General features: G+C 37.6%; 1 long non-coding RNA gene across 4 annotated transcripts; it reads right to left on the bottom strand.

The window, feature by feature from the left end:
• Window positions 1-4,946: 4,946 nt before the first annotated feature.
• On the bottom strand, window positions 4,947-39,821 carry LOC108585650. 4 transcript variants are annotated; one of them, XR_002521841.2, is made up of 3 exons: window positions 18,963-24,852; window positions 9,464-9,534; window positions 4,947-5,709 (listed from the first exon to the last, which is right to left on the bottom strand). It is a non-coding gene; the product is annotated as an uncharacterized LOC108585650 (long non-coding RNA). The 4 variants fall into 4 exon arrangements; XR_002521840.2 differs by lacking the exon at window positions 4,947-5,709 and adding an exon at window positions 39,059-39,821 and having other exon boundaries at window positions 6,218-9,534; window positions 18,963-19,130; XR_002521839.2 differs by lacking the exon at window positions 4,947-5,709 and adding an exon at window positions 24,946-24,986 and having other exon boundaries at window positions 6,218-9,534; window positions 18,963-19,130.
• Window positions 39,822-60,948: the final 21,127 nt, after the last annotated feature.

The raw sequence follows: 60,948 nt of genomic DNA, 5'->3' as shown, positions 1-60,948 counted from the left end.
CATGACCCAAACACCTCCCACCATACCCCACACCCAGCATTGGGAATTACAATTCAATATGAAAATAAGGCAGGGACAAATATTCAAATTATATCAGTAAGTCTTAGGGACAATTGGAATAGATGTAGGAGTCCTAGGACAGGCAGAATTTCTCTTTAATGAAAAGAAAAGGCTGAGAAAAAAGACTTATTAGCCTATATTTGTTGTTTATATTGGTAACATCTCTGAAGATATGTTCCTTCAGAAGAAAGGGAAAGTAGGACAGAATTTAAAAACTCAGAAAAATAGATAAAACATAACCAAGAGCTATTTGGACAATATGACAAGGCCAAAGATGATAAAGAGACACCAACCCAAGCATGGCCTCCAGATGGAAGTAGAAGCTTCTAAAGATGTTATTGACACCTCCTCCCTCCCTCCTTACTATTCCTGTCCCCTGATTATTCAATCAAACAGTAATCTAGCTAATTCTGTGAAGGGATATTGCAGATGTGATTTAAGTCCCAAGTCAGGTCACCTTAGAATAGAAATACTATCCAGGCGGGCCTGATCTAGTCACACAAGCCTTTTAAAAGGCTTATAAGAACTCAGAGAAACAGACTCCTGCCAGCTTCCAGGAAACAAATAGCTATGTTGTGTGCTGCTGTTGGAGCAGCGTGGCCTGGTGATGGTATGGAGTGGACAACTCAAGACTGAGACCAATCTCTACTTGATAACTAACAAGTAAATGGGACCTCAGTCCTACAGCTGAGTACCTATAGCTGAGGAAATGAAATCTGCCAACAACTCAAATACTTCAAGGGGAATCAGGGCCTCAGATGAGGGCACCTTGCTGTCAGCCTGTGAGGCCTAAGCAGAAGATCCAGCTAACCCATATAAAAGACTGCTTGGAGGCCTTGTGCTTATCTCCCTTGAGACCAGGTATCTGTTGCCTAGTTTGGATTCAAACGTTTAAGATAAAGCACATGCTATGAATCCCAGACAGAGCCTTAAGAGCTGTCCCTGGAAGATTGGGGCCTCTCTGACTCTTTAGGTGCCTTCTTTCTCTTGCTGTCCTGCACCATTTATCTTCATTAAACCCTCACATCAATGTATCGTGTGTGGTCCTGTAATACTTTCAATTATTACCTGGATATATGTAATCAATAGAGTTTGATGAATCATGATGATGTGGTATAGGCTGAGGACAGACATATTGGAAAATGGGACACAAGAGTCTGGAAATAGACCCATACATATTAGGTGCTTGATTTCTGACAACAGTACCACTGTAATGCCATAAGGAAAAGGATGCCATTTCCAATAAATAATGCATCATCGATTGGCCCATTTCTTACACTACATATAAAGTCCAGATGCACTATTAATTGAAGAATGATACTAAAATGGAATGTTTTATCACTGGAGAAAATCTTAAGGAAAAAAAGCAGAAATGAATAAAGAAATAGAATGCTGTTAAAGAAAATAAAACTTGATATGGTTTGGCTTTGTATCCTCACCCAGTTCTCATGTTGAATTGTAGTTCTCTTAATCCCCACTAGTCATGGGAAGGACCTGGTGGGAGATAATTGAATCCTGGGAACAGTTACTCCCATGTTGTTCCTGTGTTAATGAGGAGTTCTCATGAGATCTGATGGTTTTATAAGGGGCTTTTCTCCCCTTCGCTTGCACTTCTCTCCCCTGCCACCATGTGAAGAACAAGGTGTTCGTTTTCCCTTCTGCCATTATTTTAAGTTTCCTGAGGCCTCCCCAGTCATGTGGAACTCTAAGTCAATTAAACCTCTTTCCTTTATAAATTACCCAGTCTTGGATATATCTTTATTGAAGTGTAAGAATGGACTAATACAGAAAATTGATACCAGAGAGAGTGGGCTACTGCAATAAGGACAGTGGAAAATGTGGAAGCAACTTTGGTACTGGGTAACAGGTAAAAGGTGGAACAGTTTGGAGGGCTCAGAAGAAGACAGAAAAATGGGGGAAAGTTGGAAATTCCTAGAGACTTGGAGGGCTTAGAAGACAGGAAGATGTGGGAAAGTTTGGAACTTCCAAGAGACTTGTTGAATGCCTTTAACCAAAATGTTGATAATGATATAAACAATGAAGTCCAGGCCGAGGTGGTCTCAGATGGAGATGAGGAACTTTTTGGGAACTGGAATAAAGGTGATTCTTGCTATGCTTTAGCAAAGAGACTGGCAATGTTGTGCCCCTGCCTGAGAGATTATTTTGAAACCTTAAGGTTTAATGATCGCCCTATTTGATTTTGTACTTGCATGGGGCCTATACCCCTTTCTTTTGGCCAATTTCTTCCATTTGGAATGAGTATATTTATCCGGTGCCTGTGCCTTCATTGTATCTAGAAGTAACTAAGTTGCTTTTGATTTTACAGGCTCATAGGTGGAAGTGACTTGCCTTGTCTCAGATGAGACTTTGGACTGGGACTTTTGGGTTAATGCTGGAATGAGTTAAGACTTTGGGGACTATTGCAAAGGCATGATTGTGTTTTGAAATGTGGGGACATGACATTTGGCAGGGGCCAGAGGTGGAATGATATTATTTGGCTTTGTGTCCCCAACCAAATCTCAGCTTGAATTGTAGTTCCCATAATCCCCATGTGTTGTGGGAGGGACCCAGTAGGAGGTAATTTAATCATGGGGGCAGTTACCTCTAGGCTGTTCTCATGATAGTGAGTGAGTTCTCATGAGATATGATGCCTTTGTAAGGGGCTTTACCCCCTTTGTTTGGCAATTCTCTCTCCTGTTGCCATGTGAAGGACAGATTTGCTCTCCATTCTGCCATGATTGTAAATTTCCTGAGGTCTCCCCAACCCATAGAACTCTGAGTCAATTAAACCTCTTTCCTTTATAAATTACCCAGTCTTGGGTATGTCCTTATAACATCATGAAAACAGAGTAATACAAGCTACATGTAATTCTCATATCCAATGAAAAGTATCATTCACAGATTACTAAGTTATATCTCAGTCCCTTGAATCATAGAAAAGTCTATTTGTATAATCATATAATATGATGATTAAACCTAAGTTTAGGACTTATACATAGCCCAGTTAAAATTCTCTTTATGGTATTTAGCTATTGTTATGACCTGTAAGACTCACTGTAAATCTTGATTCCATCCCTTACCTTGTCCAACATCTACTCCTGTGAGTCTGTCCTGTAGGTCTTCACCTGGTTCTGTTGCTTAGAGTCGACCATCAATTAAGGCCACATAGACTGACCCATTCCTGTTTTCAAAAGACCATCTTCTGCTGTGACCTGACGCTACTTCCTTTAGGAATAATTATGGTACTTGGAATGGGATGAAACTTTGTACTGCTGCAGGTCCTGGTGTGTTGATTCCCAAATGAAAGCAGAATATGAGAACACAGGAGACAGAAAAAACTTCTGGCAGGGAGTTTTGTGCTAGGGAGAGGTTGTAGTCAGGTCAGTCTGCTGTAACAAAAATATCATTGACTAATTGGTTTAAACAACAAACACTTATTTCTCACAGTCCTGGAGTCTGGGAAGTCCAGTATCAAGGCATCAGTAGATTTGGTATCTGTTGAGGGCTGACTTCCTGGTTCATAAATGGCACCTTCTCCCTGTGTCCTCACATGGTAGAAGAGGCAAGAGAGCTCTCTGAGGCCTCTTCTATAAAAGCACTAATTTAATTTATGAGTTTCTACCCTCATGATATCATCATTTCCCTAAGGTCCAACCTCCTAATACCATCATCTTGTGGGTGAGCGTTTCAACATATGAATTTTGGGGGACGCCAAATGCCATCCATCACAGGAGAGTAGACAGGAGGGAGAAAGGACATGAAGAAAGAAATGGGCTGTCTGGTGGGGTTGGTGAGTGTGGAAAGAACAACAAGAAGGCGGGATCCATTCATTGAGTGAAGTCATGTTAAAGGGATGAGCTAGGAAGGAGAGAGAATGTTCACTCTCCATGTCGCCCCAGATCACAGTTTCCTCTTGGTATGTTTCTAGGTACCACCACCTAGACCAAGTACAGTGATTTTTAATGATATCCATGAAACATGATATTTTTGTTACAAGCACACAGAGTTGAAGTCAGACTGATTTGAACCCTGGCTTCATGTCTTGCCAGTAATGTGACATCGGGCAACTTCTTTGATTTCTCTGTGCCTCAGTATTCTCATGTGTAAGATGGGGACAATGTCACAATTGACCTTTTAATTGTGGTAAGGAATAAACCAATACAAGCAAAGCACTTAGAACAGTGCCCAGCACACACAGTAAAAACTTTAGAAGTGATAGTAAATATTTTTAAAAGAACTTTAATTTAGAAATTTAGTTAATTTAGGGAGTAACTAAAGCAACACAAAGAAACTATAAAATCTGTTAATCATAGTTCAATTTTCACCCATTTCATTAAAGCACAGATGGTTGAGCCTTCATCAAAAGCAAGCTTTTTCAGAAAAATAAATGACAATTTTTTATACTGAAAGCACAGAGACAACCTTAAGAAATCTTCTTAGGCATTTAACATGCACACTTACCAACACTGCAGTTGTGCCCTGTGGTAAGAGTCAAGGCCTAGCAGCTTGACCTTAACCCTTCAGAGGGACACAACCCAGGTACCGTTTATTCAGACTTTAGCATGGACTGTGCTTGGCACAGACGCTGTGTCAGTGTATTAGTCCGTTTTCTTGATGCTGATAAAGACATACCTGAGACTGGGAAGAAAAAGAGGTTTAATTGGACTTATAGTTCCACATGGCTGGGGAGGCCTCAGAATCATGGCAGAAGGTGAAAGGTACTTCTTACCACGGTGGTGGCAAGAAAAAAATGAGAAATAAGCAAAAGGGGAAACCCCTGATAAACCCATCAGATCTTGTGAGACTTACTCACTATCATGAGAATAGCACGGGAAAGACTGGCCCCCATGATTCAATTACCTCCTCCTGGGTCCCTCCCACAACACACAGGAATTCTGGGAGCTACAATTCAAGTTGAGATTTGGGTGGGGACACAGTGAAACGGTAACAGCCAGTTTCCACAGAAACAAGTGCTGGAATATGGGATCACACACAGAGTATGTTTGACTACGAAAAGTTTAAATACCTTTCAAGAAATTGTAGAAAATATTCTGGAATCTTGAAACGTAAAACAAATTCTCACTAAAAGTATTTCTGCAGATAATCCTGTGGCTATTTGTAACATTATTTTTGAACATTAATATTGAGTTAAAATAGATAGTTGAAGTAGCCTGGAAGATCATCTTCTAACAGATCGGCCTGTGGCTTGCAGGCAGTCTGTTCCCACCTGATTACAGTGATATTGCATTAGTGTGTGAATAGGAACCATCCAAGCTTGACTTGCTGTCGACACCAACATTTTAGTTCCCTCAGATTCCAGTTTCACAGCATTTTCTTTGGAATAATGAAAATGCTTTAAAATGTTCCTGTTAAAGTGTCTTTGTATTGTATTTGCAATATTCACTATTTTATAGAACCATTAAAACTTTAAATTTGAAAAGAAAATTAAAAGCATTAATTTTTAAAACTTGAAATCACGTAAGAAGGAAAAAAAATCAATACTGTTCAAGTCACACATTCCTGCAGTTACTCTGCCATCCGCCTCCTCTGCTCTTTGTTTATGTGGAGCCCCTCCTTCTCTGGCCTGTGGCTCTCTGCTTTTCTGGAGGCATAATTCCTGTGCAGAATTTAGGACCTGCTTGCCGATTCCTGGTAAGTAAAGAAGTGAATAATATTTAGAATTGTAAGAGAACATATGTTTTACCTACGTGAAGAATCAGGATAGTTCTAGATTTTGGCATTTATACATGAAATGCAGGAGAGGGCAGGACAGTTAAACATATTTTCAGCACACTTAGAAATAGTTAATGAGAGACATTTTCTGAAAGTACCTTATTGGGGCAGTGTCATATTAATACCTATTACTGTGAATTTTCTCTGTATTTTCCTGTTGCCTTTGAAACCACCTAACTTGTAAATGCTAAAGGAAAAATTGTTTTTTAGTTCAAGAGTCAGAACCTTATGATGTTTTAACATTGAAAACATCTTCTCTTAGGGGACAAAAAATAAGTTTTTCATGTCTATAAGCACAGACTGTGGGCCTGGGGGAAAATAGTCGCTAGGCTTACACCTGCAAATAAATCAGCCCTTTTTCTGTTTGTCTGTGGGCTAAAGGTCTTTCTATATATCCAAGCCATTTAGAGTCCTTTTATTTTTGGATTATTTAAAGGGGATAGTCTACATAATGCCATAAATATTGTGTATTCAGATTGCTTTAGATTTGCCGCCTAAGATGTAAACAGTCATGCCCCAAATTCCTACTTATTTTGAATCATTTAGGTTAAAACACAGTTCCAGGTTAAAATGGCAATATGTAGGCCTCATCTCTATTTTGTAAAAATGTCTTTCTGAAATGATGCGTGAAAGGCACGAGTTCACAAGTCAGCATCAGAGGATGTCACTCTCAGACATGGAAAAACAAACTACTACTGGGATTATCACCACCTCCTCAAACTGAGGCATCAAGATGGGTGGGAAAAAGACTTTGAGGCCACTGGGGACCCCAGGCTGGTGGGCTCGCCATCCGAATTCCCTGCATCCCTGTAAACTGGGGAAATCCAAGTAGGCAATTCCCTATTCCATTGTTCTGCCTGTTCAAAATCCTTTCAGAGTTTCCAGGGGAAAGCCAGGCAAACTCTGTTTTGCAACCCTCATGCAAAAAAAATAGTTGTTACTGGAAACAAGAGTGGAAGAAATGGGTCTGTGTTGCCTTCACAAATTCAAGTAAATAGGGTCTCAGTGACAACCCATGAGTGTCTCTGATCTCCTGGGGTCAGCCCTGATATGGGCACAGACCACATACAAAGGTCTATGGCACTGCTGGTTACTCTGCTGTCCCGCACCCCAACTACTCCATGGAGAGCCTGAATGTAAGTAAGGTCAGTGGAGAAGCCAGACAGAACGTGGAAATGAACTGTGAACAGCTACACAAGGAGATGGTACTCAGCAAGTGCATCCCAGCATCTTGGGGTCTCACGGTAGCCTCTCTGCATGGGTGGGAGTTGGCAAGAGGGGCAGGTGTCAACCTCACCAATGTCCACCACATCCAGCTCTCCCTTGCTTACTGGGCACAGAGATGACCAGCTCCCTTGCAGTTGGATTGGGGCATGTTACCAATTCTTGCTAAGAATTGTAAGTAGAAGTGATGATTGTCACTTTTGGCCAAGGCAAGGACAGGTCCTGCATAGTTCCCTGGCCTCTCTTTCCTCTGCCCTTGTGAATATTGATGCTCTGATGAGGTTGTCTCCACCACACTGGGCCCAAATGACTATGCAGAACCGAGCTCTTGCTGACCGCCTCCCACCTTCCTTCCTCCACCACAATCTGGGCTGCAGGAGTGAAAAATAAAATGTTATGGGGGAAGGACCCTGAGATGAGATTGGAGCTGGTTTTTTTTTTTTTTAACTGTTGCATAAACATGTGAGGTAAGAAGGGAGTTCTCCTGGTACTCAGATCAGGGTTCAGGGTTAGGATCATCCACAGACAAAGATGCCTAAACTCTGGGGAGCCTTAGCTATTTCCCTTCAGGCACTGGTTACTTGAAATCATCTTTAGTTAATTATTGTGAAAGACTTACATTATTTCATGAGAGAATATTATAATAGTTTTTAAAGGGTTAAACTATGGCTATAGAAAGGCTGAGTGTTGCCTACGTATTTCTATGGACATAGTAACAATCATAGAGTTAAATTTTTAGTAATTGATGGTGAGTTTGTTTTCTCAGTTTTATTACTGAGCTGCTGGTAGCCTGGGATTGAAGCAGACGAGATTGACAGGCAGAGAGGGGGTTTCAATGCATGACAGTTTTGAGGGTCTGCTCAGGTGCACCGTGGGTAGCTTGGAAAAGCAGGATGGCAAAAATCTATAAAAACCAACAAAAATCAAACCAAACTGGCAAAGATATACTGTGTTCAGAGCTTCCTGCTGGCTGCTGAAAGAGAACAGGGGATCTTGGAAAGGGAGGAATGTAGACCGAAAAGTCTGCAGACTTGCACCTTTACCAATAACACATTTAAAGGTATTTAATTGTTCATCTGTTATGCAGGGGAGTGCACTATGCGTTTCCCATGGATGTGCTGAAAGTGTGTGTAGGAAAACATTAATGAACACGCATTTTTTGAAATATTGGAATAAATTATAGTTGCACCTTGCAGGAACCTGGTGCTTTAAAATGCACAAAACGCTCATAAGGTCACTATAGTATTAGATGCTTGCAGTAGTCCCACAATGGAGGCAGGGTGGACATTAGTGCTATTCCCATTTTACCAAGTCATTGAGACTCTAAGATGTGAAGTGACTTTTGACAGTGACATGCTGAGCTGGAACGTAAGCTTACATTTTACAATTTATAAGTTCATCTCTTCATTTTAATATTGCACACCAACTTTTCCTAATTAAAGATATGTTCTGATTTATGAAAGGAATTACTTCCAAGAAATGATAAAAATAATTTAAAATAAATTAATCCTATTAACTTTTATTTACTGCCATTTGTATGTAATATTTAAGATTAAAATATTCATTATTTTTCCTTGAAGTAAGTATTATGTGGTCTGGATTGTCTAGGACCAATTGAAAGGCATTTTATAGATGATAATATGACTTGGTACAAAATGCTGATTAAAGTGAAGCATAAACAATTATTTATGCATCACATATCTCCATAACATACGATTGAGCACATTTTATATTAATTTATTATGGAAAATGTAGCCACTTACAATTAATCATATATTAGAAAGCGAGTTTCCTTAGTCTATGGTGTGGTACTATTTTATTTTATGTAGCATTATTCACGCAAGTGATATAAATAGCCTTAGAGAGTTAAACAACAGCCATAGACCATAATGATAAGTAATGGAAGAAAAAAAAATTGATGAATAGAAGAAAGTGAGAAGAGATACATTATCAAATGAGCGAGGAGAAAGGATTCCAAGTATAATTTAAAGTCTTGCCGAAATGGATTGGTAGTTTCCAGGAAGAACATTTACATCATGCTCCTAGAACACTTACCAGCCAGTGCAGTCAGAATAATATTTCACTTGGTAAGAATAACAGAGATACAGCTCATACTGCAGTTGTTTCAAAGGCAGACTTGAGAAAATTCAAACTCTAGCGATGAGAAAAGATCCTCAAGTTACTTTTACGTGGAAAAATCTGAGGCCCTGAAGTTCTTTGGCTCATAGTAACAAACAGGAAGTCCCTTTCCATTATCATTGTGATTTTTATTGTAATGGTTTCTTTCTAATTTGGTGTTGAGATATTTCTCTTGAGAATGGCCTTAAGCCATGATACCACTTTCTAGGAGAGTCCTGAGAGAGGAGTTTATTCTGGTGTGTATATCTGGTGAGACAATGAGGAAGTGAAAACAAAATGCACAAAACAGGATAAATATATTACTTACAGGTCTAGAGAGGTCAGGGGTGCTGATGGGCAGCCAACAGGAAGTCCAGAGGCAATAGAGTGCTTACCTAGCTGGTGGGAGAGGAGAGAGAGATATTTGGAGAGAGAACCTGGGAGACTGCAGCTATACCAGGAGAGAGAGAGATTCAGAGAGAGAACCTGGGAGACTGCAGCTATATTAAAACCCATAGGTGTTATCACCTAAGCTTTCTCAAAGGAGTTGTGGATTGGGTCATTTTAAGACAACATGCTCACACCGGAGAACTTGATCACAGGACTCTGATGTTGACCATTAGGTTTCACCATGGCCAGCAGCTGTGCGGTGTGTTGGGTTTGGGGTCAGCAGGATGAAAGATGAGCAAACAATATCTCAAAGCACCGTAAGGGCAAGGAAACTTAACTAGACTGACCGTGACGAGGTGCAACTGGGCTTCCAGCAACTTATGTCAGGCTTGAAAATAGATGCTCAGGAAGAAGCTATATTAAGCAAATGTATGACAATCATATTAGCCAAAATCTGAGTATTGGCCACTGAAGAGTCTGCGCACATTGAATTGTGTCTCTTATTTAGCTTTGCATATTCAGCCTTAGTAAGTTTTTGCCATGAAGTCCATACTATAAGCTATCTGTGGCATAAGTGAACAAATAATCGCCACCCCCATGGGATAGAGTTACCTCAAAACCTGGGTCTGGCTTCCCAGTCCAGGTTTCCATGTAGCAGATCACAAATAGACACACAGAATTGTGTGGCTATCCAAGAGCTAGATATAATTACAAGTCTTATAAACAAAGCATTCACATGCAGAAAACCAAACTTCATGTTTTTGAAAGCTTCCTCTCACTAATAACCTGCTGCCTAATGTCTCCAAAAAAAAAAACCATCATTCAAGCATGCCAGCATGCCTCTCCATAATTTAGCATTTGTAAATTATTTACTTGATTCTGTTTTTCAACCAGTATACTAACATGTGTAATTAAACCAAGTTTACAATCACATTCTCTAAAGACACACAAAGATTACTACTGGGCTTCCAAAATGCCAGCCAACAACAATGTGAATTAATTAGCCACCTTCCTCTACCCGTGAATTTGTGGCTTGTATTTTACTTTCTTTGTGATTTTCAACTCTTCTAAGCTGATTGATCAAGAAACCCGGCCTGGCGCGGTGGCTTACACCTGTAACCCCAGGCCAAGACGGGCGGATCATGAGGTGAGGAGTTTGAGACCAGCCTGGCCAGCATGGTGAAACCCGTCTCTACTAAAAATACAAAAAATTTGCCAGGCATGGTGGTGCGTGCCCGTAGTTCCAGCTATTCAGGAGGCTGAGGCAGGAGAATTGCTTGAACCTGCCAGTCAGAGGTTGCAGTGAGTTGAGATTGTGCCACTGGACTCCAGTCTGGGCAGCAGAGCGAGACTCTGTCTCAAAAAAATAAATAAATAAAAAAATAAAAGAAACTCATCATTCTGAAGTTGGAAATTTGTAAGATGTACTCCATTTCCAAGCTGGTCAGCTGGGATTTCTACTAGCAGTGTTTCTTTTATTTGATAAGCTCTCTAACTGATCAATGATAAGAAAACATTTTATACCATGACAAGTCACCAGCTTCTATATGGAGACAGGCATGGGACATCATTATAACTAGGCCAATGACAAGGGAATACAAAACACTAGCAAATGTTTGGAGAACACGGTTTTCTCTTTTCCATCTTCCCCACAAAGTTTGGCTTAATGTAGGAGTTAATAAGCCATTCTGTCATTCAAAACAGGTATGCGATGACCTCCAGGGCTGGGTACTGCTTTTCCCTTTCACCAAGAGGCCTTCAAAAAGTCACTGTGTTCCTCTAAGCTTCCGTTGTATCATTGGTAAGGCAGGGATAATGGTAAAATTCCCTCACTGGGAAGAGTAGACAGAACACGGGAAGCACAAGAGAAGTCTTGCCTGTTAGGGAGAGCAGAAGCTTTGGAGCCACAGAACTGGACCGAGGCTGGAATTAACATTCACCAACCTAACATTACTGCCGTTGCAAACTGGAGCAAGTCATTTAAACTATTTAAGTTTCAGTTTTCTTTCTTTTTTTTTTTTTTGAGACGGAGTCTTGCTCTGTCCACCGGGCTGGAGTGCAGTGGCCGGATCTCAGCTCACTGCAAGCTCCGCCTCCCGGGTTCCCGCCATTCTCCTGCCTCAGCCTCCCGAGTAGCTGGGACTACAGGCGCCCGCCACCTCGCCCGGCTAGTTTTTTGTATTTTTTAGTAGAGATGGGGTTTCACCGTGGTAGCCAGGATGGTCTCGATCTCCTGACCTCGTGATCCGCCCGTCTCGGCCTCCCAAAGTGCTGGGATTACAGGCTTGAGCCACCGCGCCCGGCCTTAAGTTTCAGTTTTCTTGTCATCGAGATGGGGATAATTAAACATGTTTCATGGGATGCTTTTGAGGCTAATTAAGTATCTACAAAATAATCTGCACATACTTTCTCTTCAGTAAATAAAAGCTGTTATTTTGCCCTATAGCGCTTTGTGCTTTTATATGCACCCTATATCAATTCCTTTTGCTTATTCATCATTAGATTATCTCACCTTTCCCTATACTGAGTGCTTCAAAACACCGAGAGTCAATCAAATTGAAACTCCTGGATCTATAGTTACCTGTAAGCAATCTGTGGACTAGATTTTTGTATAAAGAAAGAAAAATCCAAAGGAACAACAGGATTATTTTTTACTAATCTGTTCAGTCTCCAAGGACTTTGCCTTTTAGAAAGGAACTTTCTCCTGACCAGAAATCACTGATTAGCTGAAAGCCACTGTTAGGCTGACTCCGCTAGTCAGCAAATCACTTCTCTGAGCTTTCATTTCCCCTCCTGGCAAGAGTGGATAAGCGTTGGGGAAGCTTCTCATTTCCTCTAACCACTGCATAGACTAATGCACCTATGAGTGTGTTCAAAATGTTGCTGGTTGCTTAGAGAGAAACACACACACACACACACACATACAAGCATTCTATTGACTACTTTATGTGTCATGACTTAACATTTTAACTGGACTGATTTTCTTAAGCTATGTAAGTTGAGACTTTTGTCTCTAAAAAAAAAATTATGCCTCAGGTGCACAGAATTACATTAATCATAACCTTTAATTTATAGTCCATCTTCACGATTCCCCTGTGTATTAGTTAAATTTTAAATTTAAATATATATTCAATACCAAAAAACTACCACTCAAAACAGCTATTAAAATGGTTTTCAAAACAAATGTTCTAACTTAGAGTTTGAAGAAATTTACAACTTTTAAAATAGCATACAGATAAGTAAGTTCTTGACTTGGCCTATATGCTATAAAATATTTTTAATATTTCAAAGGCAATTTAACAATTTATCATAAAAGGACATTTTCTTGCACTTTCCAAAGTCTGGCATCTTCAGAGACTTCATTGTAAAAGTAAACTCAATTTAAAACATTAACAACGTACTTTTAATTTTTGCTTGCAGGACTGGTTCCAGTTAAAAGCAATTAAAACATTGTTTTTAAAAACAACAATATACAACAAAAACATATAGCAATGAAGCAGAAGAGTTGTTTTATGTTGTGATTATATGCAGGGCAGACTTGTGAGGTTGTTAGGAATTCTAGGAAGACATTGCGTCTTCCTGTTTTTCTAAAAGTTATATTTCTTTCAATTATAAGGCACAAGAGGCCATTTTTTTGTTGTGCTTATAAAAGTATTTATTTAGACGTTATAACACATTTTTTAACATGTTTGACTATTTTTATTTTACGTAAACTTGGAAGTTTGCTTTAATTCAGAAAAAAAGTGTGAACAGCCCCAAATTATTGATGGAAGAAGCCACATTATATAGAAGGATATCTGCCTTTAAGTTGACATAATTTTAATAGCTTAATAGATAAATATATATATATGTGTGTGTGTATATATATATGTGTGTGTATATATATATATATATATAATTTTTTTGAGATGGAGTCTCACTCTGTCACCCACGCCGGGGTGTACTGGTGTGATCTCCACTCACTACAACCTCTGCCTCCTGGGTTCAAGTGATTCTCCTACCTCAGCCTCCTGACGGCTGGGACTACAGGTGCATGCCACTATGCCTGGCTAGTTTTTGTATTTTTAATAGAGATGAGGTTTCATCATGTAGGCTATGCTGGTGTCAAACTCCTGACCTCAAGTGATCTGCCTGCCTCTGCCTCCCAAACTGCTGGGATTACAGGCATGAGCCACCACACCCGGACAATAGAGAAATATTTTGATATTAAGACTTTATAACTATCTTCAGAAGAATTAACCAAATAATCAAGGTAATCCCAGGTTATTTGTTTCAGCTACAATTATATTGCATTTATTAATAACCTAGTTTTTAAGTTGTGGTGGTGTTGTAACATGTAAACAATTTTGTTTATAATTGTCTCACTAATTATTCATGGAGACACCAGTCTATCACTATCAGAGTTACAAGCAAACTTTTGAGCAGCTGACATAGTAAAAGTTCTAATTTGTAGCAATAGGCATTTACAAAGTTATTCAATTATATTCTATGGATTTATCAAATTCCCTGTATATAAAGAACACTATCACAGGAATCATGTAGATGTATTACCACTTATTCATGAGTAAATACTGACTTGAAATGTAACTGAGCATGTACGTTTTGCCAAAACTTGAGCTGGATTTTGAAGAAGCAATGGCGGTAATATCTAATAAAATGAACGACAGTGGAAAGTATAGATAGAGGGATCAATAAATAGATGATTCATATAGATATATTGATATCGATATAGGGATATGTTCTAATTACTTTCTACAGTTGTCCCTTGTAATCTGTGGGTGATTGGTTCTAGAACATCTGTGTATATCAAAATTCAAAATCCACAAATAGCCAAGTCTCTTTTATAAAATGGTGTCGTATTTGCCTATAACCTATGTACATTCTCTTGCATCCTTTAAATCATCTCTAGATTATTTATAATACCTAACACATTGTAAATGCCGTGTAAGCAATTGTTATACTGTATTGTTTAATAATAGAAAAAATAAATCTGTACATGTTCAGTACAGCTGTGACCATTCCTTTTTTAAATAATATATTAGATGGGTGGTTGATTGAATCCATGGATGCAGAATACATAGATATGAAGGGCCAACTTTCTACATAACTCATATAATCCTTAAATAACAATATAAGGTGGCAATGCCCTTTACCTTTGTATAAAGATGAGAAAGAAAAGTAAATTTCTTGGTCAATATATTTATTATCAATTTGTATCATGATCATGAAAGGCAGCATTTTCCCCGGGGCCTAATATTGCCGCATAATATTTAATAATTACATTTAAAAATAAAGAATGAGTAGACGCTTTGAGAAAGAATGACTGAAGTGGGCAGCAAGGGAAACTGAAAATGATAACTATTACAAGAGTAGAGTGAAACTTGAAGAGAGGTTTGAAGGAGAGAAAAGGACAGAGAGAATTGCTTGAAAGTAGGAATTGAAGCCTAATAGATATGAGTGAATTTGTTTAGCAGAATCAGAGAATAGTAGTTGGAGCAGAGTAAGAACAACAACCAGTTGACTAAAGCAGAGTACACAATTTGCTGAGTCCTATACAAGAGGTTTCAATTTAATGTAAGTGGCTATTGTAAGCCCTCAAGTGCTCTTCTAAAGGCAGTGATGATTAATCCTGAGCAGGAGAAGATAACTCTTAATGTTCCTGTAGAATGGATCAAGCAGGGGTGAACTGGAGCCAGTGAGGCCAATTCAGGAATGCGTGAGCCATGTGAGGAGGGCACCACCTATTTCACAGCCAAAGGACAGAGGGAAATGGAATTACTGCAGGAGCATGGCCAACCCTGGAAGTGAATAGTAGGGAAGGGATGATTAATGAAGTAGTAACAGGTTTGAAATATCCCTCCCCAAGGTGAAGAACTAGAGCATTTAGAACATTAGTGATCCCCACACTCCTATCAGAAATCTTGAACAAGTATAAGGGTGAGGATATAGTTAACCCTCTCTTACTTATATGATGCAAAGTGTTAGAGACTGCAAAAGAAATTATGTTTGTGAATGAGGACGTAGATGGACATTTTTTTCAGCTGTGGATAGTCTTTTCTTGTTTAAAGATGTTTACACAACATCCTACAGCTTTAATGATGCATCATAGACCAGTCCATCAAATTAGCTGAATTGTATGAACAGAGGAATCAAAAGAGTAAATAACTGTGAAGTAGAAATTATTATGAAAAACAACTACAAATATACAAACCCGTAAACCTTGATCCAAACTCTTGTCCTAGTGTTCATGGCCATGCCCATCTCACATGGAGGATAAACCTACATGCTGCCCATAGATTAAAGTCTGTGGAACTTTTGTAAGCCAGGGTATTTCTATTTCAGTGTCAATACCTTTCAGCCAAGTCATGCATTAACTCACAATCATAAGCAGTGCAGCAATGATTAAATACAGTATTCAATCCCCTTAAAATGCTAAAAAGGGAGTCTGGCAGAACAATATTAAACCTCATCTGGAAATTTGTTAACATATAGAGTAACACTGACAGGCCAAGACTTCCAGAAATTAAACCTATGATAAAGCTACAAAAATTAACCTAATTTCTATGGAGAAAAAATAGTTTATTGCACAACACAGAACACATAAACACAACAAAATGTAGAAATTCACATTATGAGAAAGTATTATTTTGTATGATTGAAGAAATTCTGTTATGTAAACTAATTGGTTTGCAATAATTATTTGAAAATAATAAAGCTTAATCTCCAGTTTATTACTTAATAAAATAGAATTCCAGTTTGGTCAAAAGTTTAAATATAAAAAAATCTTAACAGTTTAAGAAAAATAAATGCATAATTTTTTTGCAAGTTAAAAGTTAAAAAGTATAAGAAAAAGTAAAATGCTATAACAGAAAAATTTACATATTTCATTTTATAAATATTTATATTTAACAAATAAAAAATGATAATGTTCAACAGTAAACTGAGAATACAGTTCACAGCCTTCATAGCTAAATTTCTTAATTCATAAAAGTAGATATGCACCATGATGAAGCAATGAATTACTCACTAAAAGAGCTAATTATATAAATAAACAGTTTATAGAAACAACACATGTCAAAACTAAATAAATGCTTAATCTCACTCAAAATGAAACAAATGCTACTCAAAACGATAATAACATTTAAGACTGGAAATATATTGGTGTAAGTATGAAAGTTTCTGGGGGCAATTTTGGTTGTATTCGTAAAATTTTAAAAATGTATATAATTTTATCGTAGTGATTTTATTGCCAAGAAACTCTTCCTCAAGAGTCACACACATAAATTTCAAGGTATGTGTAAATACAAATTTCACTTATATTGAAAGAACAAAAAGTAGGCTAACTGAACAATTTGCCAGCTTGAAAATGGACTGAACGATTTATTGTACATTCTCACAATTTCTAAGTTTATTTCTGAAAATTATATAAATTAAATTTTGAAGCAGGTAAAGGCAGTATAAAAACAAAAGTTTATAAATCCATTTAACTGATGCATGCAGATATAAATAATTGTCTGTTCAAATCTAACAGTGTATGAAACAAATAAATCATGAGCAAGTCATATTTATCCAGAAATGGAAGAATAATTCAGTAATAAATAATCTATCAATGCAATTTGCTGGATTTAAACAGAAAAATCTTATAATTATATCAGTAGATTTAGAAAAAGCATTTGATAATGTTCATTATTTATGATTTTAAAAAACTCACAGCAAATTCGGAATAAAAACGAACTCTTTTAACAAAGTAAGAATTGTATATCAAAAATCTATCACAAATATTTACTTAATGGGGACAAGCCAAGCAAGTGTATTTTCACTGCAACTGTTCAACAGAGAATAGAATTCCTAGCCAATGTTGTAAGAAATTAAAAAAAAATAATACAGCAGTGTAATTATTTTAAGGGAAAAGGCAAACATCATTATTTGCAAATGACAGCCTCATCGACAAAACCACAACAAATATAACTAACAGAAAAACTACAATAAGTAATGAGAGTTGAACAAATTTATTGCATAAATGGGTAACTTACCAAAATAGTGCAATTTGTCTGTAGTAAAATAATAGAAAATGAAATATTCACAATACAACCTACAATAAAATTTTTGATAATTATCAAATATACATAAAGGCATAAAAGATCTGAATACAGGATCCTAAAAGATCCAAATAAATTAATGAGATAACATATTATAAAAATATCGATTTCCCAAATATTAACTTATGAATTCAGTGCTACCTTAATTAAAATTTTAGCTGGATCTTGAGGAGCTCAAGAATCTTCTTTTGAAATTCAGATAGGAAAACAAAGATCCAAAGACAGCTAAGAAAGTTGGAAAAGGTTTAAAATAGCAATAACAACTTCCATGAAAATCCCAATTTCATGAAGGCAGGGATTTTTTTCTGTTTTGCTTACTGTTGATCTTCATTCTCTAGAATCATGCTTGACACATAAGACACAATAAATATTTGTTGAATGCGTGAAAACTGCAAACAGCATGCTACTGGCACAAACTTACCCCATGGAAATTACAGACCAGAAAGATACATGAGCTTGACATAAGCAAATGATCGTATGTATAATCCATCGTATCAAAAGGGAGATACAGGGTGCAATGAATTCTCATAGAAGGAATTAACCTGCTCATTATCCTAGGATTGGACTTGTAAACAGAGAATTGGAAATTGTGAATGACTCTCCACAATTTAGCATAGGCAATGTTCTGGATGGACATCATCGCATTGCACTTGGAAAGCAGTTAAGGGTAACAACATGATACGCCTGGCTAAAGCACAAAACAGACCATTTCCATGATATATGGCCTTTAAACATTAAATGTTTGAGCAATATTCAGACATGCCTTAGATTTCTAGGATCCAAGATTCAGTGTGTAAGGAAATAATGATCTGGAGTAATGAATAAGCAGCTATTTCTTACTATCAAATAGTAGTTGGGATACTATATGTGTAACTTTCATCAAATTTTGCTACTTTTTACATGTAAAATAATTACTAAAATAGTTTCAAATATTCCAAATATTGCTACAGAACATTTAGGTGACATAATTCAGATTAATATCTCAAAACTGTTGTTCCAAACATCAAACTGCTAAGTAGTTCAGCGTCTTGGAGTCGGTACAATCAGTTTGTGGGGGGCGGGGGGTCTCCTTGCATCCATATATTTAGCCCAAGTTGTAAGCTTATTTTAGAATGGATTTATGTTCTCCTTGCCCCAAGAATCAAGGCATTGTGAGCAACACCTGGCATAATTCCACCCACTGGTCCTCAACAAGTGGAGACCTTAGGGCATTTCATTCATGATATTTCGAATGCTCCTCTGTTGACAAGGACATTATATGCTTTCTCCTATCAAGCTTATGATAGAATTTTCCCCATTTTCTCACCTGCAAAATTAACTACACAGTACTAGTTTTACCTGGAAAAGGAAAAGACTTCACATTTGGAGCAGAAGCCAACCGCTTCAATGAAAGATACAACGAAGTCAGGCCAGCTTGCGTTCACTAAGCAATGTGTAGAGGATATTGTGATGCTCATGCCGTTTCCTCACCTCCATAGCTGGGATTCATGGCAGTTAAAGCATTATCTAAATGAGCAGACGAAAAAATAAAGTGAAAGTCTCTTACACGACTAACTGTAAAATATCATAAAACACATAAATTAATTCAATTGCATGCTCCAAATGACATTTTCAGAGCATTGCTTTTGGTTAATGTCTTTGTGAAAGAAGAACTGCTAGGCTCCACAGAAAGGAGTGCATTTTGGAAACTATTTCTTGATAATTGTCACTGATATGTTTCCAATTTACAAAATGCTCTGCCTAGAAATGAAGAGTGCCCTTTGCTGTTCTGTGGGTGGCAAAAAATGTTTTATTGGGGCTATATTTTCTGAAATGGTGAAAGTTTATCTGCGCCATTTCTAACTGCAGGGGATTCAGAATGAGTGAAATAGGTAGGAAATGGGCAAATATTCATGGGTAATGTCAAGAACGTTCAAGTTTTCTGATCTCATGGAATAATCTAATGTTTCCTATCAGGAGAAGAAGAATTAGCAGCGTTTTATGCCAGCTACAGGATAAGAGGAGCGCACTATCAGATGAGAGGTGTTTCTAGGGTTGTGAACGTCACAACTGAGAGATTTTATCAAAAAAAACTTCCCGCATGCTTTCAAGATTGTATATTTAGAGAATAGTAATGGGAGGAGAAATGTTTAGGTCAACGGACTGCAGCATAAGAAGGACTGTTACCCACTCTCTGGGATATAAACGTGTCATCTGAGACTATAAAAAAGGGAATCCAGGTTTAAGAAAGGTTAACTCACATGCACTGTGTTCTGAGAGGCTCCTCATCCTCCTCCCCCGGACCACCAGGGATACACTGCATGGCAGTTAACCTTTCTTAAACCTGGATTCCCTTTTATATAGTCTCACATAACGGAATATCCTGTGTTTTCAGAGATCCTGACTACAGAAGCTTGGAGAAACCCGAGCCCAGCTCTCTCTGACTTGAGTTAGATAGCCTGGGCACAGGACCTGCTGTGTTTGTGACGTTGAGGTCATGAATGGGCAGGGCTACTCTTGCTGCTTTCTTCTCTCTAACATTTTCTAGGAAAGCCTGTCTACTTAGAGCATTAGCAGTCTGCAAAAAGAAAGTGTGCCAAAAACACTCACTCATTATTTCAACACATATTTATCGAGCAGCTAGTCTGTATATTTAGAGAAAAATAGACCAGATTGTCATTTTTGTGAATTTGTGAATATAATGGTGAGCGAAGCAGGGGAAAGGCCTGCTTTCTGAACATGTCTTTGAGTGACAAATGTCAGAAAATCAGTAACGGATACTAATGAACACAGAATGAATCCAGGTGGTGATAAGTACTATTATGAGCTTTTTGAGTAACCTTGATGTAAGTAGGATCCTGGAGGAAGTGGATGGATCAAGACAATCTGGGTTATTCAGGGAAGGATTCTCTGAGGAGATGATGGTGCCCTAAGACCCCAGTGGTGAGAGTGAGCAGCCAGGTATAGATGAGGGGTGCACTCCAGGCAAAGAGATGGGGAGCAAAGGCATTGAGGCAGAGTGAGGTGGACTTGCCTGAGAGACAGGAAGGCCAGGTAACTGTGGGCAGTGAATTAGGGAAGAGTCTGGGACGAGACGCTGTGGTCTGCAGGTACATAATCCAAGGCTAGCAGGACGAGGCAAGGGGTATGCTTTATTTTCAAAGGACGACAGGGATGCTGGAGGGTTCCCAAAAGAGGAGCAAAATGATCTGATAAAGATACTGAAAATCCCTCTGGCTATGGTGGAAAATGGATTCTAACATGGGGAAAAAAAGAACGAGAGAGAAAGAACAGCTAACATTCAATTCTCATTGCAGCTACCGCGAGCTACCACAAATTTAACACAACACACAGGCATTATCTTATAGTCCTGGAAACTCAGAGTTCAAAATCAGTCCCACTGGGCTACAGTCAAGTTGTCAGCAGGACCATGCTCCTTCTGGAGGCTCCAGGGGAGAATCCGTGCCTAGGCTTTTCAGGATGGCTGTGGTCTTCACCTGGAGTGACCCTACATCACACATCCTCCACCTTTCCCTCTGCTTCCCTCATTCCTTCTTCTCACTCCAGTGTCCTACCGACCTCTCATAAGGAATTTTGTGAGGACACTGGGCCCACGTGGATTACCCAGGACACTCTCCCCATCTCGAGAGGCTAATTTAGTCACACTTGCAAAGTCCCCCTTTCCATATAAAGTAACATTCACAGGTTTTGGGGATTAGAAAGTGGAGACCTTTGAGGGTCCTATTTCTGCTGACTACAGATTGCTGAAAGCACAGCTTCTTATAAGGATCTTTGTGAACAGAATCAGGGTGGTCTAGGGTGGTCACAGCCAAAATAAAATGAATCACAAAGACTTGGGATACATTTTTTCTGACCTGACAGTAGTTCCTGATTGGCCATGAAGGGGTGAAGAAAAACAGAAATAAAAGATAATTCACACCAGAGGTTTTCAAACTGTATCTCAGGCTCTGTGACCAACAAGGTCAAAATAACTTCCATTATAATTCCTGTGGGGTGGTTCATCTTTTCACTCTCATTTCCTCACGAGCTTGCCGCAGCCTCTCCATGAACTTGGTGCCTTGAAATGGCATCTGCACCATGACGGCTACTGTGTGTTGGTGATTTCAAAGCTCTCTGTTTAAAATTCCAACATGGTAAGTAGCTAGAGATAGAATTTATAACCAAGACACTCTTTGAAATCCTCAACTTTTTAAAACGATGAAGAGATCGTCATAACAAAAAGTTTGAAAACTGCTGGCGTATGTTTTGATTGAACACAGGAGTAACATTTATGAGATAGAAAAGATAAGGTGTGAAATGAAATTGTGGGAAAGTCAAGAGTTCCAAGAGTTCTGCCAAACATCGTGAAGCAAAAACATTATGTAATATATTCTGAATGAACCTTAGACAAGTTGTGTTCTGGATATTAGGTTTTACTATCCTTATTAATGCAGCCAATACAAACCCATGTACCTGGAGCAAAGATGTAATGGGTCCCAGCTAAAATATAGTCAGCACTGCTAAATATGTCAGACATATGCTGGTTTCTAGAGACAAAAAAAAAAAAAAAAAAAAAAGGGAGTAAGACAATAAGTCCATCATAATCCCATTATATCCCTCCAAGGTTGTATGTTTTATGTAAGCAGGGATTATCATGGTCTTACTGTTTTACTCATTTTCTGACCCTAGAAAACAGCTATGAGCTGTGAGCTGAGGGAAGCAGTTAAGATCAAAGTGCCTTTCAGGAACCCCACATTCTATAGTATGTCTGGAGAGATGAGTGATGCCATGGAAGAGATATGATAGCAATATCCATATGAAAAAGACTTGGTGGATGAAGGTCAGGAGATTGGACTTCGTCTCCAGATGGCGGGAAGCTAGAGTGTGCTCGGTAGACTAAGATCGATAATTGCCAAGTGGCTGAGTAAGTAAAGGAATTTGCCATCTGTGGATGAGACAACTTTAGGAACCTCTTAAGTGTTAGGAGTGGATCTTATTCATGTTTGAAGAAACAATAGCACTGTGCTGGTACACAGAGTCCGTTCACGATGTTCGTGTATGTTTGTCTAAACTGAAAAAAGATGTAATTGGATTTCTAATACATCTTAAATGTCAGGTTTTATTTTCTAGCTAACAAATGATTATTTTTCGCCAGAGAAAAATAAGTAAAATTCATTCTAACCCAGCCCCAACTTCAACCCACTCATGCATCCAGATACAAATTTCCTATTTACCCACAGCTATTCTCTTTTCATGATCATAATAATCTGATCTCAATCTCTAACAGATATATAAATAAATGTAGGTACTTATAATAAATAAATGCCTTTATCAAGTTTCGGGGTCTCATTTTATTTTTAGAAACCAGTTTTACAATGGAGTCATATCCCTGTGCAAGAGTGACTATGGTAGAAGCAATCCTCAATGGTACAACAATACAGCAATGATTCTTGACTGGGGCCTGGGGGAAAGCATTGTGTCTTAACCCTCATGTATAACTACTGCATTTATAAAAGACAAAGGTTTTCTTGGAGCAGCCCTCATAAAATGTCATACAAACTCACCCTTTCTTGTCAGGTCAGCCACAGCTTGACCATTGCTCTGGCTAAAAATTCTGACTTCAGTGATTGCTGTGGTTCATGTGCACCTGGAGTTCTGAGTTATGTCCAGAAGTCACCTGAGAAATCACACCCCTATGCATGCTGCTTTCTAATCTAAGCAATGCAAATCAGTGGGATTTGTAGTAAAGGTTGTCTTTGGTTGGAATATCAAGTTACTGTAGGGCAATGGGAAAGTAAAGTTTCAGATTTAAATTTCTTTGGGTAGCTACAAAGGACATTGTTACTGATTGATATTAGAGGTGGATAAATTAATTCACACAGTCTTGCACTCATTCAACAAACACTTATCAAGATTCTACCATGTGTAAAAAATTATACTAGCAACAGTGAATTGGATAATCAACAAGACAGGCAAGGCAGCTATTGTTAAGGAATAGGGAAATATAAATCAGTAATTGTGCAATTATTTAATTACATGTGTGACTGGCGCTGCTATGGAGAAATAAGGACACCATCAGAAAGGGACAGTGGAATCTGGTCCTACAGACTTCCCATTTTGAGGGGTCTAGCAGGAACTTTATCTCTGTAAAATCTCTAAGCCTCTGAAAAACCAACCTGCAGATGTAGCTGGCTCAGCAGATGACCTCCTGGTGAAGAGTTTCAGTGTCACCTAGCTCTGTGGGTCCAAATCTTCATCTGCATTTTGGTATTATGACTCCTTATTTTTGCCAGATTTTGTTCTATTTGAAAGGTATTTTAAAACATTCATCATAAAGTTTAGGGAGATCTGACAAGATGGCCAAATAGAAACAGCTCTGGTCTATAGCTCCCAGTGAGACCAATGTAGAAAGCAGGTGATTTCTGCATTTCCTACTGAGGTACCTGGTTCATCTCATTGGGACTGGTTAGACAATGGGTGCAGTCCACAGAGGGTGAGCAGAAGCAGGGTGTGGCATTGCCTCACCCAGAAAGCACAAGGGGCTGGGAACCTCCCTCCTCTAGCCAAAGGAAGCCATGAGGGACTGTGCTATCCAGCCCAGATACTATACTTTGCCCATGGATTTTGCCACCTGCAGACAGATTTCCTCATGTGCCTATACCACCTGGGCCCTGGGTTTCAAGCACAAAACTGGGCGGCTGTTTGTGCAGACACTGAGCTAGCTGCAGGAGTTTTTTTTCATACCCCGATGGTGCCTGGAATACCAGGGATACAGAAACGTTTACTGCCCTGGAAAGGGGTCTGAAGCCAGGGAACCAAGTGGTCTTCCTCAGCAGGTCCAATCCCCACAGAGCCCAGCAAGCTAAGATCCCCTGTTTTGAAGTTCTCACTGCCAGCACAGCAGTCTGAAGTCAACCTGGGATGCTCGAGCTTGGTGGGGGAAGGGGCATCCAGCATTACTGAGGCTTGAGTAGGTGGTATTCCCCTCACAGTGTAAATGAAGCCACCAGGAAGTTTGGACATTGTGGAACCCACCACAGCATGCCAAAGCTGCTATGGCCAGACTGCCTCTCTAGATTCTTCCTCACTGGGCAGGGCATCTCTGAAAGAAAGGCAGCAGACTAACTCCCATCTCCCTAGGGCAGAACACCTCAGGGAAGGGGCAGCTGTGGGCACAGCTTCATCTGACTTAAATGTTCCTGCCTGCTGGCTCTGAAGAGAGCAGCAGATCTCCCAGCACAGCGCTTGAGCTCTGCTAAGGGGCAGACTGCCTCCTCAAGTGGGTGCCTGACCCCCATGCCTCCTGACTGGGAGACACCTCCCATCAAGGATTGACAGATACCTCATACAGGAGAGCTCTGGCTGGAATCTGGTGGGTGCTTCTCTGGGATGAAGCTTCCAGAGGAAGGAGCAGGCTGTAATCTTTGCTGTTCTGCAGCCTCCCCTCATGATACCCAAGCAAACAGTTTGGAGTGGACCGCTGCAAACTCCAGCAGACCTGCAGAAGAGGGGCCTGACTGTTAGAAGGAAAACTAACAAACAGAAAGCAATAACATCAACATCAACAAAAAGGATGCCCCCACAAAAACTCCATCCAAAGGTCATCAGCATCAAAGATCAAAGGTAGATAAATTCAGGAAAATGAGAAAAAAACAGCACAAAAATGCTGAAAACTCCAAAAGTCAGAATGCCTCTTCTCCTCCAAAGGATCACAACTCCTCACCAGCAAGGGCACACAACTGGATGGAGAATAAGTTTGATGAATTGACAGAAGTAGGCTTCAGAAGGTGGGTAATAACAAACTCCTCTGAGCTAAAGGCGCATGTTCTAACCCAATGCAAGGAAGCTAAGAACCTTGATGAAAACTTATAGGAACTGGTAACGAGAATAACCAGTTTAGAGAAGAAGATAAATCACCTGATGGAGTTGAAAAACACAGCACGAGAACTTAATGAAGCATACACAAGTATCAATAGCCAAATCCATCAAGCAGAAGAAAGGATATCAGAGAGTGAAGATCAACTTAATAAAATAAAGCATCAAGACAAGAAGACAAGATTGGAGAAAAAATAATGAAAACAAATGAACAAAGCCTCCAAGAAATATGGGACCATGTGAAAAGAGCAAACCTATGATAAATTGGTGTACCTGAAAGTGACGGGCAGAATGCAACCAAGTTGGAAAACATACTTCAGGATATTATCCAGGAGAACTCCTCCAACCCAGCAAGACAGGCCAACATTCAATTTCAGGAAATATAGAGAACACCACTGAGATACTCCTTGAGAATTGCAATCCCAAGACACATAATTGTCAGATTCCCAAGGTTGAAATGAAGGAAAAAATGTTAAAGGCAGCCAGAGAGAAAGGCCAGTTTACCTACAAAGTAAAGCCCATTAGACTAACAGCAGGTCTCTCTGCAGAAACCCTACAAGCCAGAAAAGAGAGTGGGGGCCGATATTCAACATTCTTAAAGAAAAGAATTTTCAAACCAGAATTTCATAACCAGTCAAACTAAGCTTCATAAGTGAAGGAGAAAAAGAAATCTTTTTCAGACAAGCAAATGCTAAGGGATTTTGTCACCATCAGGCTTCCCTTACAAGAGGTCCTGAAGGAAGCACTAAATACAGAAAGGAACAACCAGTACCAGCAACTGCAAAAACATAACAAATATAAAGACCATTGACACTATGAAGAAACTGCATCAACTATCAAACTACAAAATAACCAGCTAGAATCATAATGACAGGATCAAATTCACACATAACAATATTAACTTTAAATGTAAATGGGCTAAATGCCCTAATTAAAAGACACAGGTTGGCAAATTGGATAAAGTGTCAAGACCCATCAGTGTGCTGTATTCAGGAGACCCATTTCACGTGCAAAGACACACATAGGCTCAAAATAAAGACATAAAGGAATAGTTACCAAGCAAATGAAAAGCAAAAAAAAACAAAAAACAAAAAAAAAAACCAGGGTTGCAATCCTAGTCTCTGATAAAACAGACTGTAAACCAACAAAGATCAAAAGGGACAAAGAAGGGCATTACATGATGATAAAGGGACTGATGCAACAAGAAGAGCTAACTATCCTAAATATATATGCACCCAATACAGAAGCACCCAGAGTCATAAAGCAAGTTCTTAGAGATCTAAAAAAGACTTAGACTCCCACACAATAATAGTGGGAGACTTTAACAACCCACTGTCAATATTAGACAGATCAATGAGGCAGAAAATCAATGAGGATATTCAGGATTTGAACTTAGCTCTGAACCAAGTGGACCTAATAGACATCTACAGAACCCTCCACCCAAATCAACAAAATATACATTCTGCTCAGCACATTGCACTTATTTTAAAATTGAACACATAATTGGAAGTAAAACACTCCTTAGCAAATGCAAAATAATGGAAATCCTAACAAACAGTCTCTCAGACCACAGAGCAAGAAAATTATAACTCAGGATTAAGAAATTCACTAAAAATCACACAACTACATGAAAATTGAACAACTTGTTCCTGAATGACTACTGGGTAATAACAAAATTAAGGCAGAAATAAATAAGTTATTTGCAACCAATGAGAACAAAGACACAACACACCAGAATCTCTGGGACACAGCTAAAGCAGTGTTTAGAGGGAAATTTATAGCATTAAGTGCTCACATCAGAAACTGGGAAAGATCTAAAATTGACACCCTAACATCACTATGAAAATAACTAGAGAAGCAAGAACAAACAAATTCAAAAGCTAGCAGAAGACAACAAATAACTAAGATCAGAGCAGAACTGGAGATAGAGACACGAAAAATCTTTCAAAAAATCAATGAATCCAGGAGCATGTTTTTGAAAAGATTTACAAAATACATAGACTGCTAGCCAAACTAATAAAGAAGAAAAGAAAGAAGAATCAAATAGACACAATAAAACATGACAAAGGGGATATCACCACTGTTCCCACAGAAATGAAAACTACCATCAGAGAATACTATAAACACCTCTATGCAAATAAACTAGAAAATCTAGAAGAAGTGGATAAAGTCCTGGACACATACATACACCCTCCCAGTACCAGACAAGGAAGAAAGTCTAATCCCTGAAAGGACCAAAAACAAGTTCTGAAACTGAGACAGTAATTAGTAGCCTACCAAACAAAAAAAAAGCCCAGGACCAGATGGATTCACAGCTGAATTCTACCAGAGGTACAACGAGGAGCTGGTACCATTCCTTTTGAAACTATTCCAAACAACAGAAGAAGAGGGACTCCTCTCTAACTCATTTTATGAGGCCAACATCATCCTGATATCAAAACCTGGCAGAGACACAACAAAAAAAGAAAATTTCAGGCCAATTTCCCTGATGAACATTGATGCAAAAATCTTCAATAAAATACTGGCAAACCAAATCCAGCAGCACATCAAAAATTTATCCACCATGATCAAGTCGGCTTCATCCTGGGATGCAGGGCTGGTTCAACATACAAATCAATAAACATTATCCATCACATATACAGAACCAATGACAAAAACCACATGATTATTTCAATAGATGCAGAAAAAGCCTTTGATAAAACTCAACTCTCCTTCATGCTAAAAAACACTCAATAAACCAGGTATTAACGGAACATATCTCAAAATAATGAGGGCTATTTATGATAAAACCATAGCCAATATCATACTGAATGGGAAAAAGCTGGAAGCATTCCCTTTGGAAACCAGTACAAGGCAAGGATGCCCTCTCTCACCATTCCTATTTAACATAGTATTGGAAGTTCTCGCCAGGGCAATCAAGCAAGAGAAAGAAATAAAAGATATTCAATTAGGAAGAGAAAGAAGGCCAATTGTCTCTGTAGATGACATGATTGTATATTTAGAAAATCCCATATTCTCAGCCCAAAAACTCCTTAAGTTAATAAGCAACTTCAGCAAAGTCTCAGGATACAAAATCAATGTGCAAAAATTGCAAGCATTCCTATACACCAATAATAGACAAAGAGAAAGCCAAAACATGACTGAACTCTGATTCACAATTGCTACCAAGAGAATAAAATACCTAGGAATACAACTTACAAGAGATGTGAAGGAGCTCTTCAAAGAGAACTACAAATCACTGCTCAAGGAAATAAGACAGGACACAAGCAAATGGAAAAACATTCCATCCTCATGGATAGAAAGACTCAATATCGTGAAAATGGCCATACTGTCCCAAGTAGTTTATTGATGCAATGCTATTCCCATCAAGCTACCATTGACTTTCTTCACAGAATTAGAAAAAATTACTTTAAATTTCATATGAAACCAAAAAAGAACCCTGTAGCTAAGAGAATCCTAAGCAAAAATAACAAAACTGGAGGCATCACGCTACCTGACTTCAAACTATATTACAAGCCTGTAGTAACCAAGAAAGCATGGTACTGGTACCAAAACAGACATATCATATAAATCAATGGAACAGAACAGAGCCCTCAGAAATAACACCTACACACCATCACATACACACCACAAATATACAACCATCTGAGCTTTGACAAACATGAGGAAAACAACCAATGGGGAAAGGATTCCCTATTTAATAAATGGTGTTGGGAAAACTGGCTAGCCATATGCAGAAAACTGAAACTGGACCCCTTCCTTATACCTTATACAAAAATTAACCCAAGATGGATTAAAGACTTAAACATAAGACCTAAAACCATAAAAACTCCAGAAGAAAACCTAGGCAATACCATTCAGAACATAGGCATGGGCAAAGACTTCATGACTAAAACACCGAAAGCACTGGCAACAAAGCCAAAATTGACAAACGTGATCTAATTAAAACAGTTTCTGCATAGCAAAAGAAACTATCATCAGAGTGAACAGGCAACCTATCGAATGGGAGAAAATTTTTTAAATCTATCCATCTGACAAAGGGCTAGTATCCAGAGTCTACAAGGAACTTAAACAAATTTACAAGAAAAAAACAAACCCCACCAAAAAGTGGGAGAAGGATATGAACACACAGTTCTCAAAAGAAGACATCTATGCAGCCAACGAACATATGAAAAGAAGCTCATCATTACTGTTCATTAGAGAAATGCAAATCAAAACCACAGTGAGATACCATCTTATGCTTCCAGCTTTTTCCCATTCAGTATGATATTGGCTATGGGTTTATCATATGCCAGTTAGAATGGCAATCAATAAAGAGTCAGGAAACAACAGATGCTGAAGAGGATGTGGAGAAATAGGAATGCTTTTACACTGTTGGTGGGAGTGTAAATTACTTCAACCATTATGGAAGACAGTGTGGCGATTCCTCAAGGATCTAGAATGAGAAATACTATTGGACCCAGCAATCCCATTACTGGGTATATACCCAAAAGATTATAAATCATTCTACTATAAAGACACATGCACACATATGTTTATTGCAGCACTATTTACAGTAGCAAAGACTTGGAATCAACCCGAATGCCCATCATTGATAGACTGGATAGAGAAAATGTGGCACATATACACCATGGAATACTATATAGCCATAAAAAAGAATGAGTTCATGTCCTTTGCAGGGACATGGATGAAGCTGGAAACCATCATTCCCAGCAAACTAACACAGGAACAGAAAACCAAACATCACATGTTCTCACTCATAAGTGAGTTGAACAGTGAAAACACATGGACACAGGGAGGAGAACATCACACACCATGGTCTGTCAGGTGGTGAGGGGAAGGGGAGAAATAGCATTAGGACAAATACTTAATGCATGTGGGGCTTAAAACCTAGATGACGGGTTGATGGGTGCAGCAAACCACCATGGCACATATATACATATGTAACAAACCTGCACATTCTGCACATGTATCCCAGAACTTTAAGTATTTAAAAAACCATTTATCCATTTTTAAGGGAATCATTTTTTTCAAGTAACAAGCGTGCCTTAGGAGCAAACATCGAAGTGTGTTTCGAGTCAGTGTTGCTTGGGTGAGGCACCATGAGAGCCAGAGCATAGTGACTGTGGCTAAATGATGCCACATCCCAGCACTTGATATGCAGGACCTTACGCTAGTCTTATTGCTGTGGTGTTTTTCCTGAGGGCTTTGGGTAGCCCTGAATGACATGACACAGTCAGATTTGTATTTTTAGTAGACAGTCCTGTGGTCAATGTGGAGAGTGTATTGGAAAGGGACATAAGTGCACCATTCTCACCAGGTAGGAAAATTTTGCAGTAGACAGGCTAGAGGTGAAGATAGGTTGGACAAAATGGATGACAGTGAACAAAGGGAAGGAATAATATTTGAAAACATTTTGGATATGGAGAATTTGTAGATGTCCCATATACATTGCAGGCGACTTGCTGGAGCTATGAGGAAGAGGATGACCTCACAGATGATAATGAGAACATAGACAAGAACCCAATTTGGGAAGATGGTCAGACACACTGAGTTTAAAGAATTTCACTCTGATATGACTGTGAGACAGCTGAATACAGTATACCACTAAGTAGCTCAACATAAATAAATATGGATATTTAATATTTATGTATCATTTATGTTCATATTACATTCAAGAGCTCAGAGCAAATGTATTCTTACTAGAGAATCTTTGATGTTTTTTGTAGGGGCAAAGCATTCTTATTTATCATTTTAAATAATAGTTTCTAATAAGTAATATGACTCTAGCATTTTAATTTCAGTGATTTGATTCCATACGAATTGTGTTTCCACCTTCCCAAAGTCCTATTAAATTCAAACTCTTAAAGGCAGAGAAAAACAACAAAAATATCACACAAAATATTTTGAAAGGAAATCAATACATGTGAATGTCATCTTGGCGCCACATCACATCCACAGCTCTAACAACGCAAAAACAAAACTCAGAAGAGGATTGGTTGTTATTCAAATTTTTGTATCTGCCTATGTCATTTTAAGGACAGTTTCCCTTATATTGGCCTGTTATCAAATATACAGGAGAGTAAACCCTACTGGTATCTAAATATAGCAAAGAAAATAGATTTAAGTGATTACATGTTTTTAAATGACAATTTAACATCCGAGTGGAAATTGTACTTTACTAAGATACCTTATTTCAACGTCCACCTAAATCTGCCTTTCAATTGCAAATCTCTTGAAATAATGGAAACAATATTACAACACCAGAACAAAAAGAATACGATCAGCAAATTGGAAATTCCAAGTAATACCTCAAAGATGGAAGGCAAAAGAACCAGGGTAGGGGAGAAGTAGAAGTTGGGAAGCTATAGCTAAAAAAACGTCCAGGAAGACGTTTCAGCGAGGGCCAGAAAGTTGAAGTGAACCACAAATTAATAAAAGAGTCAAAGAGAAAGGGCTACCTTTAGGGAAATTATCTGGAGCTTACTTGCTTTAAAAACTGCATTTAGTTCGGCAGGAAGTCACTCTGTGGCCCTCAACTTGTAAGGAATCTCAGATAATGGAGCAATTTTCTCCCAGGGCAGGACTCCCCACGTGGCTTGCTAAACCACATTGAGTGGTTGGGTTGGAGAGGGATTATAGCGTGGGAAGGAAAGTTACAGAGTGAAGCCTAAAGTTTCCCAGACTGCATAAAAGAGAGCAGAGGAGGAAGAAAAAGAAGACAGCAAATAGCTGTATTTTAATACTTATTAATCTATCCCGAACTGCAATAACTTCTCTTTAATGACAAATTGAGTAAAAATGAGTAAGAATATGGGAGTTTGGTATAGCACAATAAGCACGCTTGAGCTTATAGACATATTCAGAAAGACGCACACACAACTGCAAAAATTCATGTGCAATAAAGAGAAAACAGAGATAGATACTTTACAAAAACACCTGGAAACTATCCAACATTAATTGTGTAATAGGCATCAAAGTCTCAGTAAGTAAACAAACTTAACGGAGAATATATTTTCTAACCATAGCACAACACAGTAAATATTAGAAATTAAAAAGAAAAAAAATACCCTTACATACCTTTACTAGAAAATAAAAATATTAACAATAACTGAATTATGTATTCAACTCATGAAGATAAAACATACCCAGTATAGTAAACACAAAGGTGGAATGAAAGAATTGATAAAACTTGAAGAAGAAGTTAATGTAAAACAAAATCGTAGACCTTATTAATGAATCTAAAAACTGGTTCTTTGAAAAAAAATTCATTAAAAAATTACAAAACTTTTGTAAGTGTGATAATGCAACCACACACATTTCACGAAAAATAAGAGCACGAGAGAGATGGAAAAAATGGAAAATTATAATGCACATCTAACAGCAGAAACTTCAAAAATGTAGAAAATTATGTTATCAAAAATGGTTGAAGAAAAAATAGAAAGCTGAAATAACACCATGAACTATTACAAATAGTTTTATATGTGCCCATCTCAAAGTACATAAACTATTATAATGACAGTATTGACTCAAAATATTGATCAATAACACAGAAATAGTTCAGAAACACATCCATGTATATATGAGTTTATGATAAAGGTAGCATTTCAAATCAGTGGGAGAAGGACGGACCCCTATAATTTAAAAACATTTCAGACACTTCCATTTATCATGCACATAATTAAATTCTTGTTGACTAAAAAGTATAATGTTCTTAAAGTGTGTGCATGTATTAAAAAACATGAGATTATTTTTGTGGCATTTATCCTGGGGTAGTTGGGTTTGAGAGCCTCAACCCCAGAAGCAGTAGTTTTCATTGATTTGGGTACATTAAATTATAAACCTGTAAGTCAGAAAAGCCATCACAAATAGAAGATAAGTGAATGACTAAGAAAAGGGTTGCAGTTTACATGACTGGAACAATGTTAGTAATTACAATGATGAAAGGTACCTAAAATTTAGTTTTATTTATTTTTTACTATGTAATTTATTTATTTTTACTTCAATAGCTTTAAGGATACAAGTGATTTTTAGTTATATGGATTAATTGTGTAGTGGTGACATCTGGGATTTTAATGTACTCGTCATCCAAGTAGTGTATATTGTACCCAATAGGTAGTTTTTTATCCCTTTCCCCTCTCCCAACCGCCCCTCTTCTGAGTCTCCAGTGTCCGTTATACCACCCTGTACCTAAAATTTTAAAAGGAAAAAAAATGGACAAGGCTGTCTGAAATTTACTTTGAAAAAATAAAAATCTAGTAATCTGAAAAAGGCTGATTAAATATACTTCACCTTCCAATAGTCACAAAATTTATGTTTTACGTTATAATATTGTTTAATGTCAGTGAAATAAACCACATTAATATGGGTGAAGAAGGATTTATTTTTTGATTAAGGAATATCTATTCTACAAAATACTATAGAAGCACCACTTAAGTTGTTTACAATTGTTCTTATTGTAAACATCTTTGTACAAACATTTTAGTGCATATGACCTATGCTTACCATGAATAAATCTCTGCAGAGCAGATTGGTAGGGCAATGATTATACATATATTTAAAATTCTGATTAAAATTTAGAAATTGTTTTTCAGAAATACACTTGCTAATTGAGATTCCCACAAATTGTGCATTAGATCATAGCTACATAACATTTCTTCTTATTCACATCATCATTTATTATACCAATAACTGAATTTTGAAAATAGAACTCATTCCTTTTCTTTTCAACTAAAACTTTTATTTATATACCATTTTGATTATATGAAGTTATTTCTTTATAAGAAATATTCAGAAGTAAAATTACTGGGTCAAATGTTAAGCATATCTATGATTCTTGCTCTGCAGGATTGTTTTCCAAAAGTTTTAGGGCACTGCTTTTACCCAAACACTAACAGCATTTGTTGTCAAGTTTACTGTTTTACAGATCTGCTCACTTAAAATAAAGATATATTTATAACAAAAATAAAATCTAAAAAATTTTAAATATACGAGAAAAAATAAAAATTTATCTTGCTTTTTAGAGCTAACCACTCTAACGCTTGCTTGGTTGACATACTTCCAGATGTTTCTGTGATGCACTTTTACGTAAGTGTATGTGTGATTTTTCCTTAAAACCAAGGACTGTTCCACACAGGCTCTACTGGAACTTGGTATAAATGTGTAGTATATTGTAAATATTTTTACAAATTTTAAACACTGCTCTATTTCTACCACATAATATCTTTTTAAAAATTTTTACTTTAAGTTCTGAAATACATGCACAGAATGTGCAGGTTTGTTGCCCAGGTATACACGTGCCATGGTGGTTTGCTGCACCTATCTGCATCTACCAACCCGTAATCTAGGTTTTAAGCCCCACATGCATTAGGTATTTGTCTTAATGCTGTCCCTCCCCTTTCCCACCGCCTACCAACAGGCCCTGTTGTGTGATGTTCCCCTCCCCAGGTCCATGTGTTCTCATCATTCAACTCCCGTAAGTGAGAGTGTTCGGTTTTCTGTTCCTGTGATAGTTTGCTGAGAATGATGGCTTCCAGCTTCATCAATGTCCCTGCAAAAGACATGATCTCATACTTTTTTATGGCTGCATAGTATTCCATGGTCCATAACATAATATCTTACTGATATTTTACCTATTTAAGCATCACATACTTTACTTAACCAATTACCTATTTTGGAAAATTTGAATCAAAATTGTGTGGCATCCACTTTCTGATAAACAAAACAAAAAAATTACAAAGGAGAATGAATAAAATTAAATTATTGCATCAAATTAATGATTTATGCAACCATCATAAGCGTAAGTGTCACAATTATGCATCAGTGAATGTAATATTTGTAATAGAATATTAAATGGAAAAACTAAACCAAACTCTTTGTGCAATGTGATTTTATTGACTTTAAGCTATGTAAACCTCTATACTGACAAAAATCAAGAAAAATAACAAAGTTTTACACTGCATAAATATGAAATTTGTATTTGTAAAGTTTCTGTTATTTTACTTTAAAGGCAACTTAGTTTCAGAGGTACTGACCATTATTTAATATTTTTATTTTCAGGTGTAAATATGGAAACATTAAGTTTAAGAGATTTCCTAATAGCCCAAACCAAAGTGGAAAACTTAAGTGAGATATGTAAAAATTATAGAAGTGCCTTTTAAAAAATAATTGTCTAACACATACAAAATATTCTGCTTAAATAAATAGCTTTAAAATGATTGTCTAAAATACTTATTTTTATTTTTACATTTTCTATGCTACATTGCCTTGAAATGTCATTATATTTAGCATTTATAAAAAAAATCTTAGGCAATTTTAGTATTTTGCCAGAGTTTTTGTAGACTCTAGTTTAGATCTGGAATTCTTCAGATGATGAATATCTGAACTCAACAGCTTCTAATTAGCCTCACAAATTTGAATACAGGCATGACATTTACATCTAGAATTTTGGAAGCAAGAACCATTAGTGATTCAACAAGTAGAGTGCTGTTTTACCTATAATGTCAAAGGACAGTTTGAAAATGCTAGAAATTTCTAAATCAGAAATCTTATTATTCATGTGAAAGCTACTATTATATTCCTGAAACCAAGACAAAAAAAATAGCTTTGTTTAGCATTTTATTATACATGAACATTAAGTATTTACAAATATCTCTCTGTTTTTATAGCCTCAAATATGTAGAAATTTTTCAGGCTAAAGATCTTTGTTTTTGTTCTTCAGTGGTTTTAAAATTCTTTAGAGGCAGTAAATTAAATTTATTAACAGTGATTGCATAACAATAAAGTAGTAAGATGTCTATTATTGAAAAAAATCTCCCTTGTATTACAGTCAGACTCACCACCCTCTTAGAACAATATATTTCAAGGTAGGAGACAGCTTGACTAAATGTGCCTCTTTTAGTCCATCTCCTGAAAATTGCTATAGCTTGAGACCCAGTCTGTCCATGTGAAATGTAGAGGTAGCGCCTTTGTGGTCATCTTTGGAACCAATGTGAGTCACCTCCAAAGCTCTACTCACCATGGTAAGAGTGTTAATTAATATGACTGGAATGTATAGCTTGACCATGACTTAGTTTGGATGTCCCTTCTAAATCTCATGTTGAGGTATAATCCTCAGTGTTGGAGGTGGGGCTTGGTGGGAGGTATTTGGGTCGTGGGGGTGGATCCTTTATGCCTTGGTGCTGTCCTCATAGTAGTGAGTGAGTTCTCATGAGATCTGGTTGCTTAAAGTATGTGGAACCTCCCCCACTGATATGATTTGACTCTGTGTCTCTACTCAGTCCTCATGTCAAATTGTAATTCCCAGTATTGGGGTAGAGGCCTGGTGAGAAGTGATTAAATAATGGGGGCAGACATCACCCTTGCTGTTCTCATGACAGAGTTTTCATGAGATCTGGTTGTTTGAAAGTATGTAACAGTTCCCCATTCACGCTCTCTCTCTTTCCTCTCTCTCTCTCTCCTGCCATCACATGAAGATGTGTTTGCTTCTCCTTCACCCTTCTGCCATGATTGTAAGTTTCCTGAGGACTCCCATCCATACTTCGTATACAGCCTGTGGAACTTTGAGTCAATTAAACCTCTTTTCTTCGTAAATTACCCAGTCTCAGGTAGTTCTTTATAGCAGTGTAGAAATCGCCTAATACACCCACTGTCTCTTGCTCCTGTTCTGCCATGTGAGACACTTGCTCCCCCTTCACCTTCTGCCATGATTGAGAGCTCCCTGAGGTTTCACCAGAAGCTGAGCAGATATCAGCTCTACATTTTCTGTACAGCCTGCAGAACCGTAAGCCAATTAAGCCTCTTTTCTTTATAAATTATCTAGTCTCAGGCAGTTCTCTATAACAACAAAATAACAGCCTAGTACAGACCACATCATGAGCCACTTTGTTAACCACATTCTAAGCATATTTGGATGACAGCAAAAGATAATTATGAATAATCCTTTTACATTCAGCCCCTTAAAATGGTCTTAAATGGTAAGAGACATGACTTAGATCTCTTCTGAAGTATTCACTTCAGGGAATGTAACTACGGCATAGTTTAATCTGGTGCGAACTTGCCCAGCTCACGCTTTTAGAAAACATCCCTAAAAAGAACGATTGATATGATTTTGCTGTGTCCCCACCCAAATGTCATCTTGAATTGTAGCACTTATAATTCCCATGTGTTGTGGAAGGGACATGGTAGAAGATAATCGAATCATGGGGGTGGTTTACCCCATATTGTTCTCATTGTAGTGAACAAACCTCATGAGATCTGATGGTTTTATAAGAGGTTTCCCCTTCTGCTTGTCTGTTTTTTCTCTCTTTCCTGCCACCATGTAAGATGTGACTTTGCTCCTCCTTTGCCTTCTGCCATAATTGTGAGGCCTCCCCAGCCATGTGGAACTGTGAGTCCATTAAACATCTTTTCTTTATAAATTACCCAGTCTTGGTCTTTATTAGCAGTGACAGAATAGACTAATACAGTAAATTGGTAACAGTAGAGGAGGGTGCTGCTCTAAAGATACCCAAAAATGTGGGATCAACTTTGGAACTGGATAAAAGGCAGAGGTTGGAACAGTTTGGAAGGCTCAGAAGAAGACAGGTAAATGTAGGAAAGTTTTAAACTTCCTAGAGACTTGGAGGGCTCAGAAGATAGGAAAATGTGGGAAAGTTTGGAACATCCTAGAGATTTGTTGAATGACTTTGACCAAAATGCTGATAGTGAGATGGACAATAAGGTCTAGACAGAGGTGGTCTCAGATGGAGATGAGGAACTTGTTGAGAATTGGAGTAAAGGGCACTCTTGCTATACAAAGAGACTAGCAGCATTTTGCCCCTGCCCTAGAGATCTGTGGAACTTTGAACTTGAGAGAGTTGATTTAGGGTATCTGGTGAAATAAATTTCTAAGCAGCAAAGTGTTCAAGAGGAAACAGAGCATAAAAATTTGAAAAATTTGCAGCCTGACCATGCAATAGAAAAGAAAAACTCATTTTTCTGGGGAGAAATTCCAGCCTGAAGCAAAAATTAGCATATGTGATGAGAAGCACAATGTTAATCACCAAGACAATGGGGAAAATATCTATAGGGCATGTCAGAAACTTTTTTGGCAGATCTGAGGACTAGGAGGATATAATAGTTTTGTGGGCTGGACCCAAGGCCCCCTTGCTGTGTGCAATCTAGGGACTTGGTGCCCTGCATCCCAGCTGCTCCAGTTGTGGCTAAAAAGGGCCAAGGTGCAGCTCAGGCCATGGCTCCAAAGGATGCAAGCCCCAGGCCTTGGCAGCTTCCACATGGTGTTCAGCCTCTACATACACAGAAGTCAGTAATTAACTTGAAGGTATCAATTCTTGAAGGTATCAAATCCCCCGCTAGATTTCAGAGGATGTATGGAAACACCTGCATATCCAGGCAGAAGTTTGCTGCAGGGGTGGAGCCCTCATAGAGAACATCTACTAGGGTGGTGCAAAAGGGAAATTTGGAGTTGGAGCTCCCATACAGGGTCCCCACTGGGGCACTGCCTAGAGGAGCTGTGAGAAGAGGACCACCATCCTCCAGAGTCCAGAATGGTAGCTCCACTGACAGCTTGCATCACACACCTGGAAAAACTGCAGACACTGAACGCCAGTCCATGAAAGGAGCCGAGAGGGGTGCTGTACTCTGCAAAGCCATGGGGTGGACCTCCACAAGACCATGGGAACCCCCCTATTGCAACAGTGTGACCTGGATGTGAGACACAAAGTCAAAGGAGGTCATCTACGAGCTTTAAGATTTGACTGCCCCACTGGATTCCAGACTTGCATGGGGCCTGTAGTACCTTCATTTTGGCCAATTTCTCCCATTCGGAATGGCTGTATTCACCCAATGCCTGTACCTCCATTGTATCTAGGAAGTAACTAACTTGCTTGTGATTTTAAAGGCTCAAATGCAGAAAGGACTTGCCTTGTCTAAGATGAGACTTTGGAATACGAACTTTGGAGTTAATTCTGAAATAAGTTAAGACTTTGGGGGACTGTTGGGAGGACATGATTGGTTTTGAAATGTGAGGACATGAGATTTGGGAGGGTCCAGGGACAGAATGATATTGTTTGGCTTTGTGTCCTCACCCAAGTCTCATCTTGAATTGTAGTTTCCATAATTCCCATGTGGCATGGGAGGGAACTGATGGGGAGATAATTGAATCTTGCGGGTGATTTTTTTTCCATACTGTTCTCGTGGTAGTGAATAAGCTTCATGAGATCCAATTTTTTAAGGGGTTTCCCTTTTAACTTGGTTCTCATTCTTTCTATCTGCTGCCATGTAAGACACGTCTTTTGCCTTCCACTATGATTGTGAAGCCTCCCTAGCCACTTGGAACTGTGAGTCCACTAAATCTCTTTTTCTTTATAAATTACCCAGTCTTGGGTAGGTCTTTATCAGCAGTGTGAAAATGGACTAATGTGATGATACATATCTTAAATTGATAGTATATTAAATTTCCGGTTATATTCATGAATAAGCATATTCAGTACTAAAATCCATATCACACAGAAGGCAGAACCAAGGGAATGCTTGATTCAGTACCACATGGTAGCCAGAGATAAGCTGAGGGACCAGAATCCCATGATTCAACTTCAGTAGAACTTTCAGGCCCTCCTATACACCATTTAATTTTCCCTTAGTCATGTGCTTAGTTTCTTCTAATGTGTAGGAAAAATAGGAAGGTCGTATATTTTATCTGACAGACATTAGACATTCCAGGTTGGCCCCTTTAGGAATTGAAAATTATAACTGATTAGTGTGCCTCAAAAGGCATTAATATGTTTTCTTTTTCAATTGTAAAATTTATGTTTTCACAAAGAAAAATTTGAGTCTGGAGGAAAAACCACCAGATGTTATCTAGAATTAAAATATAAGGGGTTACATATTCAGCACACATAGTGCCACCAGCACATAGGAGCCCGAATGGAGTATTTCAGGGTTCTTGGAGCAGGGGGAAGGACGCAGAATATACTGCAGTGACCCAGCGAGACCATTTGAAATGGGCTGGGGTGTCTGAGCAGGCAGTGTGTCAGAAGTGTGGTAATTTCAGGGACCCAGACCACACGGAAACAGCTGGGGGTGTCTCTGAGCAGTGCTGAATGGCCATACTGGGGAGGGACCAAGGACTCATTTGGAAATGGAGGGTGTAGTGCCTCTCTGGGAGCAAAGTAAAAGTTGAATGTCATACAATTGTAGTGGACCGGGCGACCTATCATGGAAATGGAAGCTAAAAGGTTCTTTGGAGCAGTGCTGAATGCAGTCATACTGTAGTGGACCTACAGACTCATTTGGAAATGGAAGTGGGGGTGTCTGATAGGTCTTTTATTATGTTCTCTCAAAGAGAAAAACATTCGATGAAGGTTAATCAAATATGGAGAAAATTTTCCTGTTTATTTTACATGAAGTAGGGAAAACCAAATGAAATGTATTGCATAGCCCCTACCTGCAATGGATTTGAAACTCCCCCAGTAGATAACTTAGACACAATTGATTTGATTGATGACACAGAATTATATAAATAAATATCACATACCATGTCTGAAATTATCGTATTAATATTATAATGGAATAGCTCTCCCTAATCCGAACACCCTTCCTGCCACCATTTTCATTAGAGGGCGAGAAAGTTATCTTTGCTACCAACAACTCTTTTGTAAAGGAAATTTGTTCAGGGAACCGTGAAACCCCTTAATTTTCAATAAAGGGACAATCTAATGAACTATTTTTCTCTAATTTTAGTAATGTAGAAGCAGTGTTCAAAGTCTCAGTACAGCCATTCTTTTGTAAATCTCGGTGATTTAGTGTAAATAGAGAAAATAACAATGGGAACCCAGACTCCTGGCCTTGTTGGTGACACTAGAGAGAAGGTAAGGTGAACCAAATCTTTTGTTAATCCAGTGTTTAACAAATTTTCTGTCATTTGTAGCTGAATCTGCCTTCACCGATACCTATTATAGACTCTAGAAATGATCCTTTCTGTTAATAATACTAAATATTTGTTGGATATCCCACATACCAGCAACCAAATCAATGCCTGATGAATACAAGGTATTTTTTCCTGTTACTTTTCATTGTTTCATTCATTAAGGTATGATTTACATGAAACATAATGTTTAAGTCTCATGTTCTGCCCAATGGCATTTTATATATCTCCGCATCCATATACTCTCCACTGAATTAATGTACAGAACCTTTCCAATGCTCTGGAAAGCTTCCTCAGGCTGCTTTTCAGTCAGCAGCCCCCTTGTCCACAGAAGCAATCAAGAATCTGACTTCCATTATCATAGTTTTGCCTGTCTATGACATTGATATAATTGAAATAATGCAATAGGCATTATTTTGTTAATGGTTTCTTTCTCTCATCATAAGGCTTTTGAAACATATCGTGTTGTTTGTATCCAAAGTTGGTTATGCTGTACTGCTGAGTAGTGTTCCATTATATGAATACACTACAATTTGTTTATTCTCCTATGGAGAGGCATTTGAGTTGTTTCCGTTTTGGGATATGATGAATAAAGCTGGTAAGAACATTCTCGTACATGTATATTTATTTCTCTTGGACATATGTCTCTAAGAAAATAGATCATAAAGCTAAATGCAATTTTAATTTTATTGTAAAGTGCAATAATTTCCAAAAGCAGTCGAAACACTTTACACTCCCACCAGCAAGATATGAAAATTCCAGTAACTCTGCATCCTAGACTTAGTGTTATCAGCATTTTGTTTTAACTTTAAGCATTCTGTTGGAGGCATATTTGTATTTAATTGTGAGCCTCCCTGCTATGTTAACCCCAGAATTTTGGCCATGCCATTTTGACCATAATACTGACATAGCTCTACAATTTTTACTCTAAATATATATTTTTTAATTTATTTTAGAATTTCTCTTATAGAGTGTCACACACACACAAGCAAATCATACATAGGATAGAAAGAAGCTAATTTTCTCATTTTTGTTAACTCCACTCATACTCTCCCAAGGTTTTCTTTCTCTGTTCCTCTTTGAGTTCTTTTAGTGGTTTATTTCACAATTACAATAAAAAGCTTGGCGCAAATACTAGATCAAATTACTATTGATTATTTCACACTATAAAAGATAAATTAGCTAATGACTTTATTTTTTCAACCTTTGACTTACAAGTGCTATTTACATTATTGTAGTTTTACTTTTCTTTCAATATTTAAGAATTTTTCTTTTTCTAGTATTGATATTCTGGATATATTGATAAGCCTAATCTTTCTTTGAACTTTCTTCCTCCCTTTATTATCCTATTATTTATTAGCTATAAATTTGTCTTTATGTTGTGAAAGTTAGCATTTAGCGTTAGTCTTGCAACCATAGCTAAGTTTGTTTACCTATAGCTTAACCCTTAAAGCTTAAAATCTAAAAAACATAAAATTTACATAATATTAATCATGGAAAAATACTTTAATTTCAGGACAGATAGTATGCTAGAATTATACTCACTTCTCTAAAGGTGTAATAGTATGGTCTCCTGTACTAACCACCAGAAAATAATCATCCCTGGAAAGTCAATGGCTTGAGTTCATTTCACATTTTAGGGTGCATCTTGTTTCAATAAACATTTTTATTTCTTTATTTCTCCCTTTAGTTACTAATTAATGTCTAAAGTTTAGCTTTTCTTGAGATAACTACCTTTTATAATCATTTTAAAATAATTGTGATCATTTGAAAATTATTGGAATTTGTTGCAATTAGCTTTATGGTTTAACATACAGTCAGATTTGGAAAACATTCCATATTTACTTGAAAAAAATTGTATTCTGCAGTTGTGGGATGCAGTGTATTATGGATGTAAATTAAGACAAGCTTGTTAATCATGTTGTTCAAAGCATCAATATGCTTAATTTCTGTCCACTACTTCTACCAATTACTAATAGAAATAAATTAAAATCTTCCACTATGAATTGTGGATCATCTTTTAGAGGTAGTCATTTTCTGGATTTATATGCTTTGAAGTGATATTAGAGACATATAAATTAAAAATTATTCTATTTTCCCAGTGAATTGACTGTTTCATCATTTCACAGGATCGCTTTTGATCACTCAAGGTGCTTCTTGCTTTAAAGTCAACTTTGAGTGATAATATTTGTATAGTGTATCTCTCATTTTTTATTGTCTAACTTTCAAACTTTTTTGTCCTTATATTAAAGGTTTTTTTTTTTTTTTTTAGCTTAGCAAAGGATTTTAGTGGACATTTTTGATGAGAGTCAGCATAAGAGAGTATGAATGCCAAACTGTAGGCATTTCTGCAACATTCCAAGTTTTTCATTGGGGCAATGATGTCAGATATTCGAAGTATGAAACATAAATACAGCTAACATATCCACAATACAAGAGCAGTATATGGCAAATTTCAATTATTTGCATAATCTTTTTGTAATTGTTGTCATACCTATGCCCCAGGTATTATTAATATTTTTCTTAATATTTTATACCCACACACATTACATCATGAATATTTCTTTCCATCAACTCACTTTTTAAACTTTTATTTTAAATTCAAGGGGTATATATATATTTAAAGCAGTAAATGGTAGTAAGTGTTGTAAATCAAGTACAACACTATGTCTCACTTTGGATTCCCTCTTCTATATAATACCAGGAAGCTCTGACAATCTCAGTCTCACTCAGCATGGGTCATGGTGGAGCATAAGTTTTAGTCACTCAAGGCAGTAAACTATCTGATCCACCTCCACTTGAATGAACTAATGCATGAAGTCTAAAACCTCTTGTAAGTGTGTCTGTATCAATGAATTCAGCCACATCTATGATTTCAGTCATATCACCATTCCTGGCCTGCCACATGCATCCGTTCCCAGTTCTTCGGAATGCCCCGCCTGGATGCCATACTGCTTATGAGCATCTCTTTCAAGTCATTTGCTCAGGAGAGGCTGTCATAGGACTTTCAGGCACAAAGCACAAGCCTCTTCCACCTATGAGGAAGACACAGAATGACTTAGGGATTCAACACTGTCAGTTTCATTGGGGGCTCAAACACATATCTATTTTGCAAATTTCAGGATTTCATTTTCCCTCAAAGGATGCTCAATCATATCCAGGAGAAAGCTGACAAGACGGAATTCAACTGTTAGTACATTTCAACGGCTCACATATTTAAATTTTATATTTGATTTTAGCAATGTCAGCCACATGTAGGAAATAAATAGATCTTTCTGGTCTGGGATATAAGCTCTCTGATTCTCAGGCCTTCACTTCAGCTTACACTCAGAAATCTGACTTTGTCATTTCCTATTTGTAAGCACCCAAGTGCAAGCAAAAGATTCTGACCCACCCCACTTGTAGTCATCATGACTGCCATAACAGTCAAGTGCAGCAGCCACTGGAGTCCCAAAGCATTTTCTGCAGCTGTTACTTCATCACGCCAACCGTAAGTGATCATTTGATTAATTATGCCAAAGGATTCCATGGATTACTTGCATCCCATTTCCAATTGGAAAAGAAGTTAGTTCTCCACTCAAGCCTATGCCCCTACAAATTATAAAGTTTCATCTTCATGGGGCAGTCTCATGGGACACTTCCCATTGCTTATTCTGCAGTAGTCAGGATCCAGCAAGGAGACTAAAGCCATATATTAATCTGAACATAAGAATATGAACATATAGGACTATGAACAGGAAATCAGAATAACAGGGAATTGTCTAGTGAGGAATATAGACATAGGCAACATAGGGATTAACCACCATGCCAATGAGTGAGATAGAGAATCACAAAGGATTATCAGGGCTGAGTCCAGGCCTCGTTGGGAGGCCACAGTTGTGATATTTGGATGTTGGAGAAGCTCTCTGGAGCCTACTCTGGTGGAACTGTCTGAGGATCTGCCTTTTGGAGTGCTGGAGGATCCATTCACAGCAGATGTTGTGCCCAGAAATTCACTGAAAAGCTGACCACGAGGTATCTGAGAAGCTGTCAAGGAAAGATTCTGAGACAGCATCGAGGAGAGACAGTGGCACTGCATCCGAGTGGATGCACTAGGACCAACAGGTCAGGAAGAGGTGCCTGCCTCGGGGTCCCACTGCAGAGCTGCTTGAGGGCCCTGTGTTGGGGGAAGCTGGTCACAGGACACACCTTTTGGGGGACAGGCCACTACCCGGCTGCCTGAGAGGATACACAGAGAAGCTGCCTGTGGGAAGGTGCCGCGTGCTGCTGGCTTTGTAGTATTAAAGAAAATCTACACCTGCTGCAAAGCCTGCAGAAAGGAGTGTGCCGAAACACAGGAAGCGACAGCCCTTCCTCCCCAGTGACCCCCAGCACCCTCCAAGACAAAGCTTAGCATGTGCAAACTGGCAGAAAATACAGATTAAAAACCCCGGCTCCATTTTTACAAGGCAGACAATGAACAATGAATTTGGAGCTGAGAATCAATAAATTGATAATTGTCATAATAAAGGAGAAGAAGAACCAAAATTAAAAGTTAACAAAATGTATTAGAGTTTAAGGATGACATGAAGGGTAAGATCAGAAGGGTCTACTGAATAAGCAGGATAAAAAGAAAAATAAAAAGAAAGGGACTCTCTAAATTGACACAGACACATACACACACACACACACACACACACACTTCTACACATATATATGCCTAACTTCACCCTAGTAAAACCTTTTGAGCATTAAAAGTCCAAAAATACCATAAAAAACTGGGAAGGTAAAATTAGGAATTACCTGTGAATAAATGACACCCAGTTTAACATCAGATTTCTTGTCACTAAGAATGAATGAATATACAAAATATTTACCTGTATAATGTTTAATGATTAAATCAGGTCATCAGAATAGCCATCACCTGAAACATTTATCTTTACTTTGTGTTGAGAATTTTGTAAATCTCTTCAAGCTATTTTGAAATATACACTAAAGTACTGTTAACTTCAATTTCCCTACTATACTATTGAATACTAAAACTTATTCCTGATATCTAACTGTATTTTTGTATTCCTTAAGCAACTTCTATGGTACAAATATTTGTAATTGTATTATTTTGGGGAGTATTTACTCTGACAATTTTAGCATTTACTTAAAAAATTAAATTCCTACCATATGTAGTGTTAATCAATAGATGTAGCTTAAGGTGTTTTCATTTTTCTAGGCTTTTTCCTTATTTTATCTTCTAACATAATGTAATCTGTAATTTTGGTCAAAAATGTTCGCAACCATATTATATCATCTTAGAAGATCCCACGAGGAAGAAACCTAGAAAAGTGAAAATATATCCAGCTATATCTGCTGATTAGTTACTATCTAACTCTAGATAAGGTTAGCTCTAAATTTAAAATTTTAAGTAAATGCTAAAGTTTCAGAGTAAACACTGAGGAAAATTAATCACATAATATAATGATAAATATTAAGCTGAAAAATGGACCATAGAAAACATAACTCCAAGAAAAATCAGATAAGGAAAGTAAACAACCAGAGAGCTTGATAAGTAGAACATACACAAATTGGAAGGAATAAGTACAAATCCTTAAGGAACAACAATAAAAATGAACGAATTAAAGTGACCTTGTAAAGACAGAATCTCAGAAAAATCTTCTTAAACAAATCACACCAGTTTCAATGACATAAATATCTAAACATAAAGTAATGTAAAAATATAGTGGACAAATGCTATCAGACTAAAGCAATAAACTATAATTCAGGGTCAAGATTAAGAAAAAGATTTGAAAAGCTCGCCACATGGGTGGCTCACACCTGTAATCCCAGTGCTTTGGGAGGCTGAGGAGGACAGATCTCTTGAGGGCAGGAGTTCCAGACCAGCCTTGCCAACATGGCGAAACCCCATGTCTACAAAAAAAATACAAAAATTAGCTGGGTGTTGTGGCACACCTATAGTCCAACTACTCCAGAGGCTAAGGCATGAGAATAGCTTGAACCCAGGAGGCAATGCCAAGATTGTGCCACTGGACCCCAGCCTGGGCAACACAGCGAGACTCACTCTCTCTCTCTCTCTCTCTCATATACACACACACACACACACACACACACACACACACACAGCTTTGAAAAGTGAGGGAAATTGACTTTGATGAAATAAACATTTCTTCAAGATCAACAATCATAAGTTTTATGCACCTAAAATACAGCATTTTACATGTGATACAAAAACCAATAGAGTTCAAGGTCAAATGAATCCCTTAGTTGCTTTGTAAATTTGTGACACAGATCTCTCAGAAATTATCAGAAAAGGCACAGAAAGGCAAAATATAGAGGACAAACTTGAATTTCATGATCGCAAATTTAATTCTATATACATTTGTAAGAACACAGAGAAAGGAACAGAAATGTCTACATTTGGCTTTTATACTCATATATCTTATTGATAACATGGGTTATCTCTGCAAAGTGGGCATTACAACATTTCACTGTGAAACTTTTAAAATTTCATCTGTTACAAAAAAGCATATACAAATTTTTAAATTTAAAAACGGAAAGTGAAAAGAATGAGTTAAGCCTGTGTGCATATATTCTATACACATATACACGCACACACATTTATTCTTTCTCTCCCTATGTGTATACATACATAGAGAGAGAGAGAGAAAAAAAAAAAGCCTTGCAAAATCAGAGTTTGGACTACTCTATTTTTATACTGGATTCTTTTGATTTTTCAATTTGTGTAAATATTTATTTATGATGATGTTCCAATATTGAGAAAACTGTGTGTGTGTGTTGTGTGTGTGTGTGTGTGTTTATGTGTGTATGGGTTGCCTAAGTATTATTTAAAAGCTGCCCTGGGCCAGGCCCCATGGCTCACGCCTGTAATCCCAGCACTCTAGGAGGCTGAGGCGGTCGGATCACGAAGTCAACCTGGCCAATATGGCAAAACTCCGTCTCTGCTAAAAACACAAAAGTTAGCTGGGCATGGTGGTGCACGCCTGTAATCCCAGCTACTTGGGAGGCTGAGGTAGAAGGATCACTTGAACCCCGGAGGCGGAGGTTGCAGTGAGCCGAGATCGTGCCTCTGCACTCCAGCCTGGGTGACAGCAGAGTGAGACTCCGTCACAAAAAAAAAAAAAAGAAAAGAAAAGAAACAGTGATAGAGCATTTGTTACCAAATGTGATGTAACCAAAGCAAACCTCAGCACTGGTATAAAATGAGCCCTTCTTTTTTTTTTTTTAATTTTCCTTAGAGATGGGATCTCATTATGTTGCCCGGGCTGGTCTTGAAATCCTGGGCTCAAGTGATCCTGCCACCTCAGCATCCCAGCCTCCCAAAGTGCTAGGATTATAAGCATGAGCCACCGTGCCTGGCCAGAATGAGCCCTTTTCTTACCAAGAATCTCAAAACTTAGGTTGTAGCCATTGGTATGTCACTAACTTCATAATGAAAATGGTTAATTTTTTTTCTTTATTGTCTATTGTTAAATTAAGTTAAATGTGGCCCAAAGATGCTTCTATATCTTGAGTCCACAAATAGCAAATTACAACCTAACTTAAGAGTGTATTCTTGTTACAAATAGCTGAGTTTGTCCTTCATAACAGCCAAACTTCATTTAATCACAGGCTGACCACAACTGATCAGACCAAGTTCACATAAGGCAAATGCTTCACCATATCATGTCCAAATAAGCCAAATGTCTATTTCCCACCCATCAGGCTATTTCTGTAGGTCCCCTCCTTTTCTCTTATGCACACTGCCTGCCCATGTTTCTGGGTGGAGCTCTCTAAACTTCTCCTGGTTCTGAGTACTACTCAATTCATGCTTTACTCTTTCCTCAAATAAAATCCACTGAACCTCATTTGTCTAAAGTTTTTCTTCTTAACAGTTTGGTGTCAGAAGTGAGATATAAAGGGACCTCCAGTAACTCCAGGATCACCGAGTGACCCAGTGAAGGTGTCCACCAGGGCCCATTGTTCTCATTGCAAAATTTGATAGGCAGATAGATCTGTTTCTGCCTATTTGTTTACATATATGTATGTATAACATATATGCGATTTTTAAATCTCTTTTTAATATTGCCAAAATTAAACTGTAAAAGGGTCCTACTTAATTGGCTTGAAGAAAAAAGGTGCTTATATTAATTAAATATTCTCTCAGAAAAAAATAGAACTAACCCAAATCTTTTTTAAATTTACATAACTTGGGTAATATTTTGTAATTAAGAATATTGTTGGTTTGATTAAAACAGATGTGTCTTCAAAGTGGTCAGCATTAAATATAATACAGATGTACAATTTTTACCTAAGTTTACTGGTAAAACAGTTTATGTTTTCTCTATGTTACAAAATTCAACGAGAAAAATAAATTCAGTTGATGGCTATCTGTTTCATGCCTATCATCATGAATAATGCAAGCAAAATTGTTAACAAGTGAGTTTTAAATAGGTAGAGGTCAGAGAAAATTTGCATGGGAAAGATGTATTTCCTATACTAGAAGCTTCTAAAATTCTTATTATCAGGAATGGAAAGTTGAGGCTGAGAGAATTCTGTACAAACAACAGTTTAATTTTCAAACTTAGCCAGAAAACCTAAGAGGATAAAGATAAAAATTTGCTGTTTCTACAGATTCTTATTAGAGAAAGACAAAAGTTATTTGGGACTACCAGGGAGAATGTTCTTGCCACATTGATAAATTGTACTAACAGAAAGCACATACTTCCATAAATTGTCATTCATAGATTTGCCAGCCTGCAGAATGCTGATGTAACATGTAGTTCACAATTGCTTGCTTCCTGGTGTTCCCTGGCAATTAAGGTGAGTAAGGGTTAAGAATTCTAATTAATACATGTAGATAATGTCACTAAGAATAATAAAGGAAATAACTTTATATGCAAGTATACAAGAACCATAAGATGTGCTTTTGGTAAGAAAAAGCTATAAGGTATTAGGATGTTTTGTATAAGGGAAAAAGAGTAATTTTTGTTCTAAAGTAGAATGACTTGTTCCAAAGTGAGAGGTGAGAAGAACAATCTCAATTTGTTCCAAAGTGAGAAGAGGAAAGGTATAGGACAAAAACTGAATGGATAAGAAAGTTGCAGAAGATAATTTGCGGAAGATAACTGTTTTGAAAGGAATTTTAGTGTGATCAAGCTGATTAAGATTAAAAAGGAATTATTTATAAGTGTTTCTAAAACTTGAGCATTACTATTTTGACACGCTGATACAAAACTAGAAAATGATCCTCTGTCAAAACCAGAATTTTTTTTGAAGTATGGGTTGTCTTTTAATAGAAAACTGTGAAACGTTTTTATTTACCTGTTAGGTGATTGGCCTAGAAATTAAAGTTTCTGTGTTTTACCAAGATAACTTTCTGTGCTCTATATCGCCGTTATTAAGTTCTTGTTTCTTAAGAAGATCGAGTCCTCTCTATTAAAAAAGCTAAGGTTTTTCTACAACTCTGTAACTCTCTCAATTTGCTTCTCATGCCTTTAAATAATCACTGTGGTTACATGAATGACTGTTTTTCATAGTGGCCTGTGATCCTCTTTTGATCGAGTGCTTAAACCCTTGGCATGTTTTACAAACTCCCCAAAATCAGATTCAGTATTAAAACTTTTTTTATATCTTTAATTAACTTTGAGTTTTTCTTGATGGGCACTCAAAATTTCTCAAAAGGATATTTTTCCTTATAAAAAGACAGATATTAAACTAATTAAACTTATTTGATATATTAAATTATATGAGAAGCATTGTGAAATAATACATAATGCTAAACTCTCTTTGAGTTGTATTTGTATAGACGTTCTATTAATATGTGCTCCAGAAATTACATGAAATTCCTAGAAATATGACCATACCATTACACTGGGTAAGAATTTTCAGAACTCTGATTGGTTTCATAAAACTGTTAACCAATGTCAAGCAGAAAAAGAATACCAAGGAAATGCTTTAGCAGATTCTCAGGCTAAGTCAGCCAATAGTGAAATTATTTAAATATGCCATATGAATAAACTCCATAGTATTCATCCCATTCAAATTACCTATGATAACCTATTTTTTCATAATGCTATGCAGCTAAATTGGAGAAACAAAATTGGTATTTAAGAAGATGCAAATCAATTTTAAGCACAGACTCATGGAAAGCCTGGATTGCTGCCTGGCCCTTGCTGAGTCCTTAAAGATTTCATTACTAAGAGTTCTGCACTCTATGACTCATTGTGGGGTGGATAAAATGATGTAAATTATTTTTAAAAACGGGTGCAGTGAGACTGTTCTAAAATTGCTGAGATGATTTATAACTGATGTTTCATGTATCAAACCCATATTCTGATAAGACAATAAAAAATCTCAGGTTTCACATTTCCAGTATCTGCTGGATCATTTGAACATGTATAGTTGGATTTTATTCAATTGCCCCTGCCCTAACCTGCATGTTTTCTGGTTGCATAGAAGCCTTTCCATGCAGATAGACTAATGCTATATCAGTAGCTAAAAAGGTTATTAGAAAATGTGTTTTGTTTTTGGAGTATCCCTGGATAAATCTCCAGAAATAAAATAACCCATTTTACTGGACAATTTTATACAACAATTAAATAAGGTATTACAACAAACACAATGGCATCAGGCAATACTAACTGAATCAACTGAATTGCCTTGGTCAAGGGTATTGCCATTGACCTTGATGGCAATGAGATCTACTCCCAGTAGGGACCATAGACTGACCTCTAATAAAATAGTTACTGGAAGACCTGGTCCTCTCGTAATGGAAACGTATGTATCTCCTGCTCTTGTAAAATCTGACAAGACTCAATATTTTAAGTATTTAATGCATTATGCCAAAGTAGACTTTTCCCATGTAAAATAAGCCTTTTGTGATCCCCCAACTAATGAACACCAGACCTTTCATGATCGAGAACCTGTAGATTAGGTCTTGCAGATACAGCATTATAAAAGGACTTCCCTTGAATCCCTTTGGAAAAGAGCATACCAAGTTCATCTCTGCAGCAAAACTTCAGGGCCTCAAGTATTGGCTCAAATTGAGTTGACTGATCTTATGCCATCAATGTCAATCAACTTAACTCAAGAGGACTCCTCCAGACTCTGAAGACTCAAGGTAAAGCTGGTTAGCAGAAATTTTCCCCTAGAAGCAAATGGCATCCTGTTAGTAGATAGACGGCTTTCCTAAAATCATGATTTAAGACTTCTGTCTGTCACTATAAAACCTTTGTCCCCTTTCCTATTTTCTGTATGCTTATTTTCTGTTTATTCATGGCAGGATAATATGATGACTAATATCACAACTGATAGCTTCCACAGGGAGCTTCAATGAATGTTGGTTATGTCGTGTTAAACCTAAATTCTTACATGATCTTAGAGATTCAGTGGTTCACACTGTAGCAAATTTTACAGATATTCCAAGTATATCTGATCTTTCCATAGGATTAGGCTATAAGATTTTTGGATTCAGATTTCTTTAAATCTGACACTATAAAAAACCTTTAGTGAAAGTTTTGCAGTTAGATTTTACCATAAATTAAATAAGAAAACCAAAAGAAAGATAATTGAACAGTTTGTAGACAGGTTTATAATCTTAATCTCTTAATTGTCAGTATCCTCCAATCATGCAATGATTCAATAATAGAGCCTTAGATAAACATGACTAATGCTTTTCTACTGGTGACTCCTAATGCGTAAGGTAATCCACAAGGAACGGTCTGTTGTGCCCCTCCAGGACATGTTTTTATCTGTGGAGGATTTAAGAACATAATGATCATTTAACCATACATGTGGGCAACCCCAAGTCTCATAAGTGGAAAGGAAGGAGTCAATGTGTATTAGGAATTCTAACAGTGCTGCTGTTACTCCATCCACTGTTACTCCATAACCAATTGGAAACTGAACATTAGTCTAAACCTATTAATTTGCGCTGTGGAATAAAGAGCAATTTGCCAACAGGTATGAATCTTTCTAAATGGGTATTTTTTTAAATAAAATGTTCTATGTTAATCCATTCTCATATTGCTATGAAGGAATACCTGAGACTGGGTACTTTTTCAATAAAAGAGCTTTAATTGACTCACAGTTGTGGAGGACTGAGGAGGCCTCAGGAGACTTACAAACATGACAGAAGGCAACTCTTCACAGGGTGGCAGGATTCAGCATGAGTGCCAAGTGAAAGGAGCAGCCACTTGTAAATCATCAGATCTCATGAGAATTCACTCACTATCACGAGAACGGCATAGGGAAAACTGCCCCCATGATCCAATCGCTTTCCACCGGGTCTCTCCCATGACATGTGAGGATTATGGGCACTACAATTCAAGATGAGATTTGGGTGAGGACACAGTCAAACCATATCATGTTACTACCTTGACTTGACATAAATGTAGATGTTTTTATAATTAGAAATCTCTCAAATATCAGCTACTATAGCTGGCTCCACTGCAGAGTTTATAGTTGCCCAGCAGACTTCTTTAAAATCCCTTGCTAAAGTTGCTTTAGATAATTGTATTGCTTTGAACTATCTGTTGTCTGAACACAGGGAGTGTGTGTGATAGGAAATACCTCCGACTGCATTTGATAAATATGTTGGATAGTTAGATAGTTGTAACTAAGCTATAATAAATCAACAAAAAGGCTATTTGGCTAAAGCAGGTAGATTTCTCTTCTGGCTCATTTATATATATATTTGATTTTAACTAGTTCAGTTTGTGGAGACTCCTGTTAAGGAATATAGGTCAGTCTTTTAGTATCATCCTCCCAATAGCCATCATAATAGCCTTTCTGATGAGCTTTATCCTCTCAAGAGTCTTAAATGCTTGCTTGCAGCCATTCCTTATAAGTCAAATGTTCTCACTATAGTTAGAATAACAAAAACATGAAGAGAACATAAAGAAACATTCACCAATGGCTCACACCTATAACCTCAGCACTTTGGGAGGTGGAAGGATTTCTTGTGGCCAGGAGTTCAAGACCAGCCTGGGCAACACAGCAAAACCTATTCTCTGAAGAAAAAAAAAAATATTAAAGAATAGTTGGGAATGATGAGATGTGCCTTTAGTACCAGCTATTTAGGAGGCTGAGTCAGGAGAATCACTTGAGCCCAGGAATTAGAGGTTGCAGTGGCCGTGATCACACCATTGTACTTCAGCAGTCAGACCGAAAGCCAACCCCGTCCTGTTGTTGTACTGTTACAGCCTAGCCGATGGAAGCCGAATGCAATGGTACGAAATGGTACGTGAAGCGAATGAAGGAATATCGAAGGAATGAAATGGAAAAAGAAACAAATGGTACGAAGCCGAAGCCGAAGGAAATACGAAGGAAAGAAGTATATATATGAGAAAGAAAAGAAAGAAAGAAAGAAAGAAAGAAAGAAAGAAAGAAAGAAAGAAAGAAAGAAAGAAAGAAAGAAAGAAAGGGAGGCCGAGATGGGCGGATCACGAGGTCAGGAGATCGAGACCATCTCAGGAATGACAGTGAAACCTCAGTTTCTACTTGGCAAATGGCAAAGGCTGGCGAGATGGCGGCGCTTCAGTCCTAGCTACTCGGGAGGCTGAGGCCGGAGAATGGCGTGAACCCGGGAGGCGGAGCTTGCAGTGAGCTGAGATCCGGCCACTGCACTCCAGCCTGGGCTACAGAGCGAGACTCCGTCTCAAAAAAAAAAAAAAAAAAAAAAAAAGAAAGAAAGAAAGAAAGAAAGAAAGAAAGAGAAAGGAAGGAAGGAAGGAAGGAAAAAGAAAGAGAAAGAAAGAAAGAAAAAGAAAGAAAGGAAGGAAGGAAGAAAGGAAGATTCAGCTGAGCTGACATCAAGAATTTTGAATTCCATACTGAGAGTAAACAAGTCCATTATGATGGTGACAAAGAGTGGCATCAACAGCCAAAGTTTTGGTGAATCTCTCAAAATTAGAAGGCTGACCAAAAGGGGAGAATTGTTAAATTAAATTAAATTTGTCCTCATGCTGCCTCTGTACCTTGCATTCATATGTAGCAAACTTTAACATAATTTAGGATGTAAGCAAACTGCAACCTAACATGATGTAACAAATAGCTGCATCTCAGCAGATTATTGCAGGTAAGCTTCAGCCAATTGCTTGACAGGTTGTCAACTAATCAAAATATGTCCATATAAAACAAACATCTTGTCACACCATGCCCAAATACGGCAAATGTCCAGCTCTAACCAAATCAGGATAGTTCTGTATGTCAGTTTCTTTTTCTCTATATACACTGCCTATCCACATTACTTGGTGGAGCTCTCTATACCACTCTGGGTTCTGAGTGCTGTCCAATTCATGAATTGTTCTTTGTTCAAATACACTGCTAAATGTAATTTGGCTAAAGTTTTCTTTTAACACTACTGTTGTAGACCTATGGCACTGACATACGTATCCTACAAAGTTAACATAGGAATCAGATGCAATATAATATGCAAGAGTACTTGGAAGATTATAAAAAAGTCAAAATTTATTGCATTGTTATTAAATAATCCAATTTTATTGCCTAATTTAAACAACAGAATTGCTTTAGAAATAATTTTTGTCTGAATTGTTACTATATTTCAACACAAAGGAACAAGGACACAGGAATATTTCTACTAATCAATGTATAATTAAGTTTAAATTGTAATCAATATGATAAACTCAATACAATAGCTTAATGAAACAGTAAATAGCTGAAATTGTCAATAAATAATCACTTGAAGGATTTTTTTTCTAAATGAATTTTTTTTTCATGTATAACATGAGGAATTAGAACAGTAGTTTGACTTTCTTTCAAATTGTAGAATTGAGTGTTCTTATGCAATTTCTTAGAAATTATTTAACACTCCAAGTTGCCTGTTTAAATCTCATGAGAATAGAAGTTTTTAGTTGCACAGATGAGAAAGGAAGCAAACCAGTCTCAGTACACTTAGACACTGCCTTGGTGCGGTTATAACTCTGCTTTCCACAGCCCATTCATTTTCTCCCTAGGGATCACTAGGATGTGAGCTCTTTCCAGATGATAATGGTGAATCATCACTCACTCCAAAATAACTTGAAATATCCACCCTCAATATCAATGTACATAAACATCTTCGGATCATACATTCTTTAGAAGCCTAATTGAGAAAAGTGGTCTGAAGCTTCTGAAATGTCATATTTTCAAGATAAAATTAAAAAAAAGAAAAAGAAAAACATTTAGAAGCTCAACTTTTGTCCCTGCAGGCTTTTTATTGGTGCTTGCTGTTTTTGCGTGGCCACACCAACATTCTTAGAGATGTAGAAGTATTGACCTCTGCTATATTGTGCCAGTGCAGCCTTAAATTTCTCCTGAGAGTGAGATCTGGTCAAGTTGCTGTCCCACTTAGATTTCAAAACCATCTTATCCATATGGCCAGTATAGTTTAAAATAAAAAATATATATGCATAGAAATATTCTTTTAAAATTATTATTGAATATTGTCATAGCATATTACGAAAAAATTACATCAAAGTAAAAACTCTTTGCAATGTTTATATTTTTGTGCCTGTCTTATATGGTGGAATTCCCGTATCAAATTCACCTTAATATCTGGTGAAAAGCTTATATTATTTTTTACGAATTTTGTATGTTTTATGTAATAGAAAGCTTATGTTTTCAATTGTATGATCTTAATGTCAATTGTCCACTTTAAGAGCCTCCTCTTAATCAACTAACCTATATATTTTATTTCAGATGCATAAAGTCACCATGAACATTTTTTTTTTTTTTTTGAGCCGGAGTCTCGCTCTGTCCCCCAGGCTGGAGTGCAGTGGCCGGATCTCAGCTCACTGCAAGCTCCGCCTCCCGGGTTCACACCATTCTCCTGCCTCAGCCTCCAGAGTAGCTGGGACTGCAGGCACCATGAACATTTTTTTAAAAAGCAAAAGTATGTTTCTCTGCATGATACGGAAAGCAACTATAGTACACTGTAGAGATATTTTGAAGTTTTTTCTGCCTTAATAGTCACTTTTGTTTTGTTTTTCTTTTTTTTTTTTTTTTTTTTTGAGACGGAGTCTCGCTCTGTGGCCCAGGCTAGAGTACAGTGGTGTGATCTCAGCTCACTGCAAGCTCCGCCTCGGGTTCACGCATTCTCCTGCCTCAGCCTCCCGAGTAGCTGGGACTACACAGGTGCCATGCACCTCGCCCGGCTAGTTTTTTGTATTTTTAGTAGAGACGGGGTTTCACCGTGTTAGTCAGGATGGTCTCGATTTCCTGCCTCATGATCCGCCAGCCTCAGCCTCCCGAAGTGTTGGGATTACAGGCGTGAGCCACCTCGCCCGGCCAAAAGTCAATATTTTAAATAAAACACTTTCTCAGGGAGCAGAAAGGATGAGCCACACCAGAATCTTAGCGGCAGATACATTGGATAATTTTGAAATGTGTGCATTGATGTGGAATGCAAATCAAACAAAAGAGTAGGCAAATCTTACAGCAGAATATAGCAACTCTAGTAACTATTTGGTGCTTTCGATGAGGCAGTATTTGTGCAAAACATTTAATACAATACATACCTCATTTGACCTTGTGAGTAGGCATGAAGCCCATTTTACACGTGGTAATCCTGAAATAAAGTGACATTAGTTTACTTGCTCAAAGTCACGCCAGTAGTAAGTCAAGGGGCTGAGATTCAAATATTTGCTTTCACTGCTTCTCAAATAGGTAGAAATATCTTGAGTTATATAAACAGATAATAAAGATGCTATAATTTGCACCCTGAATTTCAATTACTTATCAACCCCGAACCTAGAAAGTAGGTCAATAGGGCATGAAACAGTGTGAGATCTATTTCAGTATGGTGCAGATAATTGAATTCAGTGATCAAAGAGGATGATATGAATGAGGACAAGGAAAACTTCATTTATCTTTGGTACTTTTAATTAAGAAAGTACCTATCTTGCAGAATTATGCTAGCTAAATGTCTACATGAATTATGCTTTCTATTAGTATTTTTTAAATAGGGTGCCAACTCTATAAAATTACTCTTTATTTAGATTGCTATAATCAAGAATATGTAATTCAAATAATATATGTGTATACATATGTATGTATCTCTTGGATACCTGTTTATTATGCTGTAGGTAATTTTTAAGATGTAGGATTAACTCTGTTCTAATAACTTTTGTGATTTCTAGTCAAGTACTATTAAAAAGAGATATATGAAGTGAGTGAAGTGAGCTTGTAGTTAGTATAAAGACTATGATGGGCATGGAACCAGAACTTAACATACAGATGCTGCTCAACTTATGATCAGGTGATGTCCCAACAGACCCATCATACATTGAGAATATTGTAAATCAAAAATGCAGTTAATACACCTAACCTGTCAAACATCATAATTTCACCTAGCCTAACTTAAACATGATCAGAACACTTACACGAACCTACAGTTGGGCAAAAATCACCTGTCAACACAGCTCATTATTGAATATTCGTTGTTGACCCATGTGATTCTGTGGCTGACTGGAGACTGAGCATCTACTGCCTATCATTAGACCAGGAAAAGAACAACTTTTGTTTCATTTTGTTTTGTTTTTGAGACAAGGTCTCACTCTGTTGCCCAAGCTGGAGTATAGTGGCGTGATCTTGGCACACTGCAACCTCCACCTCCTGGGTTTAAGCGATTCTCCTGCCTCAGCCTCCCGAGTAGCTGGGATTACAGGCATGAGCCACCACACCTGGCTAATTTTTTTTGTATTTTTAGTAGAGATGGGGTTTTGCCATGTTGCCCAAGTTGGTCTTGGATTCCTGAGCTCAAGCAATCCACCAGCCTTAGCCTTCTAAATTGCTGGGATTACAGGCATGAGCCACCACTCCCAGTGAAAAATTCGAAGTACTATTTCCACTGAATGTGTATTACTTGTGCACATTCACCATAGTGAAGTTGAATCATAAGTCAAACCATGTTGGTGAGGGGCCGTTTGGATAAAATTTCTCCACTCGGCCTTTCAGTTGTATGCAAGCCTTTTGGGAACATGAGATACAGGAATCACAGTCAAATCTACTTCCACTTTGAAAAAAATACAGCTTATTCTCCTGATATTCGAACACGTTGTGTGTGCATCATTCGTAATGTCTTCCTCTCATTATTAAAATAACTTTTAGAATAATGAAATACTTTGTTACAAAACCAAGCAACGTAAGAGGCCTAGCAAAGTCTATATACATCAAAAGACAATTTGAAATTATAAGTGTATTGAAAGAGAAGGCTGAGAAATTAAGAGTCTTGCCATGCATATAGCACCATACTTCATCCAGATAATTTTAAGCATAAAATTGAAATAAACTATATTGAGGTTTCTAGAAAGCTTTAAGACAGCAGGTAACATTATAATGACTGAAAAATACCTTTCATTATGAAATGGTGAATACAATAAACACAGATATCATTGAGACCATATTGACACAATAGGAAGCAATGATCATTGTCAAAAAACTGATGAGAAGCGAATGAAAAAAAAAGAGATGATTTGCTAAATGAATTGTGTTTTAAGTATGTCTACGATGTGTGGAAAAAATTTAAAACTGCAAAAATGCATCATTTGAAGATCTCATGATGAATTTGCAGCAGTCTTTCTCAACGATTCGCAGTAAACTATTGACAAAATGATTTTTCTGCAAAGCACATTTTAATCTGAATGAAATGTTATTCAGACCTTTTTATAAACGAGCACTGTCTACTACATTTATTTCAGAAGACAAAGAAGAAGGAGGAGTAGGAGGAAGAGCCAGGACATAAAACACTCAGAAAAAAAAACAGGCTAACTTTGTGTTTAGGTGGAAACTATGGGGATGGTGATTAAGTTAAAATCTTTCTTGGCATACCATACCCAAAAATGAAAGTCAAGTGATAGGATGCCCAAATTAACTTTTTTTTCTGGGTATATCTGTGAGGGTGTTTCTGGGTGAGATGGAAATTTTTTTTAAGTAAATTGCCTTTCCCAGTATAGATGAGTAACATTCAATTTGTTGAGGGCCTGGATAGAGCCAAAGCAGAGGAAGAATAAATTTGTTTTTGTTTTGTTTTGTTTTGTTTTGTTTCTGCCTCACTGGTTGAGCTGGGGCATCTCATCATCTTGAACCCTCAGAGTAGAATCTGCACCATCAGCTCTTCTGGGTTTCAGAACTTCAGAGTCAGAGTGAATTATACCACTGGCTTTCCTTGGTGGTCTCCAGCTTAGAGAAGGCAGATCCTGGCTGGGTACAGTGGCTCATGTCTGTTATCCTAGCATTTTGGGAGGCCAAGGAGGGTGGATCACTCAAGGTCAGGAGTTCGAGAGCAGCCTGACCAACATGGTGAAACCCTGTCTCTACTAAATACACAAAAATTACCCAGGCATGGTAGCAGGCACCTGGAATCCCAGGCACTTGGGAGGCTGAGGCAGGAGAATCACTTGAACCTGGAAGGCAGAGGTTGCAGTGATCCAAGATCATGCCACTGTACTCCAACCTGGGCAGCAGAGCAAGACCCTGTCAGAAAAAAAAAAAAAGAAAGAAAAGAGAAAGAAAGAAGAGAAAGAAGGCAGATCCTGAGATTTCTGTCTCAATAAT

This window comes from Papio anubis, chromosome 6, assembly GCF_008728515.1.
Source record: "Papio anubis isolate 15944 chromosome 6, Panubis1.0, whole genome shotgun sequence".
Classification (NCBI taxonomy): Eukaryota; Metazoa; Chordata; class Mammalia; order Primates; family Cercopithecidae; genus Papio; species Papio anubis.
The sequence above is the reverse complement of the archived record's forward strand: the minus strand, read 5'-3'. Positions and strand labels throughout refer to the sequence as shown.